Source organism: Mus musculus, chromosome 4 (assembly GCF_000001635.26).
Source record: "Mus musculus strain C57BL/6J chromosome 4, GRCm38.p6 C57BL/6J".
Lineage (NCBI taxonomy): Eukaryota > Metazoa > Chordata > Mammalia > Rodentia > Muridae > Mus > Mus musculus.
The window spans coordinates 92,113,645-92,185,733 of NC_000070.6; the positions used below are offsets into that span (position 1 = coordinate 92,113,645).

Consider the following 72,089-nt stretch of genomic DNA (forward strand, 5'->3'; position numbering starts at 1 on the left):
AGAATGGCGTTAGTTATTATCTCTGCATGAGACAATAGTTATTTATTCATGAAAAATATAATACTCTATAATATATATTTCACCACATCTGTCTGCACCTTCTTTTGTAAAAAGGCATATTGATGGATAATTTTTCAATCTTTTCTCATGCAATTTTTATTTCACCTATGGATGGTTTGCATGGGGGTCCTGGTATGTAGCAATAAATTTAATTTTGAATATTTGGATATTTATAAACATTTCCAAATATTATTGTTGACTTTATTATATTTCTTACTGTGGAGATATGTTGGTAGAATTATCTATTTTTATTTAAGGCATTGAGACAATATAGAATTATTTACTTATGGAGATAAAACATTGGCAATATCTCATCTCATAAAATATTAATTTATGTCAAATATATGTTGCTTACACTTTTGGAGCTGGGAAGAAGAAGGTGAAAATAACTACTTCATGTCTTAGTGCATAAAGAAATAAAGAATATATACTAAATGATAATATAATAATTTTGTTCAAAATAAGTATTGTGGGTGACAAAAAGCAGCATAAATGTGGTAGACTCTTAAGAACTGGGGCTGTAGTTTTGCATGAAGTGTTAAGAATTTAGGTGACATGCAAAACGTAGTGTTTGGTGATGTTAAAACTGTGGCTGATATGGAGAAGTGAATCTTTTCTTTTTGATCTGATGAAATTTGACCTTATAAGATTAGAAAATTTGATTAAAATTAACAATCAGAAAGGAAGGTTATGCTTAAAAGTCATACTCAAAGGCACACACTATACTACTGCGGTCTGCAGTGAATACTGAAGAGAACATTAAATTCCAAATTAGATACTTCTCTTTTGATAATTTTGCAATTCTGTTCTTATCCTTAAAGAGTAGAAAGGGTATATTATATAAAAATAATAGGTAATATAAGAAATTGCTTCAAAAGTTTTGAGGCTAGCTAGTCTATTTCCTTAAAGCACACTCTAGATAGATTTCTTATTTGATGAAGGTAGGTTATAACCTAAAGAAAAAAATTCTGAAATAATAATTTAAATTTGATTTAAAAAACAGCTTCTTTCCCAAAATTCCAGAATTTCAGTGTTTTTATGAGTGTGTGCTATTTATGTGATAATTTCATGTATCTTAATGATACACATAGGTAATTAAGAAGCTTGGCATTGAAAATAGCTTTAGAGGAACAAAGACTGCTATAATATGGAAGAAATATATTTCCTCCTTGAATATAAATATAGTGTCAAGCCAACAAAGTATGTCTTTTTGTTTGTTAGTTTGGGTTCCTTCCTTCCTTCCTTCCTTCCTTCCTTCCTTCCTTCCTTCCTTCCTTCCTTCTTCCCTCCCTCCCTCCCTCCCTCCCTCCCTCCCTCCCTCCTCCTCCTCCTCCTCCTCCTCCTCCTTCTCCTCCTCCTCCTCCCCTCCCTCCCTCCCTCCCTCCCTCCCTCCCTTCCTTCCTTCCTTCCTTCCTTTCTTTTTTTCTTTTTCTTTTTTGGAGTCCATCACAGGACCCTGGAGAAAGTACAGCATAGACAGCTGGATAACTAGAGCTAAGGATGAAGGAGTGACCAAGATACTGAAGTGAAATTTTGAAATTGGAAAGTGCTGTGGAACTTTGTAGAGGTAGATCCATGTCCTGACATTATCTCCATGGACCATGAAAAGCCTGTACTCCCCTCTGACATCTGTCTGCTTTACCCCATATTCTTCTGGATTGTGGGGGTAAAGTAAATTATTTGAGGACAAATTGGAAAATCTGAGCAGAGATAAATGTGAGGAGTAAGTTGAGCTTTCCCTCAAGGCCAAGTAGTTACTTACCACAGATTGCCTTCAGCTCCAAAGGAAGTAAATGACTGAAAAGGTTGACAAGTGGATTGAATATATCTAATTACTAAATTGAGGCAGGGATTTGTAAGAAAGCTATTGTAGAGCTATCCATTACCAAAATGTAAAAGAAATTGCTTTCCCCATTGGATGAATTTTAAATGGGTACTAGGAGACAAAAATAAACTTGCAATTTGATTACTTCCCAAGTGTTATTTTTATGCAGTGCTCTGATTACATGTGAATTATTAGCTCAGATAATGCACTGCTTTTGACATTTTACTTGCTGAGTATAAAATTCTTCAGCAGGAATGTTTATGCAAAAAGGCACAAATGTAGCTATTAGGTAAAATATTCAGAAGAAAATAATGGTGGTACCCAGAAGTTGTTTCTTAATCCTCTGTTGTAAAGCATATTGAACTGCCTGGTAAGATAAAAATCTAGTTATTTCCAAGATCAAGATATTTTGGAATGCTCTTTGCAGATAAAACTTTAAGATGTGAGTCCTTTAAGAACTGCAGGCTTCATTTCGAAAAATGCCACTGTTATTGCCTAGGTTCACATCAGCTAAACACAAGTCTTTCTCTGGAGCTTGCTGTTTGTTTTTAAGCAAGAGACATGAAAAATGAGGGTTCTGTATTGAGATGTAACTTGGTCACAGCAGAATGATCTCCATCTAGTTATATCACAAAGCTAGCAGAGCCTTAAGAAACTAGAGACAGGGCTTTGAAATGACAATTGCAAGTATAATGAAACAGTCACTTTCTTTACCCAAAGCTTATGAACAAAGACATTTTTATTCCTGGCAGTTTTATCTTTTCTTATATCAGGTGGAAGAGACATCCCACACCATAACACACACACACACACACACACACACACACACACACACACACACACACACAGAGCCATACTTCATGTTATAGCAGGGTTATATGTTCATAGTAGCTTTCATAGTAGATGACAGAAGAAACATAAACAGAAGTCAGTCCCTGTAAAATGAATTGTGAACTTGAAAAAAAGTTTTTGCCTTTCAGTAAATATTAGGAATCTTTTGTTATATTTTTACCAGTGTACAAGGATAGCTTCATATCAAAGTTGGCTAGGAAATCACTCAAGCTATATAAATGGAATGTATACTGGAAAAAATATATAGTGTTGTGTATTTCAATAATTTCGTGTCTACAAAGAGCCTATTAATTTCACACAAAACTTAATGAACTATAGTCCTCAATGAACTATAATTGTTTGAAATAATATAGTGTTTAGTTTGGCAAGACTAAATATAGTATTTTAGTTGGAGGAACTACTGAACATTAGTGGAAAGGGTAATATTTAAAGATTAAAAAATAAAAACTAGGCATTTCAAATATTATTCTCCCTATGGATCAATATAGGTCAAAACCAATGCAAAATGATAACATTTAGGATTTATTTGTGTAGGGTAGTGTTCATTCTCTAAAACAATATTGATTATAAAATTTATTATTTCCTAGTAGGAGTAATGCTTTTGAGATTTATGTGATAAAACCTAGATGATGAATTTGTTACACTTTGCTCCTCATGTTCTTATATTAGTGATGTGAAAGAACAAGATAGGTGTTTTCCAATTTTTCTTCATTTGATATCACTTAGAACTGTTTTTGTGTAGAGTTGATCTTTAAGCTATAGTTATTGAGTCACATTGATTGCACTTTGGAAATATTTTATGGATTTGTAAAATGGAAGTGAATCGGTATCAAGAATGATATAGACAGAAAATGAGGAATCAAATCTAATACCATTTCTTTTGCTTGTGATGTGTAATGACAATCATATTTAACAAATTAATTTATATTTTTAATAAAATATTTGTGTTATATTTAAAGTAAAGTGAATAGAAATGGCTATCTCTTGTTTTATATCAACTAGACACAAAGTAGAATCATTTAGTAAGAGGGATCCTCAGCTGAGAAACTACTTCCCACCAAATTGAGCTATGTGCATTTTGTTAATTGATGGTTAATGGGAAAGTGCTCTGCACACTGTGAGTGGTAACCCCAGTCTTTAGGTAGTCCACAGTGTATAAAAGAACTGACTAAGCCATCCTTGATTAACAAGTTCCTAAGCAGCACTCTTCCATGACTTCTGCCTCTGTTATTACCTCCAGATTACTGGCTACAGTTCCTGTCCTGCCTTACTTTGCTGATAGAATAAAATAAGCATAAAAATCTCTTTTCCCCCATGTTGCTTTTTATCATGGTCATGGTATTTGTTCACACTAATAGAAACCATAAGTGGCACACACACACACATATATCTTATTCATTAAATTATAGTATATTTTATATATTGGAAAGATTATATAAACTACTACTTATCCAAAAGTCATCAACTGTAGGGAATTTTCGTCATTTAAGGCAACAGCAGTAAAATGATATAGACAACATTGTAAGCATATTCTTATTGAAGAAACAGATGATCTTAATGGTTGAGCAATTTGCATGCTTCCACATCATTTTAGGGTGTGGGGTATTTAACTGGTCCGTACATTTCCAATGCTGCACGTTCATTTTTTTTAAATTGACTCTCTGTTTAAGAAATCAGCAATATAGAGGGATTATCTCATAAATAATGTGTTGGCAAATGTTGACAGTCTCCAGATATAAATAAACTTAATCTATTCATTAGAAAATCATGGTCCATGGGAGAATCTGAGCTGTATCCATGAAACATCAGCTTGTGTGAAGCAGCAGCTTGACGGGACGACAGTGTCATAAAAGGACAGCCTGCTTAAAGGAATCATCAGAGTACAGTGGTGAATTTCTATAAGCCTTTTATAGTTGCTAATTATAATATTCACATCAATAACTCCTGCCCCACAGTTACAAAGTACCCTGGAATTATAGCACTTTGAGTATTAATTGTCATGAGCAAATGGCAGAGACACATTTCCTTGGGATACATTTTCTTCCTGTATACAAACAATATTATCCTCTATTTGAACAAGAACAGATGGATGGACCTCAATATAAATACTTATTGCCCACAGTAATGGATAAATTTATGACATATTCCAATTAGGCTTAAACAAGGGTTATGAGTTAGTAGATCTGCTTAGGTTGATATTTTTCTTCTGACAAATAATGTTGATAAGAAGGGCAAAGCAGAAAGGTCACCTGTGAAACCCCTTTGAGTGCATTAGTATTCTGACTGCATTAGTTGTGTGGGTAATATTTTTTACCTCTGATGTGACCCTTACAAATTTAATTAAGTATGATAGCTGGCCAGCATGTAGATGTTTCCTGCTTTGAAAAAAAAAAAACACTTGAATCATTTCTGGCTGTACAGCAAATATTTATGGAAGTTCTTGCTAGTTTATGTCACTCACTGAACTCTACTGTTAAGTTGCAGAGTGAATTTTATTAGGTGTTCCTAGTTGTGTGGTTCATCCATTAATAGCGAAGTGGAAAATGAATACTGATACTGCATTGTCAGGGTTCCTGGGAACATTGTATAAAATGTAGTATTGTGGACTTTTTATTTGGAGAAAATTTGATGTAGTAAAAATAGATGAAGACTTGCTTATTTTTAACAGACTCAATTTTTCCATCTGTTTCTGTAATTGATCATATTTTTCTTATATACATGTGAAACAAACCATATCTGATCCATAAATGATGTACATTTTTAAGTATGTGAATGGCAATGTTTTCTATTAAAATTTTATCTAGTAGTTTGTGTTCTCTTCTCAGAATTTGATACATAGTGCTTTTCACATCTATTGTATTCAACTGCATTTGGTCACTTTGGGAGGTGACATCCATCTAAACATTACACGTTGACTGTAACTGAAGACTCTAAATGGAGCTTTATCTAAAGAGCATATTGAGCAATAGGGTGATGGAGCAGAGGCTGCAGACTACAAAGAATTAGAATTCCCAAATGAACCATATTCTATCCTGGCACTGCAGCTACTATAAACTAACCACTGCCTCAGGGCTTCCATTTTCTCATCCATGAAATGTCACTGGCTACATTTTTGCTGTGATAATGGACAAGAAGAATATTTGAAAGAATAATGTAGACTCCACATCATCAGTTATTACTACAGATACACTGAAAGGATACACTAATTAATGGTAGAATCAAAGAAAGGAGAAGTATTTGTAAAGAATATCTGTGAGAGGAAGTATACACAACAGTGTTCTCTGAGGAGCACACCAAAGATTTTGGAACAAGAGAGTAGGTGCACTATAACATCAGATCCCTCACTATTTCTAGAATGTTCAAAAATCTAACAGCAAAATTCCAGACACCAACATACCTGACCCCTTACTTTTTTCAGCTGTCCCCTCAAGTATAACTTCACAACTATACCCACAAATCCTGTGTAAAATGTCCTACCACTTTCTTCCATGCCCATTTTATCCTATAAACTGGATTTGATTTAGTACCACTTGAAAGATAAAATTGTTTTTATCTCATTAAAAACATAAGCATGATTAATGCTTTCTCGGACATTGTAGCATAAGAATTAAATAATTTATTAAATTTTGCCTGGAACATTGTACAGAGATTCCAGTTGTTTCTCATTGTTTTGACAAGAGCTAGTCAATTGGTTATTTGTGCATTTTCTTTACTTAATTTTAGGTAAGAGGTGATAACAATCTTTTGTTTTAGTAATTGTGAAAATTAAAGGAACAAGAGTGAAAGTGTAATTTCTGTGCACCTAATAGATAGCATCCATTTGTGAAAATAAGTTGTATATACTATGTAGCTCCTATACAATCCAGAGAAATGGGTTTTAAAAATATTCCTATTTTATGGGTAAAGCAATGCTTAGAAGTGTCTGTACTTCTGATAAAATAAAATTTCAACAAACCATCTGAAACAAATACTAAATATACAAAATATTTTAAATTCCTACAATAATTTTATACTTACTAAACTAGAAATTATTGAATGCCTATAATAAACATGTTTTGACAGCCAGATATGATGTGCAGATAGAATGATGACAGTTTTATCGTAAGCTTAGATATGTAAAATGAGTAAGTAGAACTAAAACAATTACCTTTATCAGTTCTTCATTTATGTCTTTATGTGTCAGAGGGAGAGAAAGACACACACACACACACACACACACACAGAGAGAGAGAGAGAGAGAGAGAGAGAGAGAAAGAGAGAGAGAGAGAGAGAATGCTTACATGGGCCACAGAATGAAGACAGAGGAGGCTAGAAAACAGTGTACAATTCTCTTCTTTCATCATGAAAATTCCAGAGATCAAGCTCAGTTCATTGGGCTTGGCATGAGCTATCATCTCAACTTCAAAACAATTACTTTTAACACATTACAATTGATTTTATCTGATCATAGAAAAGTTCATAGTTTTTACTTTGTATAGAGAGATTTTACAACTTATAAGAATTAGTGCTGTAAATATTTTATATACTGGAGATTTGACTAATACTATTTTTGGCAAAGGATAAATTATATACAATACCACCATTATTTTATAAGTGCTCTGAAATAAATTTTTAGTCTTTACTCTTAGTAAATAATATATGCTTTCAGAGCTCTTGTAATAACTTAATATTTAATGCTTTTAGTACAAAACTTTGACACATGTTCAAAATCTTAGCAAATGTGTCTCATAATTGTACTCCTTTTGCTACCTTGTGCTCATAAATAAGGATTTTAAAAATTCTTCTGGCTAAGACAGAGAATATAGAAATCTCTTTTGAGTAGAAGTCTTTTAAGTGAGAGAACACACATATACTCAAATGCATACTAACACACACACAGGCACACACAGACACACACAGACACACACACACACAGACACACAGACACACAGACACACACACACATACACACACACACACACACACACACACAGGTACTCATGCACACACATGCATGCTGGCCTCTCCACAGTGAATCCCCGATGTGAGAAAATGTTTGAACAGATCACTTCTAGAGGTTCATGAGTGAGATGGGAAATTATTATCAGTGAATTGAGGAACAAAGGAACATTTTACTCTAAGTATATAAAACTTCCACTCTTTTCATTATATTTTGGAGAAATAATTTTAATTGGGCCTACACAGCCATTTAGGAAAGCAGTATAATTCCTATTTCAGTTCCCTTTAATACAGCAGGGAAAATATTTTGTATTACTAAATGATATTAAATCAAGCCGGTTATATGCCAAGTAAAAAAGTTTGTTGAGAGGAAAAATCTTTAAAATGAAAATATTTTTTTCTTCCATAACACCTAGTTTTGAAATCCTAAGGGAAGGCATCCTGATAGGCGCTTTGGAAATGCTGTCTGACTTTCACTTTTTTTTTTTCTATTTAACTTTTTTTTAAATTGGATATTTTATTTGTTTACATTTCAAATGTTATCCGTTTTCCTGGTTTCCCCTCCAGAAACCCACCATCCTATCCTCCCTCTCCCTGCCTCTGTGAGGGTGTTCCCCCATTCACTCCCACTTCCGGTACTGGCATTCCCCTACACTGAGCATAAAGCGTACAGGGGATCAAGAGTTTCGCTGATGTTCAACAAGGCCATCCTTTGCTACATATGTGTCTGGAGCCATGTGTGCCTCCATATGTACTCCTTGGTTGATGGTTTAGTCCCTGGGAGCTCTGGGGCAGGGGGTAGGGAGTAAGAATTTGGTTGGTTGATATTATTCTTCCTATGGAGTTGCAAACCCCTTCAGCTCCTTCTGTCCTTTGTCTAATTCCTCTCTATGACCCCTTGCTCAGTAAAGGTTGGCTGCGAGCATTCACCTCTGTATTTGTCAGGCTTTTGCAAAGCCTCTCAGGAGACAGCTATATCAGGCTCCTGTCAGGAAGCACTTCTTGGCATCCACAATAGTGCCTGGGTTTGTTGTCTTTATATGGGATGGATCCCCAGGTGGTGCAGTCTCTGAATGGCCTTTCCTTCAGTCTCTGTTCCACACTTTGTCTCCATATTTCCTCCCTTGAGCATTTTGTTTCCCTTTCTAAGAAGGACTGAAGCATCCACACTTAGGGTTTCCTTCTTCTTCAGGTTCATGTGGGCGTTGAGTTGTATCTTGGGTATTCCAAGCTTTGGGGCTAATATCCACTTATCAGTGAGTGCATACCATACATACCTTGTGACTGGGTTACCTCACCCAGGATGATATTTTTTAATTCCATCCATTTGCTTAAGAATTTCATGAATTGGTTGTTTTTAGGAGCTGTTTACTTTCACCTTTGATTGAGCACTGTCAACTGTCTGCAAACTTCATCAGAGATGTGCATGTGTGTAATGTCCTTTGATTAAATAGCAGGAACAAGTTGAGATATTTCTATTTCTGTTGCTCAGGGACATGCTGTTTCAGATCCTCTGGGAGTATCTTAAATGAAATTGGCCAAGTGAAAATGACATGAATAAATGCTTTTTATTCTCCTCTAAAGTTAAAAAATAAGCATTGGAGAAATGAGATGGATGAGGGAACGAGTGTGGGGCATCCGCCAGAAGGTTAGCACGAATACATTGCCTGACTCTTCTGAGAGAACTGATGAGTCACATAGCGAACTTTTGACACCTGACTATTGTTTTCCTTAATTGTTAACTTGACAAACACAGCTGGAAATAACATTTAATGAAGACCATAAAAATTATTGTGTGAAATGAAGTAGAATCAAGATTTACCATGTTTTGTATTTAACGAATTTTCTTCTGACATGGGCTAGAAATACATGGTCCAGGTATTGCTGAGTGTTAAGAAAAGAAATTATGAAAATGAGATTCTACAATGTTAAAGATTGGAGAAGAGGCCGGGCTGGGGGGGAACTACTTTTTTCTGTTACAATAATAATGTATTAAAAACCTAAATAGATTGAACATGCATCACGGGAGAAAAAAGTGTTAACATAGATGCACGAGCTTGGCATCATGTATTATACCAAACAACAACAACAACAACAAAACAACAAAAAGAAAGCAACGTTGAGGTTGGATTTTCTTCTCTTGTTTATATATGACTCCTCGCCCCCAAGCAGTTCCTAACTGTTTCTATCTGAAACATTAGCCCGGCCCAGTAGGTGTCAGATTAGATATACATTACTCCATTATCTTGCTATACTGCTCTGCATCTAAGGATCTATGGACTTGGAAACTAAAAGAGAAAGGGAATAAATAAAGGATATCTCTTTTCGGTTTTAGAGTAGTGCTTTTAACATTAAGAAAAATCAATAACTAGATTGAGTGCGTTTGGTAGGGAGCATTATTGTTTCCCATAATGTACCTAATGCATATCATTACCAGCGTAATCACATTACCATCCGCCCCGGCTGTACTGCTTGCTTGGCTTGATGCACAGCCAGGGCTATTTGTAAAGTAAAGTTTTATTTCTCCTCTTTTGCAAAATTGCCGCAAATTATATTCCTCTCATTTTCTTTATTAGTTGTTTGAACTAGCTAGAACCTCTGAATTCAGAGTAAGTGGCTTGGTTTATTGTGGCAGTTATTATTTTCTCCCCTTTAGCATTCTTCTGTTTTCTCTTCAAATGAATTCCACCTTTAAGAAGCAAGAGGTATCATTGTAGTCCTTTGTGTTGTCTGAGTAGGACATAGTGTTTTTGTCCTTATACAGTGGATTTATTGTTTCTTAGTTATCATTTGAAGTCACCAGCAGCAGAATAATTGTGGAATATATATCAAATGTGTCATTGCGGCACTACTATGCAGGAATCAAGCAATGAAGAATATCCAGAGGCTAGAATACTGAACCTGTTTTCTATCTCTGATTATAGAGTGACCTAAAAATGTACCTCTACTAACATTTAGTAGCACATATCATTGCAGAGTAACTGAGTCACATATGAACTTCATAATAAGTAAATAGACTATTGGAGTTTTGGTCTCATTGAAGATTGGAGTCATAATAAATTGCATGTCACAAAGTTTTGCTGAATATTAGGGTATATATCATATACCCTAAATATATAAACATATATGATTTTTGCCAAGAGTCCTACACTGATGCTCTTCTACTCTCCCAAAGCAGTGGCTGCATAGCCTATGGCAGAGTCTGTAATCCCAGGAAATTGGAGACTGAGTTAGGAATATTCTAAAGTCAGGCAAAGCCTGCCAGAGTTAAAAAGTGAGTTTTAAGGTCAGCCTTGGGTATACAGCATGACACTATCTCAACATTTAAATAAATAAATAAATAAATAAATAAATAAATAAGACCCAAAGAAGTAATTCAGTGGTAGTCCCTCTGCCAAGAATAGTCAAGGCTCTATACCAGAAAGTAAGTGGTAATTACAAGCCACAGAACAGCAGCAGCAGAAGGGAGGAAGAAGAAAAGCCTCCTAGACAACCAGAATGAGCACTGATTTCCTCAAAACTTCTGTGGGATCAACACATTAACATTGCTAGTGATGTATGTTTATAAGATGAAGCGTTGGGATGGGCACAGAGTGAACAGGAAACAATTAGGGCCTCTGAAGTGCTGATAGGACAGCAGGGAACTTGGCTTGGAGAATTCTGAGAAGGAGATGACAATTTTTGGTAAAGCAATTATTCTCAGAAAGCACCGTTATTCCCCTGAGCCTTCCACTCTCCATTTCTCATTTCTCTTGCGTACTAAACACACTTTATTTCCACTCAGAAAGCAAAACCTCATGTATCTATTTTCTTTATTTTTAGCTATAGTCAAAAGCACGAGTAATAAACCATGTAAGATCCTTATTTGACAGAAATGTGAACTTTGACAAGGAGCTCTATGCTCACTTATTCAGTCAACAACCACTTGTCTGTTCTGTTTGCAGAAACAGACTACACCAGGGAGCTGCCAGGTTGTTTCCATATTCAATCCCCACTCAACATTATGGAAAAGAAACCAGAGTACTTGGGAACAAACAGCTTCTTTGAATACAGAATTCAAGTGCATTGCTCAATTTGGAACTGGCTGTCGATGCAGCAGGACATAGCAGAAAATGGATGTTCTAATTTTCCTCCTAGCCCAGATGGAGGTATTTAAAAGAATCATGCTTTTAGGATCCCTGGAATGAACCAGTGGAGCTGGTACCATGAAGACAACATACTACTGTATGATATGTAGAACATGCATTTGCAGTGATCTTTAACTTTTAATCTATGTCTCCATATAGATGTTTATTCTATAAATTTTATTACTTTTAGGCAATGTAGTTCCTTTACCTCCTACCACACACATATGTATGTATGATGGCTGGCTGGGAGACAGTGTTGGTGATTTTTCACTAGCAACTCAGTAAGTACACATTCACAGCTGCAAGAAACCAAGGGTATTTGCAATTTCTCAGGAAAACACATTCAGTTCAAGAAACATGTCAAGGAAAGGAATAGGAGAATTTATATTTATCTGTGCATGCAGTCTTTATTACTAAGTCCCTTAGGAATATATCTCGACAGATGTCATAACAGGTTGATAATGAGTGAGCTTTTAACCCTAACCAAAAGCTAATGTAAAGAACTTGAATCAAATAAACACTTATCCTTTGAAGAGTGAGCAATTTCAAATGTCTATGCAAGATTAAAATCCACTAGGGGGAAAAATCCAATAGGGGCCTCTCAGTATTTGACTATAGCTAAAACCCCAAAATTGAACATATTATCAAAGATCAGAAGTTCTTTCATTCGAAAGCAAACGTCAGAATCTGGAAACTCAAAAATGGAATCAAGTCCTCTATGAGAAATGTGTATGTATGTATGTATGAGTGGCTCAGAAAAAAAATGCATTTATGAGACCCCCCATACACCAGCACTTAAGTTACTTCTAAAGGCACCACTGCAGGGGTTTGTCAACATTCTCATATATATGATTGATATGTTTTCATTTAATTTAGTACTTTCCAATTGTCTGTTGCATGCCAGTCAGTGAGATTGTTTCTGGAGTTACATAGCTGCTGGAGAAAGCTTGTATCTGAGAGTCCATAAAGCATGCCTCTTGAGCATGTGTATTGTTCTGCAGGTGAGAATTCCATCCTTTTGGAATCAGATGCATGTTGGTTTTACCATTGATTCCACCTTACTTGCTCTGGAATGGGATCTTCAGCTATAAGCCTCACTTTCTCATTATGTGGAGAAGCTGTTCAGCGTGATCTTTGTTTGTTTTTGTTTGTTGGTTGTTTTCTTTTGTTGTTGGGTTTGTTTGCTTTAATCTCACATTACACATTTCTCTTTGTAGGAAAACTAAAACATTGCTAATATATGTTAGAATAAAGAAATCCTATTGAATTTTTTGAGGGATAAATAATGTTAAATAGAACTGCTATGGTTCACGTTGGTTCTCACTGTTGATCACATCTGTAAGATTACCAATGAGATCCTAGTATAGCAATTATTTGTATCTAGAATTCATGTTTTCATAAAGCTGCTATTATTTAAAAGTATTTTTGCTAAGTTTTATTTTAAAACTAATATGATATCCACCCTTTATATAAAATATCAGGAGGAATACACAAGTAATATTAAATATAATTAAGATAGTAAAATCAAGTAGAAAAATTAAAGTTCTCTGATGGTAAGGACAATGACAGATACCTATTGACTTATTGCAAAGCAAGCAATATACTAGAATTATCATTTTTCCAACAGTTACGGTTAATTCAAAACACAAAGCTCTCTTGAAGAGCTAAACAAATAGGTCCTTTGAAATAGAGAGGCATCACAGGATGATTTATTAAATCTATTAGCAGTATTCACATGACAGCTCTTTTGTTAAAAATAAATAGAAAAGAAAGTAGACAAAAAAAACTATTGTAAAAAGTTAAGCCTATGACGATATTGTGCTTAAGGCAAGAAGACTCATTGGGGAAAAAATCGACAACTGATTAAAGATGAGCCTTTCCATTAATCACACAATGCATTAGATAATAAACTGTGGTTGTAAACTTGATATGCACTATTGAACACGGAAAGGAAGATCACAGAGACAAACAAAGCAACAGTGTATGACAACACATCAGCTTGTGGATATATTAATTTTATAAATATGACTGCACTGTATGTAATGTTTCACTGAACTCTGCTTCAAATAAGGCTATGCTTTAAGTCACATCAATTAATGATGCCAAGGGAAATTCATACATTTGAATAGAAGAAAGAGTGAGGTAGAAATGAGTATTTTTTCACTCATAGTGTCATGTCAATATTTTATTCCGTTTTCTAAGTGCTCTCTGAAGATGTTATATTAAAAAAAAAGTTAAAAAAAAAAAAAACAACCCTGAAGCCAATGATATATTCCACTGACAGGTAATTATGTGAACTAATTTCAAGGACCAGTTTAAACTATGATCACAGATATTTAACTGTCAGTGCTGTATGGATGTAGAAAGCCTATTCCCAAACCTAGCCAAGAGTACAAAATAGAAAGAATGAAAGATTCCTAGACTCGGTAGGTCAGGTTGTATTGCCTTCCTAAAGAAATTTCAGATTTCTTTTGATTTTACTTAGAAGAGAGTGTTAATATTGATTTTGGCCTGGTCTTGTGTTCCTATTTGCTTGACCAAATAGCGTACGTTCATCAAACCACAGCAAAAATTTACTGGGAATTTAGTTTGTGCTCTCCAAAATGTGACCTCGTAAACATGTGTGACCATGGTGTTCTAGAAATGTGGTTAGAATGGCTTGAAATGGGCCCTAAGGAAAAATACAAAACAGATATTAATGAATAATTTTTATAACCTAAGATATACCTATATCTTTTCCTCCTTGCCTTGCCTTTCCCCAAACTGTCCTGTATAATCCCATCCTCTCTCAAATTCAGGACATATTTTAATTGTTTTTGAATGTATATTATATGGCATAAACACATAAATATATAAATACAATGTCTTAGATTTCTTTTTTTAAAAAGCTAAAATTATGCACTTGAATTAAGGTTTTAAGTGAATCTATCAAATTTGATTATTTCTCATTTGTTAACTGTTATTACAAAGGAACACATCCACGTAGTCTATAAGCTTATGGTAATTTATTCTATCACTGGAAAATTGTACATGAAGAAAGAAATATAAATATATTATGCAAATATGTCTGAATAAGACCCTCTCATCCAACATTGCAAAATCAAAACAGCACAATACAGCAAAACACAACAATACCAAAAAAAGAATCCCTTGTTCCTTTTCTTTCTTAAGGTTATTAATTTATCAGATAGGAGATGAACAAATTAAAGGGTCTAGCAGTTAAGGAGAAAAGCTCCAAATGTGGTCACAAGTGAGAACAACATGATGATTGGCTCTCAGGACTTACTGATTTAGCGTCTGTAATATACTCACTAGGCTGATAACAATAAGTATTACCTAACGTTGCTTATATATTCCAAAATTAGCCACTTGTGCTTTTGTTTACATTAGCAAGAGCAGTCTATCCATCACTCATTCTTGAAAACACCATGAATTTTCATGGACCCATATGAATTAAATACAGTATATTTTTCTTGAACAACATGTTGTTGTTTTGTTGTTATTGTCTTGAATATTTTGTTTTTAATACATGTATATGCTGGCAGATTTTTTTTCAGTTATTATATACTATACTATTTCGGAAGCTGTCTATAAGTCTTTAAGGACTAGTGGCAGTCTTGAATAAAAAACAAGACCTGAGGTTAGCACAAATCATCTGGTGTGTGTGTTTTGGTGTGCTCGATAGGGATTGAGTCTCTTTTGGTAGGTTGTCAGCATGTTTTATGTCCTAAATAAACACCTACTACTTGGTTATGTGCCCACAAGACTTAAATTTACATTTAAAAATTTCATGACAGTTGTAATGACTGGAAAACTATAAGTGTGAAACAAATTCAGATTTAATTTTTAACTATATATTTATTGTACCTAAATGCAGATCAAATATTTACTGTCAACATCATATTATAATATATTAAAATTATGAAAAATATAACCAGAATTTTGAAACAGTATGAAAATGAATAGAAAAAATAGCTTATTAATGCTTTTGTGTATCTTATACAATGAAATACTGTTAACAAATTTATTTAGATTAATATGTATTATAATTTAGCTTTTGTCTAGAAAGGTACCTCAAAGCACTCAACTGTTATTGCATAGGACCAGGGTTCTGTTCATAGAACCCATGTAAGATACCCTAAAGTCAGTTAAAGTAAATGTGATGCCATTTTCTGACCTCCAAAGACATCTGTGCTCATGTAGTACACAGAAACGCATGCAGGCAAAAGCCACACAAGGACGGATGGATATATTTACATACAGATATAGATGTAAACAGGTAGGCAGCTCCATAAGCAAACCTACAAAGCTAGCTTTAGCCTTCTTTTATTATTCTTAATGTAGCTATTTAAAGCTATATAACAAACTTAAAAGTATATAAATGTCTCATGTTGTATCTCTGTTGAACAGTGTTGTTTAAGATATAGGGAATATGCATAGACATGCCCTATTGGTACAGAGACAAGAGATATGATTTGATTTTTAAAAAAGTATATAACAAGCAAACAAAAACATGGCATAGGCGCAAAGAATAGATGTGAGCAACACACATTTGAAGCAAGATAGCAAAATGTCTAATACTCACTGGGCTACTGTCCATCAGGTGAAGAGCATGTGATGCCTGCATTGAAATTCAGCTCAGAAGCAAGAGTGTCACATGCCAGCCTTTACAGTAAATCACAATCAGTGTCTTTTTATAATAAGTTTAAATTATTGCTTTCAATTTTCACAGCTGTCGAAAGTACTACATACCTACATACCTATGAAGGGTTTTATAATGTCCTTTATAATAACAGTCAAAGAATTATATGGCAAAACAATTCTACACCCAATTTTATTTCCTAGGGTGAAGATCTAATGAAACACTCACTTAGCAGAATTCTGATTCATGAAATTTACTTTGATCAAAATATTAAACTAAATTTAAATCACTGAATAATTCAGAACAAGGTGTTACATTATGTTTATCATGGAATTTTTTTCCCTGATGTTCAATGAAAATAGCCTTTTCCCCTACAACCGGAAAATAGAATAAAGGTCACCATAGAAAAAACAGAATTTCCAGCAAGGAAGTCGAAGAAAATAATAATCACTGGTATCTTGGAGAATTCTGATATAACGACTAACTTTTCTTGTATTTATCTCAGGCAAATGTAGTTATATTTTTGGCCATATTTGGGATACTTTAATATGCACCAACCAACAACCCTCAAGTAGGCTACTTTTAATCCTTCAAAAAACCAAAAATCACTTTGGACTATTTTCAATGCCCAGATTGGGGTTTTCCGCCACACAAAGCACAGCCTAATAAATGATGCTTGTTGACTTGAAAGTATTGTTCACACATTTCCAAACTGCCAAACATAAAACCAGAAAGGGTTGTATTCAGTAGAAAATCTAGTGGAACATTTTTGTGACACCATTAGTAAGATAAAGAGACTTGGATGAAAGGGAGACATGGATTCTGCATCCTGGAGAGCCTGTACTTATTAGTACTTTGAGCAGAACCAGTGAGGGCTGTCTCATCAGGAGACTGATGAAGCCTCATTAGGAAGAGGCTTCAAGTGTTTTGAGAGCAATCCCTCACAGAAAGTCCCATCACGCTCTAAAGAGGATACTAGACAAATATGCCTACCTGCTCTCAGTGCTTTTGATTGGAGAGAGTTGTATGTGTTTCCTCTTTCAGAGATAGATGTGCATACAAGTGTAAAATCACTCTGCAGATTTCTCTGACCCAGACTTAGGGATGCAAAGTCAAGAACCCGAAGCAGACAGACTCCTGGGATTAAGAGGACTGTAAAGTGCCATCACTTCCCTAGATACTTCCATTATTCTGATTTTTACTGTAGATGTCCTGTCAGTTTGGCATTAAATCTATTTTCATATCATTTGAAGATAAGAAAACTAATGGCAATTGTACTTTAACACCATTAGGCAGCCACATATAAGCTCTCTTTTTTATTACCACTTTTTGATTTCTAGAAACAATAACTGGCAGGGGTGGGAGATTAATGCTGCAGACTTTTTTTTCTCTCCTCGAGACAGGGTTTCTCTGTGTAGCCCTGGCTGTCCTGGAACTCACTTTTTAGACCAGGTTACCCTCGAACTCAGAAATCTGCCTGCCTCTGCCTCCCAGTGCTGGGATTAAAGGTGTGCTCCACCATGCCCAGCTGCTGCAGACTTTTAAAATAAAACTTCTGCCTTTACATAAATGCTGAGCATTCATCACATCCCCATTTATCTTTAAAAGTTTAGGTCTCTTTAGGTTTCTGGTAAAATTGACAGAAAGATACATTGGTGTTAAAGTCTTCCACCATGAGGGATGAAGGTAGTTGCTGAGGAATTCGTCCAGATACACTTCAACGATGTTGCCTGCATGATTAATTCAAGAACACAATACTTAAGGCTGGAACTAACTTCATAAAGTTGGTCATTTCCGAACATTCCAAAGGTGAAACTCCTTCCAGGACACACTGTTAACCAGCAAGCTAACAAGAAATATAAAATCTAAATAATTTTAGCTATTACAATGTGAAACAGTGCAAAATATATGAAATCATATGAATATCTGCAGAGTTTTTGTTTCCCCGTCACGTCATGATTCCATTTATTGATGTGTACATGGGCTTTCTTTCTGTCTGAGACAAGCACTTTAAGGCTATTCAGATAATAGATATATTTATGAATAAGCAGATTTCTGATAATTTTAGTGTTAGGTATTAATACTCATATAATAAGCCTTAACTGTTATTAAGTAAATAAAAATTTGGCAATGTTATTGTTTTATTTCAAGAACCAACCATCAATATGAGGGTTCAGGAAAAAAAATATCTCCCTCCAACAGTATTGACAGAGAGTCAAAATTCTAGGAAACTTTGTTATGTTAAAGTAGACATGGGATGGTTACCCTTTCTCAGGCATTCCTGTCTAGGAGTGTCGTGCGCAAACCAGTTAAGGCAGTTGTCTATGAAAAGCAATATGGAGATGCTTGAGAATCATAGACGATCCAGAAAATTGTGGTGATTCATTCTATGTAAAAATCACAGCAAATTTTCTAGTGGTAATTCCAGCTATCCTACATGGATGATTGAGGCAGGAGGATTACAATTTCAAGGGCTGCATGTTCTACTGATTGAGTTAATTAGTTTTGAAGCCTGAAGAGGATTGTCAGGGAAATCAGGCAGGAAAGAGCATAGTGAGAAATGTTTTGAAGTAAGATGTTCGGCAAACTCCAAGAGGAAAGAAAGGAATGGAAAGGCAATGGGATAAACGTAAGATTTTATGTGAGCCGTGCTGGCAAACTTTAAGCCGTACAAAGAGTCTGAAAGAGTTTGCGTTTCTCGGTTCTGAATGAAGGAGGCAATGGAATATTTAAGCCAGGGGTTTATGTATTTTAGGATTTGACAATTTTCAAAGAAGTACAAATTTGCTTCCCGGAGAAGCTGGACTCCCACAGATTGGTGAGGAAGCCATTATTATGGGTTAAGAGAGAAAGGACATAGTAGCAAGACCAGGGAAAATAAATGAAATATTCAGGGAGAAAGGCAATACTAAATGAAGGAAACTAGTTAGGATGTATTAAAGGAGAGAGGTTCAGAATACAATGAGATTCCGTTATTTTAGGTAATATATAGTATCCATAGAATCCAGTCCAGCTAAGGGAAAAACTTAAGGTTTGAGAATTTAACCAAGACTTCACTCTTTCATCTTAGAGAGTTTGGAAGAAGTTATGTAAACATATTGAGACAAAAAATATTCCCTGTACACAAATGATTTTTAATAATTTTTGGAATTCTTGAAAAAAACATGAAAATAGTTGACAAAGTACCTCGTCTAAAAATCTATAAGCAAATATACATCCAAAAATCTATATGCAACATAACCCTCTTTACAGGCCTGGATACAGCGTGAATTTGAATAGGCTCTATGAGATCTGATGTCTATGAAAAAAAATTTCTTTTATGCCTGAGCTATTTGAAGTTGTCATGGCCTGTCTGAGAGACATAAAAAAAAAGGAGAAAAGTCAGGGACTTGGAAACTGATGGAAATCCAAACTAAAGTTGCAGATAATCTAATATTTTCAAAGGTGTTTCTGGCCATCAAGATGTCCCAGGGGATAAAATAATTAACCCTGATGACTCGATTGGTTCCTCAGAGCCATATGTTGGAAAGGGAAAACTGACTCTTGCAAGCTTTCCTCTGATGTCCTTATTTCTGCTTTCAACTCTGAGTGCTTATGGCTGCTATAACACATTTATATTCACATGTTTGTACATACACAAATACAAATACACATAATAAGTGTAATACCACTTCCTTTAATGGAAGTTTCAGAAGTAGTTGTCATTGTAATTAAAATGACTGGAGTGAATTTCACTACCTTATGTATCAATTGAGAGAAAACCAAATTGAGTTATCTTGTATGCCATGCTGCAAAGATAAGGAAAAACAAAAACAAAAACAGCAAAATTCAAAACCAAGAAAAGATTCTTTAAAACGCAACCAAAAATGTGGTTTAAGTATGAAAATAAGCATAGAGTCTTCCTTTTATATCACATGAGAGAAACTTTCCTAAGGAAACCACTAGCAATCTGGGAAATGTTAATACTCACAAGTAATTTTACTACTGATAATTGCTTGAAAATAACTGCTCAACGTATATTACAACACTGGAGAACAATTTTCATATCATAGTGAGGAGAACATAGCTTGTAGTACATTGTATGCAAAAACATACATGAAGGGAAAGGTCAATGCTTTCTGAAGAGTGGCATAAGAGAATTCGGTGATAGAGTGTCTACAGCTTCCAGAAACTTTGATTGATTGAGAAAATTAGAGGCAAGCCACTATATTTAGGAAGAGGTCAGCTCATAGATATCTCAGGATAAAGACAACCCAAAACAGGACAACGTACAAATTTCTTTCTATCAAGGTAACAGGGAGGAATAGGAAGAACTGTAATAAATAGTTGTTCATAAACCACCAACCAAAGCATACACGAGCTGGTCTGAGGTCCCCCAACACATATGTAGCAGAGAATTGTCTTGTCTGATCTCAGCGGGAGAGGACGCACCTAATCCTAGAGAGATCCCATGCCCTAGGGAAAGAGGATGCCTGGGAGGCTGCATCCTTAGTCTCAAAGAGGAGAGGGCATGTGGGAAGGACTCTGTGAGGGGATAATAAGGAAGGCAACATTTGGGATGTAAATAAATGAATAATTAGCAATAATAATAAATAGTTATTCAGCATGTATTCTTAAATCAACTTTTGTTTTTATATTCTCAGTAGTTTTAATTTTTATGTTCTAAAAACTTATATTTTTATTGTTTTAATAAAAATATAACCTGTTTTGAGGTTATAATATATCCACACAATTTCCTTTTTTTCCTTTTCTCCATCCAAAGCTTCTCATATATTCATGTTGCTCTCTTTCAATCCACAGCCCTAAGGAATGCTGAGAGGGAGAGCACCAGTCTGCTTCAGGGAAAAACACACCAGGTAGTTATCCATGACCAAATGCTCAGTCCTGATCATATTATACAGGTCAAACAGGTCATATTTAGAAATATATATGTGTGTATGTATACAAACATACATGGAACAACAATTATTTTTAAGTATCTTTATTATCTTGGTTGTTACATTTATTTTTACAACATATTTAGAAAAAATAAATTGTTAGATTTTCACACAACTATTACTGAGTAAAATTTAAAAACATATGACTGTCCTCTGTTTTATAAAAATAAAGAAAGCCGGGCATGGTGGTGCATGCCTTTAATCCCAGCACTTGAGAGGCAGAGGCAGGCAGATTTCTGAGTTCGAGGCCAGCCTGGTCTACAAAGTGAGTTCCAGGACAGCCAGGGCTAAACAGAGAAACCCTGTCTCAAAAACTAAAAAAAATTTAAAAAATAATAAAAAAATAAAAATGAAGAAAATGACAAAAAATAAAAATTATTTAAAAGTACCCCCAATTGAAAGCAAAAAAGAAAAGAAAAGAAAAGAAAAGAAAAGAAAAGAAAAGAAAAGAAAAGAAAAACCAACAAACCAAGAAAAACAAACAAACAAAAAACCCGACCTGCCTAGCACTGGTGGCACATGTTTTTAATTCTAGCACTTGTGAGGCAAAGGCAGGCAGATTTCTGAGTTCAAGGACAGCCTGATCTACAGAGTGAGTTCCAGGTCAGCCAGGGCTATACAGAGAAACCCTGCCTAGAAAAAAAAAAGTAAAAGTAAAAGTAAAAGTACCCCCGAATCAATTATTTCATCATAAGTACTGAGACACAGACTATGAAGAAGTAGCTTTAATGGGTATTAGGTATTGTAGAGTAATGTCAATAATAATAATAATAACCATTATTTAAATAATATATTTAAACAACATATTTATATTATTTGTTTGACAATATATTTATATTATTAATTACTGTAATAGAACACCATTACCAAAAAATAATTGGGGATGAAAGGGTTTGGGTCTCTACTGCTGTCTTAATTTCCCTTGATGATGAACTGTTAATGTAGAAGTAAAAGGAATCTAAACCTTTTTATTCCTACTGTTCTATGGGTCATGGTGTTCTAGTGTAGCAACAGAAATCATAATGTGTTTTTATTACTCTCCATAACATGACAGGGCTTGCATCTGAAAATACCACATATTTGAACTGAAGAAATAGTTCATCATCAAAAGAAGTTAAGGCGGCAATGTAGCAACTGAATCAAACATCATGTAGGAGTGTTTTTGATAGGAATTGTGTCCTTGGCTTATTCAGTCTGCCTTTTTATGTCATTCAGGATTAATTGTCTAGGAGGGAATCATTACTAGTGGTCTGAGACTACCCACACCAATCATTAAGGAAGAAAATGCCTAACAGACTTGCTTATAGGCCAATATTATAAATAATGTTATTTAAATAATAATTACCTAAATAATAAATAATAAACATTTAAGAGTACCCCCAAATATTGGGGTAGCAAGTGTTTCATCATAGTGCCGAGACACAAGACTGTAAAGACGTAACTTTCAGGGGGAATAATGTTAACAGGCTTCTTCCAGAAATGACAGCAGGGAAACAATGACTTTCAAGTAATAATTGCTCCAGCAATCAAATGATTTGTGTTGTTTGTATATTCACAAAAATGAGATTGTCATTAAACATTATGCTGTTGTAAGTATGTTTTTATATAATATGCTTTTGCTATGACCATTTTATCAGGCTTAAATTAGAATTGTAAGTAATTAACAATGTATCATCTTTACATTTGAAACACAGAAGTATTCCAAGAGCTTTTCTACTAGATAAACAAATAGTCTAATTAGATGATCCTGATTTTATTATATTATAAACACAAACAGCAATGGCCCTCTCCTCTGATGGTGCTTCTAAAATGGCAAGCTTACCTTCTGGATTTATGATCAATGTCAATTATAGTAAGTAAAACAGATAGAAGACTCACCCATTATGAAATTCCTGGGTAAATGGATGGAGCTGGAAATGTCATTCTAAGTGAGTTAAACCAGACCCAGGAAGATAGATTTCAAAAGTTTTCTCTCTTTCATGGATACTTTGGACTGTCAGATATGCATGGTTCATTTGGAATTACCACAGTGTTCAAGAAATTAGTAAGGGACAGCAGGGGTATATTTCAAGAGGCAGAAAATAGAATGCAGTGGTATATTTAAAGAGTACAATGGACCAGGAAGGATTAAATTGGGATCCAGAAGTCAAGGACAGAGTAGAGGAAAGATACAAGGAGGGAAAAATAACACCCAACACCTCTGGGACATTTATCTGTAAACCTATAGATAACTGTGTATATGTGAGTGTGTGTGTGTGTGTGTTTGTGAGAGAGAGAGAGAGAGAGAGAGAGAGAGAGAGAGAGAGAGAGAGAGAGAGAGAGAGAGAGAGAGAGACAGAGAGAGAGAGAGAGACAGAGAGAGACAGAGAGAGAGAGAGAGAGAGAGAGACAGAGAGACAGAGAGACAGAGAGACAGAGAGACAGAGAGACAGAGAGACTACCCAGAAACCATAATGTTTTTTGTTACCCTCCATAACATGACAGGGCTTACAACTGAAAATACCACAGATTTGAACCTAAGAAACAGAAAAATCAAGGTTCTATGAACTGGGAAGCTTCATTGTTGCTGGGTAATTTTCATAGTATTGGAATTTGTTATGAATGCTACAGGAGAATATTACTCAGTCTTTTTTGCCTTTAATTTTTTATTTTTAATTTATTCTTTACACTCCATATTCTATTCCCTGTCCCCCCCCATCCACCCTCCAATTGCTCCACATCCCACACCTCTTTCCCACCCCACCTGATCTCCACATGGATTCCCTCACCCCCCTCCCAACCCTACCTGACCTCTAAACTCCCTGGGGCCTCTAGTCTCTTGAGGGTTAGGTGCATCATCTCTGAATGAACACAGGCCTGGAAGTCCTCTACTGTATGTGCGTTGGGGGCCTCATATCGGCTAGTATATGCTGTCTGTTTGGTGGTCCAGTGTTTGAAAGATCTCAGGGGTCCAGATTGATACTGCTGGTCCTCCTATAGGATCGTCCTTCTCCTCAGGTTCTTTTAGCCTTCCTTAATTCAACAACATGGGTCTGCTACTTCTGTCCATTGGTTGGGTACAAATATCTGCATCTGACTCTTTTAGTTGCTTGTTGGGTATTTCAGAAGGCAGTCATGATAGGGCACCGTTTAGGAGGGCTCCATAGCTTCAGTAATAGTGCCAGGCCTTGGGACCTCTCAATGAGCTGGACCCCACTTTGGCCTTGTTGCTGGAACTTCTTTTTCTCAGGTTCCTCTCCATTTTCATCCCTGTAATTCTTTCAGACAGGAACAATTATGGGTCAGAGATGTGACTATGGGATGGCAACTCCATCCCTATCTTTCTGCTGGAGGTGGGCTCTAAAGTTCCCTCTCTCTATTGTTGGGCAGGCATTACATCTAAGGTTTCTCCCTTTCAGTCCTGAAGTCTTTCACCTCCCAGGTCTCTGGTGCATTCTGGGGGTGCCCCCTAACCTCCTATTTCCAGAGGTTGCCTGTTTACATTTTTTTTTCTGCTGGTCCTTAGGGCTTCAGTCCTTTTTCCTCACCCAATACCAGATCAGGTTCCCTTCTTTCGCCACCATCCCCCAACCCCATCCCGTTTCCCCTCCAGGTCCCCTCTTTGATCTCCAATTGTGATTGCTTTCTTCTCTCTCCCAAGTGGGACTGAGGCATCCCCACTTGGGCACTTCAGCTTGTTGACCTTTTTGAGTTCTGTGGACTGTATATTGGGTATTCTTTATGGTTTTGTTTGCTTGTTTGTTTGTTTGGGTTGTTTTTTTTTTTTTTTTTTGGCTGATATACACTTATTAATGCGTACATACCATGCATTTCCTTTGGGTGTGAGTTACCTCACTCAGGATGATATTTTGTAGATCCATCCATTTGCCAGCAAAACTCAGGCTGTCCTAGTTCTTAATAGCTGAGTAGTATTTCATTGTGTAAATGAACCACATTTTCTGTCTCCATTCTTCTGTCATCGGACGTCTACATTGGACGTTTCAAGCTTCTGGCTATCAGAAATGAGGCCATTATGAACACTGTGGAACACATGCCCATGTGGCATGGCATCTTTTGGTTATATTCCCAAGAGTGGTATTGGCTAGTTCTTCAGGTAGATCAATATATCCAATTTTCTGAGGAACCTCCAGATTGATTTCCAGAGTGGTTGTACTAGCTTGCAATACCACCAGCAATGGAGGAGTAGTCTTCTTTCTCCAGATTCTCTCCAACATGTGTTGTTACCTAAGGTTTTGATCTTAGCCATTCTGATTGGTGTGAGGTTGAAATCTCAGGGATGTTTTGTTTTACATTTTTTCTGATTACTTTGAACATTTCTTTAGGTGCTTCTCAGCCATTTGAGATTCCTCAGTTGTCAATTCTTGGTTTAGTTCTATACCCCATTTTTTGATTGGGTTGTTCAGGTTTTTGTGTGTGTGTGTGTGTGTGTGTATGTGTGTGTGTGTGTGTGTGTGTGTGTGTGTGTGTGTGTGTGATTAACTTCGTGAGTTGTTTAATATTTTGAATATTAACCCTATATCAGATATAGGATTAGTAAGGATTTTTACTCCATCTGAAGGCTGCCAATTTGTCTTATCTACTATATCCTTTGTATTACAGGAGCTTTCCAGTTTCATGAGGTACCATTTGCCAATTCTTGATATTAGAGCATGAGCCATGCAGTTCTGTTTAGGAAATTTCCCTCTGTGCCAATGAGATCATGGTTCTTTCCAACTTTCTCTTCTGATAGATTCTGTGTTTCTGGTTTTATGTTGAGACTCTTGTTCCACTTGGACTTGAGCTTTGTACAAGGTGACAAATATGGGTTTATTTTTATTCTTCCACATACAGGCAGCCAATTAGACCAACAACATTTATTGAAGATGCTTTCTTTTTTCCATTGCATATTTTTGGTGTCTTTGTCAAAGATCAAGTGACCATAAGTATGTGGTTTTATTTCTGGGTCTTCAACTCTATTCCATTGATCAACATGTCTGTCTCTGTACCAACACCATTCAGTTTTTATCACTGTTGCTCTGTAGTAAATCTTGAGAGGTCAGGGATTGTGGTTCCTCCAGCTGTTCTTTTATTGCTAGGAATTGTTTTAGCTATTCTGGGTTTTTTGCCTTTGCAGATGAATTTGAGAATTGCTCTTTCTTGTCTTTGAAAAATTATATTGGGATTTTGATGGGAATTGGATTGAATCTATAGATTACCTTTGGTAGGATGCCTGTTTTTACTATGTTAATTTTGCCAATCCATGAGCGTGGGAGATCTCTCCATTTTCTGAGATCTTCTATTTCTTTCTTGAGAGACTTGAAGTTATTGTCATACAGATCTTTCACTTGTTTGTTTAGAGTTATCCCAAGATATTTTATACTATTTGAGGCTATTGTGAAGGGAATTGTTTCCCTATTTTTTTCTCACCCTGTTTATCCTTTGTATAAAGTAAGGCTACTGATCTATTTGAGTTAATTTTATATATGGCTACTTTGCTGAAATTGTTTCTCAGCTGGAGAAGTTCTCTGGTAGAATTTTTGGGGTCACTTATATATACTATCATATTATCTACAAATGATACATTTACTTCTTATTTACCAATTTGTATCCCCTTGATCTCTTTTTGTTCTCTTATTGTTCTCACTAGCACTTCGAATACTATATTGAATAGAAATGGGGAGAATAGGCATCCTTGTCTTGTCCACGATTTCAGAAGGATTGCTTCAAGTCTGTCTCCATTCAATTTGATATTAGCTGTTTGTTTGCAGTAAATTGTTTTTATTATGTTTAGTTATGGGCCTTGAATTCCTGATCTCTCCAATACTTTTAACATGAAGAGCTGTTGTATTTTGGCAAATGCTTTTTCCGCATCTAAGGAGATGATCATGTGATTTTTTTGAGTTTTTTTATATAGTGGATTATGTTCATGTTTTTTATATATTAAACCAACTTTGCATCCCTTCATCAAGATGAAACCTACTTGATTGTAGTGAATGATGGTTTGATGTGTTCTTGGATGCAGTTTGCAAGAATTTTATTTAGTATTTTTGGCATGGATATTCATAAGCGAGATTGGTCTGAAGTTCTAGTTTTTGGTTGGGTCCTTGTGTGGTTTAGGTATCAGAGTAATTGTGGCTTCATAGAATAAGTTAGGTAGTGTTCCTTCTGTTTGAAATAATACCATGCATCCTATCAGTTCACCATGGCCTAAGGCTGGTCTTCAATAGCAGCAAAAACTACAGAAAACCCGCATACACTTGGAAGCAGAACAACTCTTTACTCAATCATAACTTGTTCAGAGAAGAAATAAAGAGATTAAAGACTTCCTGGAATTTAATGAAAATCTTAGCACATCATACCCAAACTTATGGGACACGATGAAACAGTGCTAAGAGGAAAATTCATAGCACTAAGTGCCCTGATAAAGAAACTGGAGATATCTTATACTAACAACTTAACTGCACACCCGAGAACTCTAGAACAAAAAGAAGCAAACTCACTCAAGAGGAGTAGAAGGTAGGAAATAGTCAAACTCAGGGCTGAAATTAACCCAACAGAAACAAAGAAAACAATACAAAGAATAAGCAAAACTAAAAGCTGTTTCTTTGAAAGAATCATCAAGATAGATAAACCCCTAGCCAAACTAACTAAAGGGCCGAGAGGCAGTAACCAAATTAAGAAAACCAGAAATGAAAAGGGAGACATAACAACAGAAACAGAGGAAAATAAAAAAAATCAGATTCTAGTGTAAAAGCCTATAATAAAAAAAACTGAAAAATCTAGGTGAAATGCATGGTTTTCTAGACAGATGTCATATACCAAAGTTAAATCAAGAGAAGGTAAACTATCTAAACAGGCCCATATCATACAAGGAAGTAGAAGAAGTAATTAAAAACCCCCCAAACATAAAAAGCCCAGGGCCAGATGGATTTAGTGCAGAACTCTAACAGACCTTCAAAGAAGAACTGATACCAATTTTTCTCAAACTATTAAATATTACTCAGTCTTGAACATAGTGAGGTATAATATTGATTTACTTGACATGACATGCTTACAGTCATAATAGTGGCAGACCATCACAGGAGTAAGCAATCACTTTCTGATTGGTTTTAAGACCTTTTCCCCAAAATTATATTTGGCACTAAATGGGCCAAAACCTATGACAAGACAGGTAATAGGCTGAAAGAGAAAACCTACAATTGTTATTCTGACAAATGGACATGCTATGAAACTGACTTCAAATGATTAATTGTCATGCTTTTAGAATAATCAGTTCTCATTAGAGAAGCTGCTATTTGGTGATCATCAATGCAGGTTATGATACAAGTATCTAGTTTTGATACAATGCATCATAACTAGAGAAGGTACAGAGAAAATAATGTGCAATTCTCAATCCTAAGCAGAACATTTATGTTGCACCCCACTCCAAGCTCAATATTTCAGAAAAATGGGCAGAGAGAGTCTAAGAGCCAAAGAAAGTGAATAATTACAAGACAAAAATATCTTTTTGGCAAAACAGTGCAGCTGAGATATTAACTATCAGGAGGTGTGATAAGGATTCCGAAGACCTGTGCAAGCTGAAACCAGGCCAGAAAAGCTTGAAAAGGTGACTGACACATGAAGTTCCACACCCAGTTAAGGAATGTTTGATGCTTAGGAGCTACTGGGAGAAGGGGAGACAGCTTTCTCTAAGACTGTAGCCACTGTTAAGTTGAATTGTCAGTTGGATTTGATGAGTTTGTAAAAGGAGGCAGGGGTTGGGCCACGGGTGGGGTGGGGTGGGAGGAGTGGTAAAAATGCTGAGGAGAAGAGAATTATTGGTGGATCTGGAGGAGTTAAGAAATGAGTGGTCATGATCTGCTTGTAAAATAATCTCAAAGAATTTATGAAAATAATATTAAAAATGGCATTGTGATGACTTAGTGGGAAGTGAATTCAATGCCGACACTTTCAATAAATGAAATACACTAGCACCATGAGGCCTCCAGTCATTCAACGGCAAAAGCAACTAACTGTCCTGTCTGGCTCTACTAGCTACAAACCACAAACATTTCCAGAAGATATGTCAAAAGTTTCAGTAGTGGCACTTACACCCTCAGGGTAAGCAAGAGTTGTCTAATTAGTATTCAGGCCTTGTTAACAGGAAGAGATTCATGTCTATTTCTCTAAACCTACCCATTATCTATGGGCGAAACACTTGCACCCACTGCTCAATTACAAGATTTTATATTTATTTCTTACTGGTAAACTGTTTTGCTTCTCCTCTGGAACAAGCTTACAGAAGAAAAGGAGGCAAGGCAAAGCGGGAAGTGCATGGCTGTTAGAGCTAAGTAGGCTGTGTTCTAGTCCAGGGTTTGTTATGCACTAGCTGTATAATCAAGCGTATATTAAGATGGTACAACCAGTATTACAATTTGTATTACTCTATCATAACTATGTCTTTGTTCATTAATACTATTCTTGTGATTTTAATAAGCATAAATCACTAATCAAAGGAGTTCATCTTAGTTTCCATACTTCTAGAATATATATATATATATATATATATATATATATATATATATATATATATATATATATATATCTTCAGCTCTACTGGTACAACAGTGATTACATATAAGTTTGGTAAGATACCTTTGTTTGATACATATATGTACATGTATAGATAATGTATATATAATGAAATAATTAATATGCATATGATGATAAGAATGATAATGTTGATATTCAATAAAAAATATGATGGAATAAAAACTTCTGGCCTGTCTATATGACTTAATGGATAAAGTGTTTACCGTGAAAGCAAGAAGACCAGAGTTTTGACCCCCAGAACCCAAGTAGCTACAGTGTGGGAATGATAGGTCTCCAGTAATTATCGCCTTGGAAATCTGAGAAGGGTGATCTTTGGGACAGCTGCCTAGCAAGACAAGCCATGGGCTTGACTGAGAAACCTCAAAGATTCATGTAGGATAGTAATGTCGGAAGAGTCATAGCACTCCCCCCTCTCCCGCACACTTACACCACAGGCACACACACATGAGCAAACATACACATGCATATAATATACACACTTGAAAAAGGAAACATAAGTAACTTTGTCTTGATACAGAGATTCAGAAGGAAATGATAGGGACAAACCCCAGCTACTCACATCTACTACTTTTGGAGTTTATTTTACACGTATATATGTGCTTATGAGACTATGATAGAAATTTGATATCTGTTATCTAGGAAATCATCTATAATAATCCTGAATGTACATATGGAAAAATAATAATAGAAATAAAATTCAGATTTATAAACATGGAAGGTAGCCTTATCACTGCCATTTATGAGTAACAATACCTGTTTATTATCACATGGCATATGTTTCTTGTGTGTATTGCAGCATAGCAGTTTTCTTTCTGTATAGCTCAGGGTAAATCTTCTTCCCTCTCATTCTGTCCATTGTCTCAGGATGTCAGTAAGGATGTTCACTGGAGAAACCCTAAGCTATATTCCAGTTTTTGAGATGCTGTGATTTTCCTGATCAATAAGGAATTCAAGTCCCAGTTTGCATTTCTGACTCAGCACATGTAGGCTCTCCTGTCAGAGAGTTTGAATTTGATCTCCCAAACTCCAAATTTTTTTCACCATCATCTTTGTATATCATCTCCACTAGTTCTTCTAGTTTCTTCTCCAAATATGTCTTCAAAGTTCTTCGTATTGCCTTCATTTTCCTCCGATGTGAGATGCAAACATGGAATCTGGCTTAGAGAGAGAGAGGAAAATCTATAATTCAAGTTGAAATGCAATATTTTTTAAAAATATGTAATTATTTTCTTGTACATCTGGATTACTCTGTACTCCATCTCTCCTTCCCATCCAGCTTGTGTGCTTTTTCCTTTCCCCCCTTTCCATGAGGAAGAAGGGAATTTAGACAATCACAATCTCTTTTGCAAAGTAATGCTTGAAGGGGGTTTGGGGGGAAACTCACAGTAGCACAGCACTCGCCAAAATGACAGCTTCTGCTATAAATATCAGATAGAGGGAAATCTCTCGATTTTCAGCGGTTTTTGGATCCTCATCTGGAAGGAAAAATGAAATAGAGAAAATGAGTTTGCAACGAGCAGAATTGTGACTGTGACACTTTCTACAAAACGGATATATCACTATTGTTGCATTCCTTGTGTTAAACCCTCCAGAAATTTTCCACTTGCTGTCCTTTAACCTAATAACTCCTACAGAGGAGTTGAACATCCAGCCAGATTCATCCTTACCTGCTCCATTGGTTTTATTGTAAGTTACTCATGTTGATATAGCCTTTACTCAGCATTTTGTTTTAGCTCACCTTCCTTTTTTTTTCTTTTTAGCATTACTGTAAGCCTTATTTTTTAAATTTTTATTAGATATTTTTTTCATTTACGTTTCAAATGCTATCCCTAAAGTCTCCTATACCCTCCCCCCGCCCTGTTCCCTCCCTACCTACTCACTCCCACTTCTTGGCCCTGGTGTTCCCCCCATTGCTGGTGGGAATACTGTAAGCTTTATTAAAAGTACTCAAAATAAAGGTAGTGGACCATCTAGTTCCTTGAGACCTGTCCCCACCCACGTCACCTTGACAATAGTCTCCTTTGAAACACCGAGTGGTCATCCGAAGACAGTTCCAACAATCGAGGACAGGACCTTCAATTACAACTGGCAAAGAAACATATAATAAGAAAAAGTCATGGCAAGAGTTTTCCTTGGCTCATGAATATAGATTAGATCTTGGGCATTTCCGGAACTCTTAAGTTACATTTCTTGGAATTCTTTCTCTAGTAATCGAAATTCTTAAAAGTTCAAAGTTATAAATATTTAGCTCTGGATGAAGCAGAGCAATGATGTCATAGCTTATGTTGGAGTAGTGGGTTAGCATTTCTTCAAAATATGGGAGGTATGTAAAAATTGCATATGTTTAGTTTTGCCATCAGATGATATTGATATTTCCTCACAGCTCTAAAAATTGGGTTCAAGGTGTATCTATCTGAAGAAAAAGAGCAAACAGAGAAAGGAGATGGGCTGAAACCTCAAGGCGTCCCATGTACTGTACTCACTGCAATCTTCTGAACAAGCTAAAAGAGAATCAGAAAGATCTGATTAGCTTAGACTCGCCCTTACTGTGTCACACTAATACCCATTTGACCCCTGCTGTCTATTCACTTCTCACTACTCCTAAACCCCTTAGACCTGGATGCTGGTTCCCCTTCTCACCCCATAGTTCCTGTTCTCTGACATAATTTCAGTGTTGTTTAGGTAGAAATGTCTCATTACCAACTTCAGAGAAGTTCTTTATTATTTGTGTCAGTTTTTTCTCCAAGTTTTGGCGGATCTCCAGAAGATTGCCTTGAATGATAAAGACTCCTTAAAGAGAAATGGAAGTGATACCAGCAATCAGTGTGATTATTTCAGAATTGAAGTTCAGTTATATTGCTTTTCTTTTCCCTGGTCAAATTTCCTTTTTACCTGTTTACACCATAAAAGCTTTGACAGTGACATAGTACTTTACCTTTCCATGTTTCGTTGCCCAGCCTATAAAATTCATCCTTCAGCCATTCTCTCAATTTGATCACATTTCGAACAGCTACATAGGAAAGAGAAAGGTATGTGTGGGGTAGGCAATAATCATATCTTTGAAGGACATAGATTGGATCCACTGGTTTTCTACCATACCTCCCTTCCCCCTTTCATCTCCCAAACTCTCAGGACTCAAGCTTCCCTCACCCAACAACCGAAGCATCTTATCCTTGTGGGAGACCTTGGAGCTTATATGGGTTATCTCCTTATGTTGCCTGTCCAGTAGTTGATTTCTATCAGGAACTTCTAGAGGTACCAGGTTTCCCAACAAGGTCCTAACATCCTCTGTAAATTTGGGGTCACACTCCAAACAGCCTCTGACCCCATGAAAGGCTGCTAGGGATAGAGATGAAAACAGAAGTACCCATAGGTCTCCCATTTCCTTGCCCTAACCCTTCTCCCCAACACAGGTTGTCTTGGCAACTGGTTCACTTAGTTCCTTCTTCTTCAAAAATCCAGGAATGAGATCATTGTCTTGGATATTCTGAGTACATTTTTCCCTTCTTTTCCATCCAAATTTTAGGGAATCTCATTTCCCTAAGGATCTTCAGTAGTTTTCTGACTTTTATCTTTCATTCCAGAGAGAGGGAACTGCTGGATGGGGAGCAGTTACCTGAGTTCTGAGTGTAGAACACAGAGAGAAAAGTCTTGAGCTCATACAAGCAGAGTTCTGTTCTGGGAGATATCTAGAGAAGATTTCTTTAGCTCTCTGTCTGTAAGACTCATCCAATCTGTTCACTCTTGTAACATGGTAAGAGACATGGATGATGGAAGGGATCTCCTAAGAACTGAGAGTTAAGCCCATACTTAACATCTAGGAGGTAAGATATGCCAAGAATATTTGAATGGTTTGGGTCTCATTTCCTTTTTGCCAGCCATGTTATTTTAATTTAAGGAATGAACATTTATAAACAGTTATAGTTGATAAATGTTCTGGAATTTAATTTCTGTAACAAAATTTCCTATAGTGTATAAGAAATTTTAGAATACTTGTTTTTGTGGAATTATTCCTTCAGAAATTTTAAAAACATTTTATCATATTTTAGTGGACCTGGAGATTTGATCAAGATATAGGAGATGTGAAGTACACAGTAATAACTGGGAAGCTAATCATATTTAGGGTAACTGAGCAGATATAGCCTGAAATACTGGTGCTACAATATTTCATGTGTAAAAGTGTAAATGCAGTTATGGGCTGTCATCTTGAACTACTTACACAGATTCCAGACAAATCGACTTTTCCTTCACTTTATGAGGTCTTGAATTAAAAAATATCCTTAGTTCTTTATAGTAATTAAGGCTGTTTTTTTTCCTAAGAGGGTTGGTTCTGTGTTTTGTTTCTGTATTATATATATAGCTGTTACCTCCTAGAAAGCAGAAATGGTTGGTAATAAAATTTGTAGCTATGAGATCATGTAGTCAAGGAGTGGGTTTTGTGAAGGAAATTAAAAGAACTATTATGAATTATATACTTATGTATATAATTAATAAACTAGGCCTTCTGATAGATAATCATACATCCTCATGACAGAGCATTGCTTCCAGAAACTGCCATCATCATTTTATTAGAGAAGAATCTGAGGATCAGAAGTGTAGAAATCTTCCCTGGCCATATAATTTACTGATTATGGGTAGAGTTCAAACTAAGGTCCATTTGACTCCAAATCCTATATACTCCATTGTCTCATAGTACCCATATTCTGGAATAAAGAAAAATAATTTGCTAGAATTTGAAATTTCAGGAGACAAAAATCCAGTTCAAATTATTTATTATTCTCTGAAAATAAAAATCTGTTGTGATTTTACTTTTTTTTTTGACTAGACAATCTCATTTCTAAAGAATCACACAAAGTGTTGTTACATGTTAAGGTCTAAAGCCAAGGGAGCTAATGGGATTAAATGATATCTAGAAAACAAATTTTGGGGTATGTAGCAGATGTGCAACTTGGTCTTCTGTAGAAGGACATATAGGAAACACTTTTAGATTTGTGGACCAGATAGTCTTAGACACAGCTACTGAAATGTCTGTTGGAGAAAGAAAGCAACTAGCCATGAGGAAAGGAATGCAGCTTTTCCAATAACACTTTAAAAGACCAACAGAGTCAATAAACTCAGACCCTTAGGGGCTTTCTGAGACTGAACCACCAACAAAGAGCAAGCATTGGTTTGACCTAGGCCCTCTACACATATGTACCAAATGTGCAGCTTGATCTTCATGATGATACCCAACAACTGGAGCAGTGGTGGGGTGAGAGAGATTCTCCCTGAATCTGTTGCCTGCCTTTGGATCCCTATCCCCTAACTGGGCCACCTTCTCTGGCCTCAGTGTGAGAGGATAAGCTTCATTCTGCAGTGACTTGATGTGTCAGGGTGGGGAATACACGGGGAGGCCTGCTCCTTCCTATTCAGAGGAGGTGAGGGGGGCGCGGAAGGGGCTGTATGAGGGAAGACTGGGAGGAGTGAGGCTGTGATCAAGATGTAAAGTGAATGAATGAATAAATAAATAAATAAATATGGAGGAAAAGAAAGGATATGTGTGGCCTTGAAGCCAGCTATGAGAATACCCTGCTGTAGTATATAAAAGAGTAATTATTATCTTGGAATAGTTCTTAGAGTTTAATAATAAAACACACTTGAATTTTGAAAAAGGAGTTGTTTAGAAATTAGTAACATGATGAGCACATTAGTTGATTAAAGTAATAATACTTGTAACTGTAATGTAAGTGCTTAAAGTCTAATTCTAGATTTATTATGTTAATATTAGCTTTGATTGACATGAAAGAAACAATAGTTTATCCTCTGTACACAGTTTTAGATTAACCAGCTGTATGCTGTATTGGCTGAAAGTATAATACCAAATATAAACTAATGTATGTTTCTATGTTGTAACAAGAATTTATTCACTAATTTGTGATTTTTACATGGATCTTGGTGGATATTTGTTTATGTACTATAACGATAATGGTTAGAACTTCTCATTCATAGTAATTGTTTCTAGCATTTGATCGGTGTTACAAATCATTTAATGCCTTGAAGTTCTAAAATTTGGAGATCAGATTTTATTTAAAAAACTATGGCTTTTTATATAAGTTTCTTTTAATGATAAATGTAAGTCACAGAGCTTACAGTGGAGTCTACTGTATTGTTTTCTTTTTTTATTTTATTTTAATTTATTTTTTATTTTTTGGGGGGCTTTTTGTAACAATTTTTGGGGTATTTATTTCATTTACATTTCCAATGGTATTCCAAAAGTACTGTATTATTTTCTATTCCTATATTTACAAGACTCTTAAAAGTATAAGTATTGTAGATTCCTTCTTCAGATTTTTAAAAATTATTTTTATGTATATGTGTGTTTGCCAGCATGTGTTTATATGTATTACATTTATGCTGGAGGACATGTTGGTCAGAAGAAGATCAAAAGGTACCATCAGATTCTTTGGAACTGTACTCCCAAGCAATTATGAGTTGACACATGGATGCTGAGAATCAAATTCATTTTCTGATACCAGTAAGCATTTTTATCTGTTGAGTCATCTCTCCAGCTCCCAAATCTCTTTTGCATTAACCACATCCTGGTTACAATATGTGAGTAAAATCATTACTTTACATTATCTACATTATGAACTATCTTTCTAGGTAACATTTTTTTTAATATTTGATGTGTTGAAATAGCTAGTCTTTGCCAGATATTTCACAGGTAAAATGTTTAATTGTCTCCACACCTTCCCATTGCTATTCTGTTCTTAAAGACTGAAAGTCATAGAAATAATATCTCTGATAAAGCTCCATAGACCAAATATGGACTAAAGGAAATGTTGGTGCTATTTAGATAGAGGGAAGAAATAATGGGAAATAATAGAAAAAAGAGAATTTAAGTTGCAGCTTCTAAGTGAGGGTCCTAGAAGGGAAGATGTACTAGGAAGGCTACAGAAAACAGTGAAAGAGTACATGAGCTATTGATTAGAGATAGTCATATATAGAGAGATATACCTGAGAGGAAGTGTGAGCATGAGATGATGGGCTAATATTAAACATAGATAATTATACTTAAGGCATTACTTTGTTCATCTTACCAAATATAGCTTTGATACTTAGGGAAACTATGGGACAAGTAGAAAAATCACATACTGGGGAAAGAAGATTTGGGAGTATAACTGCAATTTGTCTGTTTTCAAGATCATTCTTCACCAAATACCTAAATGTTTCCTGAACATTTTGGAGGCTAGATGCTTCAAGATGATTAGTGCCTCAAGTCAGCAAAAATGAAGACCCAAACAAATGGTACTTCTGATAAAGGAAAGTCATTTTGTTGTTACTTTCCCTGATAATTGCATGTAATAGTACTTGCAGAAATGGTCTTCTTGTGTCCTCACCTCATCCAAATGCCCAGGAAATGTCCAAGGTGATGGGAGCAGAAAGACTCTAAGACATGGAGCATGAGGATGAGTGTTGTGCAATGTTCTCTTCTGAATATGACTCGTCTGCTGCACAGATCAAAATACAGCATCTTTGGTTATCTCTAACATATTTGCAGGAGATCAAGCCAGTTAAAATTCTAACATAGATATCAGGAGCTTTCTTCTTTAGGTGAGGTGTATAAGAGGTTGACTGCTTCTGAGAGAAGAAAGCGGCACTTTTCTTTGAGATATGGCCACAGATTGATTGCCCATGTCTGAGTATATGGCTACATATTCATGAGCCTGTGCATAGTAATTGGAATCACCAAAGAGATGATATCATACCTTGTAGGTGAAACCTGACCAAGAACTCCCATCTAAGGAGACTAACATACTAGTGCTATTTTGCTATGAGGGCTGAAAATTAAACTTCAGTTTCAATAACTTTCTCTATTCCTATAGGTTCATGTGGACACAGCCCTTACCAAAGAAATTATCTAATGTAGTTGACTGTCATTATTGCAGAGATTCACAACCAGTCAAGGTACAAATAAAAGTGATTGTAGTGTCTCAACCACAAATGAGGTGTTATATCATACATCCAAATTTCACAGATCATCAAGGAAGAGGAATTAGTAAGCGTGTCATAAGTAGAGAGGTTAGAGAGATCTACTGTGAAATAGTGTGTTCTGGAGATACAGAACCACAGGAGTCACGAACTAACGAAATCCGTGGCTGCCTCGAGAAGAATTGAAAAGATCACGTCAGTCTACAGTTAAGCAAGGATGGGAAGGACCCACATGACCGCATGCCTTAGATGAGAGCTATGGTCAATTGATAGGCATTAGGAAATAGTTTATTTTCTTCATGTGTGTGGCCTCTGGTAGATTGCCCATTCTCCAATAATGCCCCTATACTCACATACATACTGAAATCTCTAATTATCTCAACAGATTTATGAAGAAAAAAGCAAGATATTTAGTTGTTAGAGGGACCTAGGGGTGTGGGAGAGAGTTGTAGGAGAAGAGTTATTAATAAGACCTAGGACCTAAATACATTGTGTGTGTGTGTGTGTGTGTGTGTGTGTGTGTATTTTCAAAAGGGTTATGGGTTATGAAGTTGAGAAGGTGTGTCCTGAGCAGAAAAATCATAGAAGAAGTTGAGGACAATGGGGTAGATAACGATTAAGATATACTGTTTAATCTGTGAAAATTTTAAGAAATAAAAATAATGTCAAGAAATAAAAAGAAATGAGGAATCTTAATGGGCCATGATGAGGGTCCGATGTTTCACTTAAGAGGAAAATTGATATTGGTGAGATGAATTACCAGATGTAATTGTTAAGCATTATACCATGACCCTTGGAAATTCAGAAGGTTAAAGGTCTTACTTATTGTTTGGTCTTAGTTGAAAGAGGGGTCTCAGAGAGAAAGGTTACTTGGAAGAGTCTTCATCATATTCACTGTTGTTTAAGTTTGATTTTAAAACAATTTGTTTGTATGTTTCTCTCTCTGTGTAATTTCAAGAGTATGAAAACTATTATATTATCTATAGTAAATAGGAATTTTGTGAGTAATGTAGTCCACAAATTATACTGTCATTCTTAGCATAAACATGTCCAACAAGGTAAATTTTAGGAACCACTATAAATCAGTTTTCTAAATGGTGAATGCTTTACATAAAAATACAAAATGGTTTTCAATTGCAGCTATTTGAGAATTTCACTGTGAAAATACTCTAAAATATGCTATACTCCCTTCACAAAAGACCTTGAAAAAGCATGCATTGACCACTTTTCTTTTATGCCAAGTTAGGTTTTGAGTCTGAAGGGCATATGCAATAAATTGCTCATACACTATCTCATTTGCAGTTTCAATTTTATGAGCTCCCGTAAAACAATTACCATATATACATTTTACAATAAATGGGCAAACAAAGTGGCTGCAAACAATATGGAAAAGTCAATAATTAATTTAAGATTTCCAACTGTAACAGAGACACTGGATCTTTCTCTTCTTTTAAAAAGAGACAGTTTCTTTGTTAAGATTATGTATGCATGTTAATTCATTGCTGTGTGGTTTCCCTTTTTCCAAAGCTTGTCGAAGGTCTAATTTATGTGCAAGACTGGAAGCTGTTTAAACGGATAATATGCCTCCTTCGTAAGAGATACACCCCTTTATGCTCCATTAAATTCAGCCGTTGACTCTATAAGCTACATACCAATTATTTCTTTCCAGAAACAGAAGCATAGTTTTCCACCCAACAATACACAACAGATTATTGTGGGCTGCTATTAATCTCCACACAGTCCACAAAAAAGCATAGGACATTAGGGAGAAAACAATTGAGTTGCTATTTTAACATTTTCAAAATGCCATATAAAAAAAGAGTACGTTGCAATATTCCTATTTTGTTTTAAATCTTTCCCAAATAGGCACACTCTAAAGTTAGTCAACAGTGGCTTGGTGGTGCTGAAGCAGTGCCTGAAGATGAGTGGATCAGGGTTTTACCTGGGCATTCTTGGTTCCCCCCTAATATCATTGTGGCTACTCTCTGCACACAAAACTGTAAAACAGTTGGACGGAAAACACAGTAGAATGCATGTTGCAACTGTAAATTGGGGTTGGGAAATGTCTCCGTGGATAAAAGGAGAGTTTGTTACAAAAGCATGAGGACTTGAGTCAAATCCCAGAACTCACATAAAAGGCTGTATAGTCATGCTTTCTCCCCTAACTGTAGTTCCCTATGGATGGAATGGGATAGAAACAGGATTGCTGGGCTGTACTTTACTGAGGGGCTCATCTAAAAGGAATAATGCAAAAGTGGATAAAATGAAACACCTGATTTCTTCTTCTGACCTCCATATATGTGTGCAGGCATGTGTACATAGGCGATGTGCACATGCCATCCACACACCTGCAAACACACGCAGACACACACACACACACACACACATACACACATCACTTTTATGCATTTATGTTTATTTTAGTTACTCCCTTTTATTTTATCTTATTTTTTTTTTATTTAATGACTTTTTGGTTTACATTTCAAATGTTATTCCTTTTCCAGGTCTCCCCTCCATGAACTTCCCACCCCATTTCCCCTCTCTTTTGGCTCTAAGAGAGTGCTCGCAAACCCACCTACACACTCACACCTCACCATTGAGCCATCCCCCTTCTCTGGGACAAGCCTCCACAGGATCAAGCACCTCCCCTCCCACTGATGCCAGAGGAGATAGTCCTCTGTTGCATATGTAGCAAGAGTCACGTACCGGCCCATGTATATACTTTGGTTGGTGGTTTAGTCCCTGAGAGCTCAGAGGTGTCTGTTTAATTGATACTGTTGTTTTTCTTATGGAGTTGCAATGCACTTTAGCTGCTTCAGCCATTCCTCCAACTTCAATTGGGGTCCAGGCTCAGTTCAATGGTTAACTGTATCTGCATCTGTTTTAGTCAGGTGCTGGCAGAGCCTCTCAGAGGACAACCACACCAAGTTCCTGTCTGAAAGCACATCTTGGCATCAACAATAGTATAAGGGCTTGGAGTCTGAGGATGGAATTGATCGCATGATGGTCTCTGGATGGTTGTTCCTTCAGCCTCTGCTCCAGTTTTGTCCCTGTATTTACTTTAGACAGAGACAATTCTGGGTTAAGGTTTTTAGATGGGTGGGTGGCCCCATCCCTGCACAGGAGACCATGTCTATCTACTAGAGGTGGTCTTTTTAGTTTCTATCTCCCTGCTGTTGGGTATTTTGGCTAATGTTTTCCCTGTTGGGTCCTAGGAGCTTCTCAAATCGCTAGTGTATGGGACTTTCTAGTGGTTCCCCAAGTTCCCCACCCCTAATGCTACTTATTTCTATTCGTTCTTCTGGCCTTCTGGCCTTCTCTCTTGTCTCTTCCCATATGTGATCCTGACCCCATTTTCCCCTCCTCGTACCCACTACCACCCAGATCCCTCCCGTGATTATTTTGTTACCCCTTCTAAGTGGGTTTGAAGCATCCATACTTGGGCCTTCCTTATTGTTAAGCTTCATATGGTCTTTGAGTGGAATCATGGGTATTCTGAGCTGTCAAGCAAATATATACTTATGAGTGACAACATAACAATGTACATGCTTTTTGGTGTGGGTTACCTCACTCAGGATGATATTTTCTAGGTCCATCCATTTCCCTCAAAGTTTGTGAAGTCGTCATTTTTAACAGCAGAGTAGTATTCCAATGTGTAATTGTGCCAGGTTTTCTGTATCCGTTCTTCCACTGAGGAACATCCAAGCTGTTTCCATAGTCTGGTTATTACAAATAAGGCTGCTATGAACATATTGGATCACGTATCCTTGTTATGTGTTGGAGCATCTTTTGGGTATATGTCTAGGAGTTGTATAGCTAGGTCTTCAGGTACAGCTATTGCCAAATTTCTGAGGGATCACCAGATTGATTTTCAAAGTAGTTGTACCAGCTTGTAATCCTATCAGCAATGGAGGAGTGTTTTGTTTTCTCCACATCCTTCCCAGTATCTGCTGACACCTGAGGTTTTAATCTTAGCCATTCTGATTGGTATAAGGTGGAATCTTAGGATCATTTTGATTGCATGGGGAATCAAAATCAGGGAATGATTACTAAGAAAATTGAACATTTCTTTAGGTGTTTCTAGGCCATTCTTCAGTTGAGAATTTGTTGTTTAGCTCTGTAGCCAGTATTAAATTGGTTTTATGGAGTCTATCTTCTTGAGTTCTTTGTATATTTTGGATATTAGCCCTATATCAGATGTATGGTTGGTAAAGATCCTTTCCCAATCTGTAGGTTGCTGTTTTGTCTTAGTAACAGTGTTCTTTGCCTTACAGAAGCCTTTCAGTTTCATGAGCTATTTGTCAATTTTTGATCTTAGAGCCTGAGTCCTTGGTTTTCTTTTCGGGAAACTTTCCCCTGTGCCAATGTGTTCTAGGCTCTTTCCCACCTTCTCTTTTATTAGATTCAGTGTATCTGGTTTTATGGGGAGGTCCTTGATCCACTTGGACTTGAGGTTTGTACAAGGAGATAAGCATGGATTGATTTATATTCTTCTACATGCTGATCACCAGTTGAACCAGCACCATTTGTTGAAAATACTGTCTTTTTTCCACTGGATGCTTTTGTTTCTTTGCCAGAAATCAAGTGTCCATGGGTGTGTGGGTTTATTCCTGGTTCTTCGATTCTATACATTTATCTACCTGCATGTCTCTGTACCAATACCATGCAGCTTTTTTGTTTGTTTGTTTGTTTGTTTGTTTGTTTTGTTTTTTAATCACCATTGCTCTGTAGTACAGCTTGAGGTCAGGGATTGTGATTCCTCCAGCAATTTTTATTTTTGAGAATTGTTTTCACTATCCCAGGTTTCCTTGTTATTTCAGGAGAAGTAGAGAATTGTTCTTCCTATATCTGTGAGGAATTCAGGTGGAATTTTGATAGGGATTGAATTGAATCTGTAGATTGCTTTTGGTAAGATAGCCACATTTACTATATTAAATCTGCTGATTCATGAGCATGGGAAATCTTTCCATCTCCCGACGACTTCTTCAGTATCTTTCTTCAGAGAATTGAAGTTCTTGTCATATAGATCTTTCACTTGCTTGGCAAGAGTTAAATGAAGATATTTTATACCATTCATGGCTATTCTGAAGGGTGTTCCCTCCTTAATTTCTCTCTCAATCTGTTTATCTTTTGTGTAGAGAATGTCTACTAATTTTTAGTGTTAATTTTATATCCAGCCACTTTGCTGAAGTTGTTTATTAGGTGTAGGAGTTCTCTGGTAGAATTTTTGGGGTCGTTTATATATTATCGTATCATCTGCAAATAGTGATACCTTTACTGCTTCCTTTCCTATTGGTATTCCTTGATCTCCTTTTGTTGTCTAATTGTTCTAGCTTGAACTTTGAGTACTACATTGAATAAATAAGGAGAGAGTGGGCAGTCCTGTCTTTTCCCTGTTTTTAGTGGGATTGCTTTGAGTTTCTCTCCACTTAATTTGATGTTGGTTTGCTGTATACCGCTTTTATTATGTTTAAGTATGTATCCAAGAATTAATGATCTCTCCAAGACTTTTAACAGGAAGGGATGTTGTATTTTGTCAATGGCTTTTTCAGCATCTAAGGAAATGATAATGTGATTTTTTTTCTTTGAGTTTATTTATATAGTTGCTTATTTTGTTGTATTAATATTGAACCATGCTTACATCCCTGGGATGAAGCCTACTTGGTAATAATGAGTGATAATTTTAACGTGTTCTCAGATTTGGTTTGTAAGAATTTTATTATTTTTGCATTAATATTCATAAGCAAAATTGCTCTAAAGTTCTCTTTCTTTTGGGGGGGGGTGTGTGACTTAAATATCACCATAACTATGGCTTTATAGAATGAATTAGTATTCTTTCTGTTTCTATTTTGAAAAAAACCTTGAGAGGTATTAATATTAGGTCTTTTTGAAGGAGCATTGAAACCATCTGGCCCTGGGTTTGTTTGTTTGTTTTGTTGTTGTTGTTGTTGTTTTTTGTTTTAATTTCATTTTGGTTGGGAGACTTCTAATGAATGTTTTTTTTTTTATTTCCTTAGGGGTTATGAGACTCTCTAGATAGTTTATCTGGTCCTGATTTAACCTTGGTACCTGGTATCTGTCTAGAAAATCAGCCAATTTGTCTAGATTTTCCAGTTTTGTAGAGAATATGGTTTTGTTGTAGGATCTGATTGTTTTTCTGAATTTCTTCAATTTATGTTGTTATGTCTCCCTTTCACTTTTGATTTTGTTAATTTGGATACTGTCCTTGTGCCATTTAGTTAGTTTGGCTAGGGGTTTATAAATATTGCTGATTTTCTCAAAGAAACAGATCTTAGTTTTGTTGGTTCTTTGTATAGTTCTCTTTGTTTCTGATTGAATTCAGCACTAATTTTAATTATTTCCTGCTCTCTACTTCTCATGGATGTGTTTTCTTCTTTCTTTTCTAAAGCATCAGATGTGCTGTTAAGTTGCTAGTGTAGTATTTCTCCAATTTCTTTATGAAGGTACTCAGTACCATGAATTTTCCCCCTAGCACTGCTTTCATTGTGCCCCATAAGTTTTGGTATACTATGACTTAATTTTCATCAAATTCTATGAAGTCTTTATTTATTCATTTCTTTCCTGACCAAGTTATCACTGAACAGAGAGTTATTCTGTTTCCATAGGTCTGTGGGCTTTCTGTTGTTTTTGTTGTTATCAAAGACCAGCTTTATTCAGTGGTGATTTGGTAGAATGCATGGGATTATTCCAATTTCTTGTATCTGTCCAATCATGCTTTATGTCTGAGTAATTTGGGAGAAGGTACCATGAGGTCCTGAGAAGAATGTGTATTCTTTTGTTTTAGGGTGAAATGTTTGCTGTAGATATTGTTTAATACATTTGGTTCATTACTTTTTTGGTTTCTTTGTGTGTCTCTTTAGTTTCTGTTTTCATATGTCCATTGGTGACAGTGGGGAGTTGAAGCCTCCCATTATTATGGTATGAGGATTAATGTATGCTTTGAGCTTTAGTAATGTTTCTTTTACAAATGTGGTTGCAAATTTTACAAATGTGGTTACAAAATGATGGTTTAGATGTTTAAAATTAAGAGTTCATCTTGGTGGACTTTTCCTTTGATGAATAGGAAGTACACCTCCTCATCTTGTTTAATAACTTTTGGTTGAATGTCTATTTTATTGGATATTAGAAAGACTATTCCAGTTAGTTTCTTGGAACCACTTCTATATTAGTCTGAGGTAGCATCTGTCTTTGTCATGGAGTTGTGTTTCCCGTATGCAACAAAATTCTGGGTCCTGTTTATTTATCCAGTCTGTTAGCCTCTGTGATTTTATTGAGGAATTGAATCCATTGATGTTGAGCTTTATTAAAGATTAATGATTATTGTTTCCTGTTATTTTTGTTAATGGTAGTATTATGTTTGTTTGCTTCTCCTTTTTTGGGTTTGTAGTGAGATGATTAATTTCTTGGTTTTTCATGGGTGTAGTTTCCCTCTTTGTGATGGAGATTTCTTTCTAAAATTCTCTGTAGTACGGGATTAGTGGAAAGATATTGTTTAAATTTCATTTTGTCCTGGAATTTTTTGGTTTCTCCATCTATGGAGATTGACCTAGGCGCAATAGCCTGGGCTGATATTTGTTTTCTTTTAGGGTCTGAATGAAATCTGTCCAAGATCTCCTGGCTCTTGAGAAGTGTGCTGTAATCCTGACAGGCTGCTCTTTATATGTGACTTGGCCATTTTCTGTTACTGCTTTTAATACTCGTTCCTTTTTCTGTGCATTTTCTCTTTTGATTAATATGTGAACGGTAGAATTTCATTTCTGGTCCAATCTATTTGGTGTTCTGTGGGATTCTTGTATGTTTATGCCAATCTCTTTCTTTAGGTTAGGGACATTCTCTTCTATAATTATTTTGGAGATGTTTCCTGGCCCTTTGCATTGGGAATCATCTCTCTCTTTTATTCCTATTATTCTTAGGTTTGGTCTTTTACCAGTGTTTTCCTGTATTTTTAAGGGAGTTATCCATGCTCTCCTTAAGGTTCACTTTCATCTTCATAAAATGGGATTTTAGGTCTTGCTTTTCAGGTGTGCTAGGCTATCCAGGGATTGCTGTGGTGAGAGCTGGGTTCTGATTTTTGCCAAGTTGCATTTGTTACTGTTGCTTATGTTCTTACACTTGCCTCTTGCCACCTGGTTATCTCTGGTGTCAACTAGGCTTGCTTTCTCTGACTAGATCCTGTCTCTCTTATGACTCTGTGAGCCTGGTTGTGATTGAACTTCTGGGAGTCAAACTCTCTGTGAGTATGGTAGGGGGTCTGGAGTGCTAGCTCTGCCCCAAAGCAAGTTGTAGGCTTAGTCACTCCCTTTATTTGGCTCCTAAATGAATAATCTTTTTGTTTCTGAGTGGAATATTTTGGTAGCCTCAAACAAATAGGGAAAGTTTTTCCCCAGATCAAAATGTGAAACATGTAATGGTTAAACCAATTATTAAAACTAATTCTAGCAGAATGTACATCAGAAATAAATGTGCAAACTATCATAGCTTATTATTAATATATAATAGATTCTAATGGAAATTATAGGAAAATTTCATTTCTATCTTTGTCCTGGGTATCTATTAGAAGAGACTAGTTCCACAAGTCTTTTTTTCCCCAAATTTTTGTTATTTCATTTATTTACATTCCCATCATTACCCCCTGCACAGTTCCATACCCCATTCCTTCTCAGCTTTGCCTCTGAGAGGGTTCTCAATCTACCAGACTTCCTGCTTCCTTGAGGCCTTAAGTCTTTTGAGGAATAAGTGCATCTTTTCTACCTAAGGCCTGACCAGGCAGACCTCTGCTATATTTGTGCCAGGGGCTTCTGACCAACCCATGAATGCTCATGGTTGCTGAATCAGTCTCTGGGAGCTCTCTGGGGTCAGGACCAAGGGCCTCCACTCCCATTTCTGTCGGGTAAGGCTATCCTCTGCTACATATGTACCTGGAGCCATGGATCCCTCCAGGTACACTACTTGTTTTGTGGTCTGCCACACCCAGTCCAGTAGAAACTGTGTGGCAGGCCCAAAAGCTTGGATGCAGTCCTAAGGCAAAAAGTTTCATGGAAACTTAGTCTCTTGGAGCCTTGGCATCCTGTAGCATGAATGCTCCAAACTTGTCCTTGTGTTAGTTGGTGAATGGATCGGTGTGCTTTCTTTTAGTATTGTTTTATCATAGGTGCCTCCAAGGAATGATTTGTCAAATACCTAAATTAGGTTGAACGTTGCTTCCTGGCTTCACCAATGTCCTAGGCAGTCCTTTAGCCTGCCCTGGGCTTGGAATTCAGCAAGAATGTTAACTATTCAGGCGAATTGCCTCCAGTATTGAAAGAGAGATAATGAAATAAATCAGGCATGTCTATCTACTACATAGAGTTAGAAATTTCAGGAAAAGCCTAGCAAAGTAAGTTTAGAATTCTTATTAGAGTTGTGTATGGCAGACTACATTACTTAGTAGAAGAAAGTCCCCCACAAAATCACTTAGAATAACTGCTGAGTCACTCCCATATACAGGAATTTACAATGGTTTAGAAAGAAGGCTGTGGTTTAAGGAGGAACTAGAGTATTGCATTATTTATGAGAAGATTACCTAGAGCAGAACTCAAGAGCACAGTTAGGTATTTACTAAAAGATGGCTGGTGGTGGGTTAAATAATAAATCAGAATTAGGACTATGGCTTGGGCATGAAAGCCCTTGCCCTGGGAGCATAAAGATCTCACACCTGGCTTCTAAGAATATAGCTGACCTTTGATAGAGCTTACTTTGTTTCAGTTGTTACATTGCCTAGTTCCTGCCAGTCTTTATGCGTGCATTCTTCTGTTTTGTGTAAAGAGTCATTAAGCATCCAGTATCCTCAATGTACCTTGGCTGATGTGTCACCTAACTTCCTTATTTTCTTCTCTATAATAAGTCTGATGCTCGCTTTGAGAAATTCCATTCAGATCAATACTCCCTTCTGTTCGTGTCTGTTTGTCAGCCCCCAACTCCTTGCCCACCTGTGCACTGGTACCCTGGTTCCCCATGAGTTGAGGGACTGACTGAGTCCAGTTTGTGGCAGTGGTCTAGTCTCTGAGAGAACTGGGTGGTCCGGTCAGCATATCTTATTCTTCCAATGGGGTTTCAATCCTCCTCCACTCCTCCAGTCCTTCTGCCATCTTCCCTACCAGGTTCCCTGAGCTCTGTCTAATTCTTAACATAGCCATTAAATTAGTTACATTATACCAATAGCTTCAACTAACCCCTGAAGGTATATTGAAAACACAGAAGTCAAAAATGCTCTTGATGGTTTAATAAAACTCATTCAGCTATCGAAGAAACAATTTAGATGCATGACCGCTTCCAGTGTCAATTGTCAAAAGACAAGCCCTGTAAGCACTCAACAGAGACTTATGGGAAAAAGGTTTTGATGCTCTCACTTGTGGGAACTACAAGATATAGTTCTGTCAGAAACCTGCTGCAAACCCAGAGTTTCCACAGCATGCTGTTGCCCAACAATAAGGTTCACAGTCAGTGTCTATTATTCCTTGAAGGTATACTATTTTGAATTTGCATAATTCTTTGTGGATTCTAAATGGTAATTGAGGTTATAAAAGGATATGTGTATACTGGGAATATGAAGAGGGATTGACAGATTTGAATATGTAATTATTCTTCTCAAGGTGCATCTGGTGGACAGGTACAGGAGGGCTTGATAACTTGGAAGAGGCAGTTTAATTGTAGATGGCATGTGTTGCCCACAAAGGCAAAGGTTAGACAGTTAAACAAAATGTGGCATTGACCTATGCAGCAATTCCAATTATAAAATCTACTGCAGAAAATTTGGTAATAGTGCAGTAGAATTCACTGGGTGTTGTAGTAAAATTTACAAAGCCACATTGATCATTTTCTATTAATTATTAACTAATTTGACAATGAGCTTTAAATATAGAATTAAAAAGAAATATTCAACATAACAATGTGGTCAAATTAAAATTCCTGTAATAAAGATAAATGGAGATCACCCAGTTCATCTTAGATTAAATTTTAGTGATTTAACAATGAGCAAATGAATTCTACCATTTTCAGTGTATGAATTTTTATTTAGAATCATGGATCTACTTTTCAAGGCTAATTGTTATATAAATAATTTTCTTGTGGAATTATTGAGAAAGGTAGCAAAGGGTTTATACCTGTGGTACATAATGCTCCAGGTTGACAAGATGTTTTAGTAAAATAAAAAACATACCCCTGATATATTAGATAAATTACAGACTTTTCTTAAGATCAACATGTCATTTCCTTTTCTTTTTTTTTATTACGTATTTTCCTCAATTACATTTCCAATGCTATCCCAAAAGTCCCCCCTCCCCCCCTCCCCTACCCACCCATTCCCATTTTTTGGCCCTGGCTTTCCCCTGTACTGGGGCATATAAAGTTTGCCTGACCAATGGGCCTCTCTTTCCAGTGATGGCTGACTAGGCCATCTTTTGATACATATGCAGCTAGTTAAGAGCTCTGGGGTACTGGTTAGTTCATAATATTGTTCCTCCGATAGGGTTGCAGATCTCTTTAGCTCCTTGGATACTTTCTCTAGCTCCTCCATTGGGGGCCCTGTGATCCATCCAATAGTTGACTGTGAGCATCCGTTTCTGTTTTTGCTAGGCCCTGGCCAAGTCTCACAAGAGGCAGCTATATCACAGTCCTTGCAACAAAGGTTTGCTAGTGTATGCAATGGTGTCATCCTTTGGAGGCTAATTATGGGATGGATCCCTGGCTATGGCAGTCTCTAGATAGTCCATCCTTTTGTCTCAGCTCCAAACTTTGTCTCTGTAACTCCTTCCATGGGTGATTGTTTCCAATTCTAAGAAGGAGGAAAGTGTCCACACTTTTGTCTTCGTTCTTCTTCAGTTTCATGTGTTTTGCATATTGTACCTTATATCTTGCTATACTAAGTTTCTGGGCTAATATCCACTTATCAGTGAGTACATTTCATTTGAGTTCTTTTGTGACTGGGTTACCTCATTCAGGATGATGACCTCCAGGTCCAACCATTTGGCTAGGAATTTCATAAATTCATTCTTTTTAATAGCTGAGTAGTACTCCATTGTGTAGATGTACCACATTTTCTGTATCCATTCCTCTGTTGAGGGGCATCTGGGTTCTTTCCAGCTTCTGGCTATTATAAATAAGGCTGCTATGAACATAGTGGAGCATGTGTCCTTCTTACCGGTTGGGACATCTTCTGGATATATGCCCAGGAGAGGTATTGGGGGATCCTCCAGTAGTACTATGTCCAATTTTCTGAGGAACCGCCAGACTGATTTCCAGAGTGGTTGTACAAGCTTGCAATACCACCAACAATGGAGGAGTATTCCTCTTTCTCCACATCCTCGCCAGCATCTGCTGTCACCTGAATTTTTGATCTTAGCCATTCTGACTGGTGTGAGATGGAATCTCAGGGTTGTTTTGATTTGCATTTCTCTGACGATTAAGGATATTGAACATTTTTTCAGGTGTTTCTCAGCCTTTTGGTATTCCTCGGGTGAGAATTCTTTGTTCAGCTCTGAGCCCCATCTTTTAAGGGGGTTATTTGATTTTTGGGAGTCCACCCTCTTGAGTTCTTTATATATATTGGATATTAGTCCCCTATCTGGTTTAAGATAGGTAAAGATCCTTTCCCAATCTGTTGGTGGTCTTTTTGTCTTATTGACGGTGTCTTTTGCCTTGCAGAAGCTTTGCAGTATCATGAGGTCCCATTTGTCAATCCTCAATCTTACAGCACAAGCCATTGCTGTTCTATTCAGGAATTTTTTCCCTGTGCCCATATCTTCGAGGCTTTCCCCCCACTTTCTCCTCTATAAGTTTCAGTGTCTCTGGTTTTATGTGAAGTTCCTTGATCCACTTAGATTTGACCTTAGTACAAGGACAGAGGAATGGGTCGATGCACATTCTTCTACATGATAACAACCAGTTTGCCAGCACTATTTGTTGAAAATGCTGTCTTTCTTACACTGGATGGTTTTAGCTCCCTTGTCGAAGATCAAGTGACCATAGGTGTGTGGGTTCATTTCTGGGTCTTCAACTCTATTCCATTGGTCTACTTGTCTGTCACTATACCAGTACCATGCAGTTTTTATAACAATTGCTCTGTAGTTAACCTTTAGGTCAGGCATGGTGATTCCAACAGAGGTTCTTTTATCCTTGAGAAGAGCTTTTGCTATCCTAGGTTTTTTGTTATTCCAGATGAATTTGCAGATTGATCTTTCTAATTCGTTGAAGAATTGAGTTGGAATTTTGATGGGGATTGCATTGAATCTGTAGATTGCTTTTGGCAAGATAGCCATTGTTACAATGTTGATCCTGCCAATCCATGAGCATGGGAGATCTTTCCATCTTCTGAGATCTTCTTTAATTCTTTCTTCAGGGACTTGAAGTTTTTGTCATACAGATCTTTCACTTCCTTAGTTAGAGTCACACCAAGATATTTTATATTATTTGTGACTATTGAGAAGGGTGTTGTTTCCCTAATTTCTTTCTCAGCCTGTTTATTCTTTGTGTAGAGAAAGGCCATTGACTTTTTTGAGTTAATTTTATATCCAGCTACTTCACCGAAGATGTTTATCAGGTTTAGGAGTTCTCTGGTAGAATTTTTAGGGTCATTTATATAAACTATCATATCATCTGCAAAAGTGATATTTTGACTTCATCTTTTCCAATTTGTATCCCCTTGATCTCCTTTTGTTGTCGAATTGCTTTGGCTAGGACTTCAAGTACTATGTTGAAGAGGTAGGGAGAAATTGGGCAGCCTTGTCTAATCCCTGATTTTAGTGGGATTGCTTCAAGCTTCTCACCATTTACTTTGATGTTGGCTACAGGTTTCCTGTAGATTGCTTTTATCATGTTTAGTTATGGGCCTTGAATTCCTGATCTTTCCAAGACTTTTATCATGAATGGGTGTTGGATCTTGTCAAATGTTTTTTCCGCATCTAACGAGATGATCATGTGGTTTTTGTCTTTGAGTTTGTTTATATAATGGATTACATTGATGGATTTTCATATATTAAACCATCCCTGCATCCCTGGAATAAAACCTACTTGGTCAGGATGGATGACTGCTTTAATGTGTTCTTGGATTCAGTTAGCTAGAAGTTTATTGAGGATTTTTGCATCGATATTCATAAGGGAAATTGGTCTGAAGTTCTCTATTTTTGTTGGATCTTTCTGTGGTTTAGGTATCAGAGTAATTGTGGCTTCATAGAATGAGTTGGGTAGAGTTCCCTCTACTTCTATTTTGTGGAATAGTTTGTGCAGAGCTGGGATTATATCTTCTTTGAAGGCTGGTAGAACTCTGCACTAAACCCATCTGGTGGTGGGCTTTTTTTGACTGGGAGACTATTAATGACTTCTTCTATTTCTTTTGGGGATATGGGACTGTTTAGATCGTTAATTTGATCCTGATTTAACTTTGGTACCTGGTATCTGTCTAAAAATTTGTCCATTTCGTCCAGGTTTTCCAGTTGTGTTGAGTATAGCCTTTTGTAGAAGGATCTGATGGTGTTTTGGATTTCTTCAGGATCTGTTGTTATGTCTCCCTTTTCATTTCTGATTTTGTTAATTAGGATGTTGTCCCTGTGCCCTCTAGTGAGTCTAGCTAAGGGTTTATCTATCTTGTTGATTTTCTCAAAGAACCAACTCCTCATTTGGTTAATTCTTTAAATAGTTCTTCTTGTTACCATTTGGTTGATTTCACCCCTGAGTTTGATTATTTCCTGCTGTCTACTCCTCTTGGGTGAATTTGCTTCCTTTTTTTCTAGAGCTTTTAGATGTGTTGTCAAGCTGCTAGTATGTGCTCTCTCCAATTTCCTCTTGGAGGCACTCAGAGCTATGAGTTTCCCTCTTAGAAATGCTTTCATTGTGTTCCATAGGTTTGGGTATGTTGTGGCTTCATTTTCATTAAACTCTAAAAAGTCTTTAATTTCTTTCTTTATTCCTTCCTTGACCAAGGTATCATTGAGAAGAGTATTGTTCAGTTTCCACTTGAATGTTGTCTTTCCATTATTTATGTTGTTATTGAAGATCAGCCTCAGGCCATGGTGGTCTGATAGGCTACATGGGACAATTTCAATATTTTTGTATCTGTTGAGGCCTGTTTTGTGACCAATTATATGGTCAATTTTGGAGAAGTTCCTGTGATGTGCTGAGAAGAAGGTATATCCTTTTGTTTTAGGATAAAATGTTCTGTAGATATCTGTCAGATCTATTTGTCTCATAACTTTTGTTAGTTTCACTGTGTCCCTGGTCAGTTTCTGTTTCCACGATCTGTCCATTGAAGAAAGTGGTGTGTTGAAGTCTCCCACTATTATTGTGTGAGGTGCAATGTGTGCTTTGAGCTTTACTAAAGTGTCTTTAATGAATGTGGCTGCTCTTACCTTTGGAGCGAGCGTAGATATTCTGAATTGAGAGTTCCTCTTGGAGGATTTTACCTTTGATGAGTATGAAGTGCCCTCCTTGTCTTTTTTGATGACATTTCCTTTTCATTGTGACTCCCTAAGAAAACTTGTGGTATCTGTTTACTGAGCAATAAAACTAAGAAAAAAATGTTAACACTTATGTTTCCCACAAGAGTAGAAGTTTTAGTTCAATTCATATATCTATAGACATGTCAATTGGGCCTCAGTAACTACGTGTATCACCTGCAGGCTTTAGTTTACTTCCAATATAAAGGCAAATTGATTGAGAAGGATGGCAGCTAAGACAACAAGGCATCTTTAGCTTTGGTTAGATGACAGAATACCTGAAATGGAGCAAGTAAAGTAATTGTCTATTCTACAGAAATTGTCATAAAACAACACTCATGTCGGTGGTAAATATGTATCTTGAATTTTTTTCCTGATATTTCTTAAGTGAGAGGATTTAGTAAATGTCAGTTATTCCTATAAACAAAATTGGCTTCTTTCATTCTCATTTAGTGACAAGATGCTTTGCACCTTAGTATGTCTCTTTACAGCTTAACTTCCTCACTTTCAATGATGGTATAAGTTTTCTTTTTCTTTTTTTTTCTTTTTTTGTTTTTATTAGATATGGTATAAGTTTTCTACCATGTTGCTCAAGCATTAAAATTTTGGAGATTGTTGTCAAAAGAAACATTATATGCATGCTTTATGAAATATAAGTTGGGAGTTATGACAAGGTTATAGTATGTTTGCAACAAAATCCAATTGTTTTTCTTACTTCAAAGCTTACTGGCTCCATAACATCTCACAGATGTTGCCTACCTTTCTCAATCTAAAAACATTCACTTTCTTCACTCAATTCTATTTCTCTACCCCTCCTTTTTAGCCTGATTAGCTTTTCAAATCTTCTACAAAATACAATTTTTCTTTTGTCTCCATAAACATAATTTCAGGGGACTCCACTTAATCCCTTTCACAATACATTTAACATCAACAACTCCTCCCTATTGTGATAGCCTAGCCCAAGATCAGTAACTGTCTTCCTAAAATACCCACAACAGAGTTTAGCAATGTGCTAATATCTGACTTTCAAAGTGTCCAAAAAAACTTTAGCAGGCTATGCCCAACCCCATTATTATATAAGATATTAATATAGGCATAATTGAGCTGCACTATCAGACCCCATTAAAATGAGAAACTTACCTCAATTCTCAACTTTAGGGTTTTGGAAAGAAATAAGTACTCTCTGAGGACAAACTAAGCAAATTTAGCCTAGTTTTCGTATAGTAGAGAACATTATGGCATTTAATTTACACCGCTTTCTTCCTCATCCACTGCCTCATGAAATATTTACTTAGCCCTAATAGTGCACAGAATGCTAACTTTTCTGAACAAAGGGATATGTGTCCATGGAACACAAATAAGATTATTTTTAGCTGTGAATTCATGTGTTGTCTGTTCTATACCTGTTCCTTGTAATAATTTTTTATTACATCTCTTATTAAAAACAATGGTCTTTGTTTTATGTTCTCTCTGCTTTCCACCTTCTTCTATTTCCCTCCTGCCTATAACAGTACCTTATAGCTCTCTTTTTCTATTTGTCATTTTGGGTTGTATTAAGAGTTCACCAAATTTAATCAGAGCTTCCTTGTAATCCTGAGTTTAGAAGTAATCATCAAATCTGGTGGGCTTTCCAGTGGTTACATAGCTGGGAATAGTGTTTCTTCAAACAGATGAAAATTACTTTAAGTTTCTACCTGACCCTGGCCAGAGAAGCCACCAGGGAGAAGATAAATAATAAGAAATGTTGGCATTGATGTAGGAGAAAAGAGAACTCTTTTATACTGCTGGTGGGAATGTAAACTAGTGAAGCCAGCTTGGAGATGAATCTGAAGTCTCTTTAAAAATTAGAAGCTTATCTACCATATAATACAGTCTGAGTATATACTATTACTGGGTATATAACATAGGGAATATATATTCAGCAACAAAGATAACTGTTCATGTCACCTTGTTGCAAAATAGCTTATTAGATTTCAGCTACCTCTTGTGTGAATTATATTGAAGAAATAAGGGTATCTTTGTAATAAATTTGATATTTTTGTTTCCAACTTTCAATTAGTCTGCTTAAAAGAAAAAATCTTTAACACAAAAATTTACAGTAAGTTCACATTGAGGAATGGCATTTATATTTAAATGAATCTCCTCTTTGGTGAATTACTACTTAGTATTTACCAATCTTTAAGTTACATAACATGTTAAAAATAACTGGTTAGAAATAACTATCTGACTATAATAGATGGGACTTAATTTTGTATATTTCAGAGATTGCACCAATAATTTCGAGTTGTTTTATATGCAATATTTTCCAGGAATAACTGCTAATAGAGACAGAAATCATGCCATTTGTTAACTTTTTCAATAGTAGTTTATGGTGAGAGTGGGTATCAAGGCTTGGACCAAAAAAAAAAAAAAAAGAAATCCACTTGGTGTTCTTATAATATTTAAGTTTATCCTTATTATGTCATTAAGGATGACAAAACTATGGAATTCATTGGTTCTTTCAAACTTTAGCAATAAAAATTGTCACATTTAATGTCATTTTCTTTCTGATTCTCTGAAGTATCTCTGATCTCTGTATTTGTAGGCAAGTTCAGGTTTGCATGTGTGGTAAAGCTCTTCCATAGCAGACCTCAGATACAGTGCAGCTTTGCCAACTCTCTTTTCTCCCTTTCCACAGAGCTATCATATTACTTCTTTTCACTGAAAGGAAACATAACACTCTTCATAGTATTGTGTTAGTTAACATTAACCTGTGTTTCTTTAATCCATAGAAAATAGTTTTGTGTAAGCTCATTTAAAGTAGCTAACTTTAAGAATATTATTTCCTTATACCACAAATCATATCTATGGGACAGACAGTGTGATCTGAGGTCAGGCAAGGGCAGTGATTTATCCATGGGGAAACAAAACAAAACAAAACAAAACAAAACAAAACAAAACAAATAGTCCACTCTTTTTCATTGGTTATTTATTTACATTCCTAATGTTTTCCCCTTTCCAGGTTTCTCCCCTGCAAACCCCCTAGCCCAACCACCCTCCTTCCTGCTTCTATGAGGGTGTTTTCCCACCCACTCACCCTCCAACTCCTGCCTCACTGCCTTAGCATTCTCCCATGCTAGGGCAGTGAACCTTCACAGGGCCAAGGACCTCCTCTCCCATTGATACCAGATAAGGCCATCTTCTTCTACATATGAAACTGGATTCATGGGTCCCTCTATGTGTACTTTTTGGTTGGTAGTTTACTCACTGGGAGCTCTGGTGACTCTGGTTGGTTGATACTGTTGTTCTTCCTATGGGGTTGCAAGCCCCTTCAGGTCTGTCAGTCCTTCCCATAATTTCTCTAATGAGGTCTCCATGCTCAGTCCCATAGGTGGCTGCAAGCATCTGCATCTGTACTTGTAAGGCCCTGGCAAAGCCTCTCAGGAGACAGCTATACCAGGCTCCTGTCAGCAAGCACTTCTTGTCATCCACAATTGTGTTTGGGTTTGGTGTCTACAGATGGAATGGATTCCTAGGTAGGGCAATCTCTGGATGGTTTTTCATTCCGTCTCTACTCCACTCCTTGTTCCTGTATTTCCTTTAGACAGGAGCAATTCTAGATCAATATTTTTTAGATGAATGAGTGGGGATAATATTTTTGAGATGGGTGGGTGGCCTCATAGCTCACCTGGGGGCCTTGCTTAAATTCTGGATATGATCTCTATAGGTTCTCTCTCCGTTTTGTTGGGTATTTCAGCTAATGTCATTTCATTAATTATAGAACCATAATAAAGCATAGTTTGTGTACTCACAATTTTCCTATAGACATTTCTAAAAGTATACAATGCCTTTTATTTTTCTAATTAATATAGTGATATGATGTTGAAGGTTAGGATAATTTTAATGACATTTTTAAAAGTAAATAATACTAACAGTGATAAAACAATGAAATTTATAACAAAAATATACATTACTACAGTTATCTCACTCATTGGGATAACAACATTCATTTAGTTTGATGAGGTTCAGGAAAAACATCATTGTAATTTATACAAGGAAATGAAGGATTAAAACAAAGGAAGCTTCTACAGATTAAGAACACAGTGGATTTTGTAAGACACCTGAACCTCCTTGCATGATACTAAAGGCTGAAAAGGTGTCCTTTTAGACGTAAATTTCAAATGACATCTGAACAATGAGTAGTAGTTAATGACAGGAGAGAATATCAACAAAAGTTTCCAGACACAAGAAAAAGTACGTACAAGCCCCTCAACAACACACAGCATCATTAACACAAGGTCTTGAAAAATTGGTTAGAGTCAAACAGGTAGCAATTTAATGGAGTGTTAGAAACAGAGACCAGACTTTGATCAGAGGCTCTGGAAGGATGAGATATTTCAAATAGCATAAGTAGTTTATTTTTAACAGATACATGTATGCAAATATTACTTAAGCATAAATCTGGAAAAAATTTAACTGAGCTGAGCTGTGTTGGAGAGAGCAATAAGCTTCTCAGAGATCCCAAGATGAAGAGAGAGTTACGTAGGAAGGGGCACACATCAGAGTGCTAATAAAGTGTCTCTGGATTGGAAACTATCATGTACACTTCACTATTTCAGCTGGTAAAATCATTTTATCTTTTTTCTTGTCAATTATGGATAGGCTTAAGATTTATCTGAAGGAAGAAGGGGGAAAAGTCTCTGTAGAATATAATCGTTTAATGATGATATTTTCTACTTTATTTTATAATGTTTGCTGGTAGAGAATCATTCACAAAGAAGAACAAGTATAATATAGTTAAGATAAGGTAAGTATAAATATAATAAGGTAAGATAATATTATTCAGTCATTATAAAATGGATAACTGAGAACTAGGTACAGTAGTACATACTTGTAACATCTGTAATGGGAATCCAGTTACAGAGGAGCATAGTTTAAATGCCAGCCTGAATCACATAAGGACATGTTAACCAATATGACAGTAAAAACAAGTAATAAAATCAGACGTTTTCCACAAGAATGTGAGGAATGAATTCTTTGGTGTAAGATTTGATTATACTTATAATTAATCTTAGTATGTCTCATATTTACAAAATTGAAAAGCTGATGATGGTACTTTTTAATTTTCTTGAGCATTATACTACACATTTAATGCACTATTGTTATTATGAGCTACTGTGACTATGTTGATCTTTATGCCTGAGTATATGCAAAGCTAATAAGAATTCTTTTAGATATATAAGAATCTGATGGTCAAGAGCTGCTGCAATTTAAGGTCAGTTGTGTTTGGGTAGAACCCTGATAATGACCCCATGACCCTACAGTAAAGATATAGAGAGAAATTAGAATTAGTTTTGAAAAACAACATCATGTGCTGGAAATGTAGAAGAGAATGGTTTTTTACAGAGAGAAGAGAGAGAAAGAAAGAGAGAGAGAGGGAGGGAGAGAGAGAGAGAAAGAGAAAGAGGAACATTGCACTACATTAATCAGAAATATTATACATGGTCAATGACAGTCTGATTAAGAAAAGTACCTTAGGGTTGTAGGTCAGATTCTGGAATAAAAAACACTGAACACTAATTTGAGTGAAATATATTGAATTGAAAGAGGTAGGTAGTTCTTTTTCTGTTATTAAAAATAGTTTATTTTTCTAATATGACAGACACATCCTGATTATGATTTTCCCTCCCTCTAGTTCTTACATTTCCCCCCACCTTCCCTCACATTCTGATCTACCCTCTATCTTTCTTATATTAGAAACAACACAGACTTCTAACAGGTAATAATAAAAGAGAAAAAGATAAAACAAAACCAAGCATATTAGAATAGGACAAATAGAAGGAAAGGAGCCCAAGAAAAGACACAGGAAACAAATATAGATGCCAAATCCCATTTGTTTGCACGCTCGGGAGTCCCACCAAAAATCAAAACTGGAAGGAATAATGTACATACAAAGTAGGATAAAGCAGCACTGTTTAAAATAAAATAAAATAAAATAAAATAAAATAAAATAAAATAAAAAGATTAAAAACAGAAAACCCCTTACAGGATACTATGAGTTAAGAACCCTCTAAAGATGTTGATCTTTGTTTTCTGCTAGCCATCTATTGTTAGGCATTCAGCCTACCCTTAATAAATTTTCTCCCAGTAAGACTTCTCTGAAGGAAATTATGTTTTCATTTGCAAGTGATTACAAACTAGAGAAAGCTTATAGGCTAAGAGTGTGGGCATGTGTTCACTTCTCTTTTCAGCTCTAGGAACCCAAGTAGTACAGACAAGTGCTGAACCTGTGCCTATATTTGTTCAGACTATAGGCTTAGAGGGCCTTTGTTTTCTTACTGTCATCCAACTTCCCTAGCTCTTTCATTTCTTCTGCCCCCTCTTTAGAAAGGGTTCTCTGAACACTAATGGGACTGATTTGATGGATACAATCTATTTAGAGCAAGTGCTACATGTTCTCTTACTGTCTTGCTATAGATCTCCATATGTTTTTCTATTGCTGCAAGAGGAAGTTTCTCTGATAATGACTAAAGAAGATACAAATTTATAGCAGAATGTCATTAGAAGTTATCTTACTGCTATTTTTTTTTTGGTATATATTTTAGGATGCTTCTATTCAGTTTTCACAATATCCCTCAAATAACTCAATTTTTTGCGCTCTCTCTCTCTCTCTCTCTCTCTCTCTCTCTCTCTCTCTCTCTCTCTCTCTCTCTCTCCCCCTCCTTGTATTTCCCTCCTTTCCTCTTATCCCCTTTTACTTTCCACATGATCTGAAATTGCCAGTCCCCTATCCATCCATCAATAACTATTCTATTTCCCTTTCCTAGGGAGATATATTCACCCATTCCTTACTTGATGTATCTACCCTGTGTGTTCCTTTAGATTGTAGCTTGATTTTTCATTGACTTAACAGCTAATATCAACATATAAGTGAATACACACCATATTTGTTTTTCTGGATCTGATTTACCTTACTCAGGACAATAGTTTCTAGTTCTACAAACTTACCTGTGAATTTCATAATTTCACTTATTTTAATGGTTGAGAAATAGTCCATTTTGTAAATGCACTACATTTTCTTTATCCGTTTTTCTGGTTTGAGAAATATAGTTTCTTCCGAAGACCTAGCTATTATGATGAGAGTAAAACTGAGTATTGATGAACAAGTGTCATTATGATAGGATAAAGCATCCTTTGGTTCTATGCCCAAAAGTGGTATAAATGGATCTTGCAGTAGATCAATTCTCATCTTCCTTAGGAACAGAAATCACTGAGATTTTCACAGTGGCTGTATGAATATGAATGCCCATTAGTAATGTATGAGTGTTACCTTTACTCCACATCTTTTCCAGCATTAGTTGTTACATGTTCTGTGGTCTTAGCCTTTCTAACAATTATAAGGTGAAATATCAAAGTAGATTTGATTTGCATTTTAATTTCTCCAATGACCAAAGAGGTTGAACATTTATCTGTTTCTTAGCCATTTGAGTTTCCTTTCCAGAGAGTTCTCTGTTTAGATCTGCATCCCATTTTTAAAAACTGGGTTGTTTTCTTGATGTCTAGTTTTTGTTTGGTAGGGCTTTTTGTTCTTTGTGCATTTTGGATGTTAGACCCCTATAATTAGACCCCTGTAATATGTGAAGCTGTGAACCTGGTAATTTTTTTTTTTTTAGTTTGCTACTCTATATAAACAGTGTCTTTTGCACAATGGAAAAATTTTCAATTTTATGAGTTCTCATTTATTATTGTTGACTTTGGTGCCTGTGCTTGTGGTGTTCTGTTTAGAAAGTCTTTTCCTGTGTCAATGAGTTCATGGCCATTTCCCACTTTCTCTTCTACCCAGTTCATGAATAGTGAATCAGTAACTTCCCTAAGAAATAGACTGTAAAAGAAATCAGAGAAGAAATACCTTCACAATAGACTAAAATAATATGAAGTATTTTTGGGTAACTGTAACCAAAAAAAAAAAAAAAAAAAAAAAAAAAAAAGACATCCTTGTGTGATAAAAGCAAAATGAAACAAATTTTCAAGACATTAAAGAAAGAAATTGAAGGAGATATCAGAAGATGGAAAGATCGCACATACTCATAGATTGGTAAAATTAATATAGTAAAGATGGCCATCCTACCAAAGTAATCTAGACATTAAATCCAATCCCCATCAAAATTCCAACAGAATTCTTCATAGGTCTGTAAATGATAATATTCAAGTTCATAAAAACGAAAGTTGTGGTATAGCTTTAAATTTTTGAATAATAAGGAGTTGCATCATCATGATTTTGCTACAGATATAGAGTAATAAAAAATCATGATATTGCCACAAAAACAGATATATCAACCAATGGAGTAGAAGTAAAACCATAGACATAAGTCTACCTTTCTCTGGAGTTATGTTTCTTTCTTATTATTATTCTTTTCTAAAAGGCCAGTAATATGCACTGGAAAAAAGACAACACCTTCAGCAAGTGGTACTGATTAAACTTGATCTAGAAGAATTCAAATACATATACTTAATACCCTGCACAAGAGGTGAGCAGGGAGAACTTAGTTAATGAAAAAATTTGGGGCAGGTAAAACTAAAAAATCTCAAAATGATTCGTTTAGATCATGGTCAGTATCTTGTATTTTCTAGTCAACTATTTCAGATCTGAAAGTCATGCAGAAGCTAGGCATCTGACTGCTCAACGTGAAGAGACCTTATCTGAGCATGGTCTTGTACTATGAATTCAATCAGAAGCTGGTCCTGTCAGATTTCCACCATAAGCCAATTATATTCTATATGCACATATATCAAGATGTCAGGAGGTCATACACTGGAAAGATATTAGGTGATGTCTAATTTCATGCTCAAAATGCACATGAAAATCCTCATTTCTCCTGTTTAAATTCTCACTTTCTTACATTCTTTTTGTATACATTTTTAATCTTTTCCTGATGTAAAAATTGATTTCAATCTTGAGTCTTTTAAATTTTGTATTTTCAGCCCTTTCAATGATAATGAACTTCCAACTCTAACTTAAGTATTTCTCATAATGCACACATCCATTATTCACAAATTTGCATAATACTTACTATATCCTAGACATCTTGTAAGCACTTTAATAAACAACAACAACAAGTGCGTAAATTCCAGACATACATGACCTGCAGAAGCTTTATCTTCTCTTGAGGTAGAGAAAATGTCAGCATGCTTGCATCAACAAAACAGCATGTCTATGATCACACAGATCATGTCTGTATAACTTTGCAAGCGATCCTACTATTCTACTTAGGAACTTTATAGAAAAAAAATGTTACAATATGCTAAGAAGGACCTCTATATTTTAATGGAAGTAAATGAAATACAAAAAATTACATAAAAATCATAAAGTGTATTTTAGTGATGTTTATATAATCCTTAATGAAGAGATTTGAGCATTGTACACGGAGTTTAGAATTTTTATGACTATTGGATTTCTTGCTTTAACTCTAACAGCACATGCTCTAATATAGCACTTGATAGCATGTCCCTCTAACTTGTTTTGTGTCATTAAGTCTTGTCACAAAATCATGGTAAGTTTGGGGAAATTATTTCCTTATAGGAATGGTTTACTTCTGTTCAGAAAATAGTTGTAGGGAAGCCACTGTTCTAGCTTATGTCATAGCTTGGAGCTAGTATAGAATAGAGTCTGTAATATACCAATATGTTTAATTGAGTATTTTGAGGTTTTAACAACACCAAAGAGTTATGAATGGAGGTTAAAAGGATTCAGGAATGATAATTGTGAAGCATAATTTCAATATTTGAAACATTGTACCAATATGTCAACATGTAGTTAACAAGTGATAGGCACAATGAAAGTGTAGAACTCTGCCTTCCATATGTGAGTCTAGATAATGGATGTTGCTGCCTTCATCTAGGTTATTTCTCATTTGTCCTCAGCACTTCCCTTTGGCATTTAGTAATGAAATAGTTGAAGCAATAGGTATCCCTAGAAATGAGGTATAAATAATTCATATACTCTTTTACTCCACGCATTTTAATGATTACCTATTGGACAAAGTAATTGTCAAGATGTTGAGGAATCAAAATAAGGCACTGCTCATATGCTTGAGTGTATGACATTTAATGGAGACAGGAAAGTAAATAGAAAATTATAATACATAGCTGAAAACAGGAGTATAGCAAAGTTATTGGCAGGGTAAACTCTGGAGTCTAACACAGTTGGATGGGGAGTTTAAATTCAATCGTTTTCAGATATATAGACCTTGGCAGTCATTCAACATCTGTGGGACTTCCAATACTAATTGAGACACAAAGATGCTGCTAAGATTAGATGATTTTCTTAATTGTTCACCCCAGTGCTAGGAGTATAGTAGATAGTAGTAGTTCCTGACTTATTTACTATAAAATAAACAAATACACATACTGACACAGGACAAGAGAGAGTCTTTGGAGGTGGAAAGTCACTTGATTTGTGAGTGACAGTCTTCATCCTTAAGCTTGAAAAAACAAAAAATGGTGATTAGAAAAGATAGAAACTGTGGTCTCTGTTGGAAGGTAGTAAGTGTGAGCATCACATCTGAAGATATTTAGTGCCATTTGGAATTCTACAAGAAATTAATGTATTTGGAGAAGATATCCAAATGTATCTGTGGAAAATTAAGACACTGAGAGTCTTATATGATGTTATGTAGTGAGAAATCAACTAGTTCTTTCTTTACTTTTTTTTTTTTTTTTTTTTTTTTGGTTTTGACTTTGAATAAAACCCTGATGTTCTTCTAATGAGTTCTCAAAATCTTTTTTTTTCACTTTCTGCATTTTAATAATTAATTTGCATTTATAATAAAAATAAAGCAATCAAAATATTTGAAATAGAATGGAATGCTTGCTTATGTCAGTTTGCGAATAAAGTAAAAATTTTTGCTATATGGAATTGATACTTTCCCAAATTTTCTGAAACTATGCATAAGATATAACCCATTCTCAGAATTCTCCTCTTGTTTCTGTGATGATAAAATGGTGAGTTAGAGACAGAGGGCAATTTATTTTTGACTGATTTGTATGTCTCTTAGAATACTTTGACCAGCATATCTGATGAAGTTCACAGACCCTGGGAACATAAAATCAGTTATTATCCAAGTTTCCTTTAGACTTTTTATTTTGCTTATCTGCTCCGTTTATCTTATTTCATGGAATATCCTGGAATGTAAAGATGAAGTTCAGCTTAAACACCTTGTAAAGTTCTTTCTGTAGTCAAGGGTTCTACTTGCCCAGTGTCAGTTGTAAGCATGGCTACATGTAGTCCAAAGCCTGTCCTAGACCATATGGTTTTATGCTACCTCATTCCTTATAAAATGTAACTATGCCAATTAATTTTGTTTTGTCAACTTTTCACAAGCTGAAGTTACCTGGGAAGTGGGGGGGGGGAGATTTATTCTAAACATATTTATTTTATTTTATTTTTATTTTTTATTGGATATTTTCTTTATTTACATTTCAAATGTTATCCCCTTTCCTGGTTTCCCCCTCAGAAATAAGGGATTGGGGGCCTAAGGAAAAAACCAGGAACCCACACCTCTCCCGTTGCTTATATGAGGGTGTTCCCCCACCCACCCACCCACTCCTGCCTCCCTGCCCGGCATTCCCCTATAATAGGGCATTCACATGTGAAGGCTAATGTAGCCTTCACATGACCAAGGGCCTCTCCTCCCATTTATGCCAGAAAAGGACATCCTCTGCTACATATGTGGCTGGAGCTATAGGTCCCACCATGTATAGTCTGGTTATTGGGTTAGTCCCTGGGAGCTCTGGTTGGTTGATATTGTTCTTCTTTTTTTTAAATATTTTTTATTACATATTTTCCTCAATTACATTTCCAATGCTATCCCAAGAGTCCCCCATACCCTCCCCCCTCCCCCACTTCCCTACCCACCCATTCCCATTTTTTTGGCCCTTGCGTTCCCCTGTACTGGGGCATATACAGTTTGCGTGTCCAATGGGCCTCTCTTTCCAGTGATGGCCAATTAGGCCATCTTTTGATAAATATGCAGCTAGAGTCAAGAGCTCCAGGGTACTGGTTAGTTCATAACGTTGTTCCACCTATAGGGTTTCAGATCCCTTTAGCTCCTTGGGTACTTTCTCTAGCTCCTCCATTGGGAGCCCTGTGATCCATCCAATAGCTGACTGTGAGCATCCACTTCTGTGTTTGCTGGGCCCCGGCATAGTCTCACAAGAGACAGCTACATCTGCGTCCTTTCAATAAAATCTTGCTAGTGTATGCAATGGTGTCAGCGTTTAGAAGCTGATTATGGGGTGGATCCCTGGATATGGCAGTCTCTAGATGGTCCATCCTTTCGTCTCAGCTCCAAACTTTGTCTCTGTAACTCCTTCCATGGGTGTTTTGTTCCCAATTCTAAGGAGGGGCATAATGTCCACACTTCAGTCCTCATTCTTCTTGAGTTTCATGTGTTCTTCTTAAGGGGTTGCAAATCCCCTCAGCTCCTTCAATCCTTTCTCTAACTCCTCAATTGGGAACCTCTTGCTCAGTCCAATGGTTGGGGAAGAGGGAAGCTTAACTGAAGTACTGCTTGTATAAGATTGCCTGTAACCAAGCCTGTGTGGACCTTTTCTTTATGGCTGATTGATGTGAGACATCCTAACCCATGATGTGTGTTTCCATCCTGGGCAGGTTGTCCTGAGTGCTGTAAGGAGAGAAGCAGAGTAAGCTGTGAGAAGCAAGCCAGTAAGCCATATTCTTCCATGGCTCTTGCTTCAGTCCTGCCTTGAGTTCTTGCTTTGACTTCCCCGTAGTGATAGGTTTTGATGGGAGAGTATGCCAAATAATGCCCTTCCTCCCCAAGGTAGTTTTGTCATTATTTTATTACAGCAACAGAAAACAACGTAGGAATCCTCCATTTTATTTTGATATTTAATTGCCTACCATCTCAATCACATGCCCAGTTCAAAGAACTTTGGATAAATGAGCATATGCAATATCCTTAGGAAGTGTTCTCAAACAGATTTGGCACCATGGTTTAATCTATGAAGATAGATAAGAGTATACAGAGTGCCTCACTCCTTACAAAATCACTCCCCATTTGTAGTGTGGTGTTTATCTGTTTCCACATGTATGGAGGTTTAGGTTCAGACACAGCATAGGTTTAGAGGAAGATATCAGTTGTCTTGCTGAATGGACCACTGCCTTTTTACTATGAAAAAGAATTTTTCTCTGAACATTGAAGCTTCCTGTTGCTAATACTTGGCAGATCAGGGAACAGCAGGAATCCTCTACTTTCTCTCTGTTCTCAATGCTCTGAAGCTAGATTGAATTCAGATATAGCAATTCCTGGCTTTTCCTAGGGATTCAGTTGATAATTATGCAGAAAGAATTATTAATCTCAGAACCATTTATTTATTAAGAAATGTTCTCTTGCATTTTTTCACTATCATAAATGGCAAAGAGATGGACCCCAAGGTTTACTCAACTAGATTTCCTTCAGAATTGTAGGAAAAGAACAACCACATCAATAAATGGAAATTTCCAGGCAAAGTTCTTGAAATCCAACACAACATAATTGATTCATTCAACTTGATATAGTGCTATGTAAAACATTTGGGGGGGGGGCAGGGTTCATTCAGACACCATTGAAATAAAAAAAAAAAGTAAATGAATAAATAAGTGTCGAAAAATTACTCTATTATGTTTTGTTTTGGCAGACAACTTTCCTTGTTGAGAAATAGGCATTTAGGTTGATTTAAAGAATGTGACGGAAGGGTGAAACTTAAATACAGCTTATTTAAGAAAACACCATGCTATTTCTAAAAATTATCTTACCACTTTGACCAAATGGCCAATGCTAGGATGGTTTTTGTAATCTCCTTTCACCAGAAATAACTAAAATCAGGTTGGTTCATGAATATGTTTCCACGTCTTTTATTTTTTAATGTTTCATAGAGTAAATGATTGATAGCTATTTTCTTTTTTTTCCCCCTCTGTCCTTTCTTACGTTTTTTTTTTAAATATTTTTTTTTATTATGTATTTTCCTCAATTACATTTCCAATGCTATCCCAATAGTACCCCCTACTCCCCTACCCACCCATTCCCACTTTTTCGCCCTGGCATTCCTCCGTACTGGGGCATATAAAGTTTGTGTGTCCAATGGGCCTCTCTTTCCAGCGATGGCCAACTAGGCCATCTTTTGATACATATGCAGCTAGAGTCAAGAACTCCGGGGTACTGGTTAGTTCATAATGTTGTTGCACCTACAGTGTTGCAGATCTCTTTAGCTCCTTGGATACTTTCTCTAGCTTCTCCATTGGGGGCCCTGTGATCCATCCAATAGCTGACTGTGAGCATCCACTTCCGTGTTTGCTAGGCCCCGGCATAGTCTCACAAGAGACAGCTATATCAGGGTCCTTTCAGCAAATGCTTGCTAGTGTATGCAATGGTGTCATGGTTTGGAGGGTAATTATGGGATGGATCCCTGGCTATGGCAGTCTCTAGATGGTCCATCCTTTTGTCTCAGATCCAAACTTTGTCTCTGTAACTCCTTCCATGGGTGATTGTTTCCAATTCTAAGAAGGGGCAAAGTGTCCACACTTTGGTCTTCATTCTTCTTCAGTTTCATGTGTTTTGCAAATTGTATCTTATATCTCGGGTATACTAAGTTTCTGGGCTAATATCCACTTATCAGTGATTACATATCATTTGAGTTCTTTTGTGATTGTGTTACCTCACTCAGGATGATGCCCTCCAGGTCCAGCGATTTGCCTAGGAATTTCATAAATTCGTTCCTTTTAATAGCTGAGTAGTACTCCATTGTGTAAATGTACCACATTTTTTGTATCCATTCCTCTGTTGAGGGGCATCTGGGTTCTTTCCAGCTTCTGGCTATTATAAATAAGGCTGCTATGAACATAGTGGAGCATGTGTCCTTCTTACCAGTTGTGACATCTTCTGGATATATGCCCAGGAGAGGTATTGCGGGATCCTCCAGTAGTACTATGTCCAAGTTTCTGAGGAACCGCAAGACTGATTTCCAGAGTGGTTGTACAAGCTTGCAATCCCACCAACAATGGAGGAGTGTTCCTCTTTCTCCACATCCTCTCCAGCATCTGCTGTGACTTGAATTTTTGATCTTAGCCATTCTGATTGGTGTGAGATGGAATCTCAGAGTTGACTTGATTTGCATTTCTCTGATGATTAAGGATGCTGAACATTTTTTTCAGGTGCTTCTCAGCCATTCGGTATTCCTCAGGTGAGAATTCTTTGTTTAGCTCTGAGCCCCATTTTTAATGGGGTTATTTGATATTCTGGAGTCCACCTTCTTGAGTTATTTATATATATTGGATATTAGTCCCCTATCTGATTTAGGATAGGTAAAGATCCTTTCCCAATCTGTTGGTGGCCTTTTTGTCTTATTGACGGTTTCTTTTGCCTTGCAGAAGCTTTGCAGTTTCATGAGGTCCCATTTGTCAATTCTCAATCTTACAGCACAAGCCATTGATGTTTTTTCAGGAATTTTTCCCCTGTTCCCATATCTTCTAGGCTTTTTCCCACTTTCTCCTCTACAAGTTTCAGTGTCTCTGGTTTTATGTGGAGTTCCTTGATCCACTTAGATTTGACCTTAGTACATGGAGATAGGAATGGATCAATTCGCATTCTTCTACAGGATAACCACCAGTTGTGCCAGCACCATTTGTTGAAAATGCTGTCTTTCTTCCACTGGATGGTTTTAGCTCCCTTGTCAAAGATTAAGTGACCATAGTTGTGTGGGTTCATTTCTGGGTCTTCAATTCTATTCCCTTGGTCTACTTGACTGTAACTATACCAGTACCATGCAGTTTTTATCACAATTGCTCTGTAGTAAAACTTTAGGTCAGGCATGGTGATTCCACCAGAGGTTCTTTTATCCTTGAGAAGAGTTTTTGCTATCCTAGGTTTTTTTGTTATTCCAGATGAATTTGCAGATTGCTCTAATTCGTGGAAGAATTGAGTTGGAATTTTGATGGGGATTGCATTGAATCTGTAGATTGCTTTTGGCGAGATAGCCATTTTACAATGTTGATCCTGCCAGTCCATGAGCATGGGAGATCTTTCCATCTTCTGAGGTCTTATTTAATTTCTTTCTTCAGAGACTTGAAGTTCTTATCATACAGATCTTTCCCTTCCTTACTTAGAGTCATGCCAAGATATTTTATATTATTTGTGACTATTGAGAAGGGTGTTGTTTCCCTAATTTCTTTCTCAGCCTGTTTATTCTTTGTGTAGAGAAAGGCCATTGACTTGTTTGAGTTTATTTTATATCCAGCTACTTCACCGAAGCTGTTTATCAGGTTTAGGAGTTCTCTGGTGCAATTTTTAGGGTCACTTATATATACTATCATATCATCTGCAAAAGTGACATTTTGACTTCATCTTTTTCAATTTTTATCCCCTTGATCTCCTTGTGTTGTCAAATTGCTCTGTCTAGGACTTCAAGTACTATGTTAAATAGGTAGGGAGAAAGTGGGCAGCCTTGTCTAGTCCCTGATTTTAGTGGGATTGCTTCCAAAGTCTCACCATTTACTTTAATGTTGGCTACAGGTTTCCTGTAGATTGCTTTTATCATGTTTAGGTATGGGCCTTGAATTCCTGATCTTTCCAAGACTTTTATCATGAATGGCTGTTGGATCTTGTCAAATGCTTTTTCCGCATCTAACAAGATCATCATGTGGGTTTTGTCTTTGAGTTTGTTTATATAATGGATTACATTGATGGATTTCTTTATATTTAACCATCCCTGCATTTCTGGAATAAAACCTACTTGGTCAGGATGAATGATTGTTTTAATGTGTTCTTGGATTCGGTTAGTGAAAATTTTATTAAATATTTTTGCATGGATATTCATAAGGGAAATTGGTCTGAAGTTCTCTATTTTTGTTGGATCTTTCTGTGGTTTAGGTATCAGAGTAATTGTGGCTTCATAGAATGAGTTGGGTAGAGTACCTTCTATTTCTATTTTTGTGGAATAGTTTGTGCAGAACTGGAATTAGATTTTCTTTGAAGGTCTGATAGAACTCTGCACTAAACCCATCTGGTCCTGGGCTTTTTTTTTTTTTTTTTTTTTTTTTGGCTGGTTGACTATTAATGACTGCTTCTATTTCTTTAGGGGATATGAGACTGTTTAGATTGTTAACTTCATCCTGATTTAACTTTGGTACCTGGTATCTGTCTAGAAATTTGTCCATTTCATCCAGGTTTTCCAGTTTTGTTGAGTGTAGCCTTTTGTAGAAGGATCTGATGGTGTTTTGGATTTCTTCAGGATCTGTTGTTATGTCTCCCTTTTCATTTCTGATTTTGTTAATTAGTATGCTGTCCCTGTGCCCTCTCGTGAGTCTAGCTAAGGGTCTATCTTGTTGATTTTCTCAAAGAACCAACTACTCGTTTGGTTAATTCTTTGAATAGTTCTTCTTGTTTCCACTTGGTTGATTTCACCCCTGATTATTTCCTGCCATCTACTCCTCTTAGGTGAATTTTCTTCCTTTTTTTTCTTGAGATTTTAGATGTGTTGTCAAGCTGCCAGTGTGTGCTCTCTCTAGTTTCTTTGTGGAGGCACTCAGAGCTATGAATTTCCCTCTTAGAAATGCTTTCATTGTTTCCCATAGGTTTGGGTATGTTGTGGCTTTATTTTCATTAAACTCTAAAAAGTCTTTAATTTCTTTCTTTATTTCTTCCTTGACCACAGTATCATTGAGAAGAGTGTTGTTCATTTTCCATGTGAATATTGGTTTTCCATTATTTATGTTGTTATTGAAGATCAGCCTTAGGCCATGGTGGTATGATAGGATGCATGGGACAATTTCAATATTTTTATATCTGTTGAGGCCTGCTTTGTGACCAATTATATGGTCAATTTTGGAGAAGGTCCCATGAGGTGTTGAGAAGAAGGTATATCATTTTCTTTTAGGATAAAATGTTCTGTAGATATCTGTTAAGTCCATTTGTTTCATAACTTCTGCTAGTTTCACTGTGTCCCTTTTTAGTTTCTGTTTCCACGATCTGTCCATAGATGAAAGTGGTGTGTTGAAGTCTCTCACTATTATTGTGTGAGGTGCAATATGTGCTTTGAGCTTTACTAAAGTGTCTTTAATGAATGTGGCTGCCCTTGCATTTGGTTCATAGATATTCAGAATTGAGAGTTCCTCTTGAAGGATTTTACCTTTTATGAGTATGAAGTCCCCCTTCTTGTCTTTTTTGATAACTTTGGGTTGGAAGTCGCTTTTATTAGATATTAGAATGGCTACTCCAGCTTGTTTCATCAGACCATTTGCTTGGAAAATTGTTTTCCAGCCTTTCACTCTGAGGTAGTGTCTCTCTTTTTTCCTGAGATGGGTTTCCTCTAAGCAGCAGTATGTTGGGTCCTGTTTGTGTAGCCAGTCTGTTAGTTTATGTCTTTTTATTGAGGAATTGAGTCCATTGATATTAAGAGATATTAAGAAAAGTAATTGTTGCTTCCTATTATTTTTGTTTTTTGAATTGGCATTCTGTTTTTGTGGCTGTCTTCTTTTTGGTTTTTTGAGGGAATACTTTCTTGATTTTTCTAGGGCGTGATTTCCATCCTTGTATTGGTTTATTTCTGTTATTATCCTTTGAAGGCCTCGATTTGTGGAAAGATAATGTGTGAATTTGGAAATGTCGTGGAATACTTTGGTTTCTCCATTAATGGTAATTGAGA

The 72,089-nt window shown here is 36.3% G+C and overlaps 1 protein-coding gene and 1 long non-coding RNA gene across 6 annotated transcripts; one reads left to right on the plus strand and one right to left on the minus strand.

The window, feature by feature from the left end:
- Positions 1 to 30,673: 30,673 nt before the first annotated feature.
- Positions 30,674 to 33,581, minus strand: Izumo3 (IZUMO family member 3). 5 transcript variants are annotated; one of them, NM_027034.1, is made up of 7 exons: positions 33,103 to 33,577; positions 32,888 to 32,962; positions 32,653 to 32,742; positions 32,436 to 32,453; positions 31,957 to 32,037; positions 31,337 to 31,427; positions 30,674 to 31,106 (listed from the first exon to the last, which is right to left on the minus strand). In NM_027034.1, the coding sequence occupies exons 1-7, from the start codon at positions 33,332 to 33,334 to the stop codon at positions 30,902 to 30,904; spliced, it is 792 nt and encodes a 263-aa protein (NP_081310.1). In that variant the 5' UTR covers positions 33,335 to 33,577; the 3' UTR covers positions 30,674 to 30,901. The 5 variants fall into 5 exon arrangements, 2 of the variants coding, with proteins under 2 accessions (NP_081310.1, XP_017175872.1); XR_003955008.1 differs by having other exon boundaries at positions 30,689 to 31,106; positions 32,408 to 32,453; positions 33,103 to 33,581; XR_003955009.1 differs by having other exon boundaries at positions 30,689 to 31,110; positions 32,408 to 32,453; positions 33,103 to 33,581.
- A 55-nt stretch (positions 33,582 to 33,636) lies between these two features.
- Positions 33,637 to 37,304, plus strand: Gm40203. Its single transcript, XR_867905.1, has 3 exons — positions 33,637 to 33,776; positions 36,319 to 36,543; positions 37,135 to 37,304. It is a non-coding gene; the product is annotated as a predicted gene, 40203 (long non-coding RNA).
- Positions 37,305 to 72,089: the final 34,785 nt, after the last annotated feature.

Excerpts from the sequence above, each read along its gene's own strand:
- Izumo3 (NM_027034.1), bottom strand. The coding sequence starts at position 33,334 with ATGGGAGACCTATGGGTACTTCTGTTTTCATCTCTATCCCTAGCAGCC. Across the intron at positions 32,963-33,102 it reads TAAGATGCTTCGGTTGTTGG|CTGTTCGAAATGTGATCAAA; the intron begins GTGAGGGAAGCT and ends TTTCCTATGTAG. Across the intron at positions 31,428-31,956 it reads CAAAGGAGACTATTGTCAAG|ATGAGGATCCAAAAACCGCT; the intron begins GTGACGTGGGTG and ends TTTTCCTTCCAG.